Source organism: Arachis hypogaea, chromosome 19 (assembly GCF_003086295.3).
Source record: "Arachis hypogaea cultivar Tifrunner chromosome 19, arahy.Tifrunner.gnm2.J5K5, whole genome shotgun sequence".
Classification (NCBI taxonomy): domain Eukaryota; kingdom Viridiplantae; phylum Streptophyta; class Magnoliopsida; order Fabales; family Fabaceae; genus Arachis; species Arachis hypogaea.
In genome coordinates, this window is record NC_092054.1 from 51770134 (window position 1) to 51842222 (window position 72089).

The 72089-nt window shown below is 37.4% G+C and overlaps 1 protein-coding gene, 1 long non-coding RNA gene and 1 other non-coding gene across 5 annotated transcripts; 2 read left to right on the top strand and 1 right to left on the bottom strand.

Moving 5' to 3' along the window:
• Window positions 1-8829: 8829 nt before the first annotated feature.
• LOC112778344 (uncharacterized) lies at window positions 8830-39238 on the top strand. 3 transcript variants are annotated; one of them, XM_072228051.1, is made up of 8 exons: window positions 8830-11932; window positions 12020-13662; window positions 13744-14264; window positions 14772-14864; window positions 15043-15144; window positions 15291-15683; window positions 15754-15807; window positions 39040-39238. In XM_072228051.1, exons 3-7 carry the CDS (start codon window positions 14136-14138, stop codon window positions 15799-15801), a joined length of 765 nt encoding a protein of 254 aa, XP_072084152.1. In that variant the 5' UTR covers window positions 8830-11932; window positions 12020-13662; window positions 13744-14135; the 3' UTR covers window positions 15802-15807; window positions 39040-39238. The 3 variants fall into 2 exon arrangements, 1 of the variants encoding a protein (XP_072084152.1); XR_011877877.1 differs by lacking the exons at window positions 14772-14864; window positions 15043-15144; window positions 15291-15683; window positions 15754-15807; window positions 39040-39238 and having other exon boundaries at window positions 13744-14102.
• LOC112781000 (small nucleolar RNA R71) lies at window positions 27998-28105 on the top strand. Its single transcript, XR_003191801.1, has one exon. It is a non-coding gene; the product is annotated as a small nucleolar RNA R71 (small nucleolar RNA).
• A 4766-nt stretch (window positions 39239-44004) lies between the features above and the next one.
• On the bottom strand, window positions 44005-48236 carry LOC112776345 (uncharacterized). The gene is made up of 2 exons (XR_003189917.3): window positions 47588-48236; window positions 44005-45528 (listed from the first exon to the last, which is right to left on the bottom strand). It is a non-coding gene; the product is annotated as an uncharacterized lncRNA (long non-coding RNA).
• Between the last annotated feature and the right edge of the window lie 23853 nt (window positions 48237-72089).

Consider the following 72089-nt stretch of genomic DNA (forward strand, 5'->3'; position numbering starts at 1 on the left):
TTGACGTCAACCCGAGAGAGAGAGGGAGACTGTGGGTTGAAGGAAGCTGTGCCGCTGCCGTTAGTTCTTCGTTGTGCCGCCGTCATGGTCCAGTTTCACCGATGTTAGATCTGTCGCCGCCACGCCCTTCCCCACCACGAAACCGGGTGATGGAGATTCCATTGCCAAAATGCTGCGCTGTTGCCACCGCCAATGGGTTAACCAGGAAGAGGAGCCCAAACGGGAGTGAGAAAATAGGGAGGCTGTCGACGCAGGTGTCGTTGCCAGAGGAGAAGGAAGCCTTGCCGCTGTTCTAACCGCTGGAAATAGCCCTGTGGCCACTGGAACCACCTCTGGGGCTGCCGCAACATGGCTCAGCTGGTTCTTCTTAGTTGCGGTAAGTGGTTTCGTTTTAAAAAGCTCCTTAGTCACTATTCCATTATCTTACGCTGAGGTTTTGCGGTGTTAATTGCTATAAGTTTGAGTTTCGGTTATTATATGTTGTGAATAGAGTTGCTGTGGTTGTTGCAGAAGTGGTTTGAAGCTGTGGTTGCGGCTGCCGCCGTTGCGAGCCAAGAAAAAATGAGTTTGTGGCGCATTTTAGAGTTTTCGAGTTTCGACAATCGAGGTAGGGGCTTTTATAAAACTAATTTATTTTAAAGTAAAATTGTTATAAATTGATATGACGAGCAAAATACTTTTCTGGTGATTATGTAAGTCTTATGCATTGTCTGATTTGTCTTGGATGATTATGGTTGTTTGCTTGACTGAGATAATGTTTAATTTTGTTAAAATTGATATTTCTGATTGGTTTGGCCTGAAATGATTTTTGATACTTAAAAGTCTGGATTTGGTTTTATTGAAAACTGATTTGGTCTTGAACCTGTTGGAACGAGTTGAGGATTAGTTTGGTTGGGACCCGAAAAGGGTGGCAAGGTCCAAGTTTTAGGGGAGATGCTGCTGATTTTTTTTTATGAAATTAAGATTTTGTTTTAAAATATGATTTAGAAAAAGAATGAATTTGAGAGGTTCCATTACTCAGTTCTAGATTTATTAAGAAAAAGATATTTTGAATTTAATCTGTTTACAGGAAATTTATATTTAAGATTGATTTATATATGAAATAACCTTTGTTTTGTAGTTTGACAAAAGAAGTACTTTTGGGAGAATTTTTAGTGGATTTTAAATGAAATTGAACCTTGATTAATTAAGTTCATTTTGCTTTTAAAGTACTCTTTAAATTTTGATTTAGCAAGATTAAACAATTTCGGGTTTTGGGAAGGTTACCGATTTAAGAATAAAATGGAATTGATTTGGAACTTAGTATTTTAAACATGTTTTGGTTTTTATTTTAAGTCTCTATCTCAATTGACTTCAAATTAAGTAACGATGATCGGGGATTTCTAAAGAATATAAGAAATGATGTAGCTATTCTTCCCTAGAGTCTTAAGTCTTTGCCAAGGTTATTAATTGACAACTCTGATTTAAAATAGTTTAATGGATGATTTAAAAAGTGAAAGATTTGTGTCTTTTTAAAGAGGATTCTGAATTTTGAAACAAAGATGAGTTTGTTTTCTGGTTTTAAAGAGAAAACTGACGTGTGGCTTGAATGACAATTGATTTGATATGAATTGTAATGAAGAGCAGAAATGATGATGAGTAAATGAATATGTGGCCTTTGCACTTCTTTTATCTGAGATACGAGTTTCCCTGGGTAAAGTACCGTGGCTTGCCACCACGTGTTCCAGGTTGAGACTCGATACTCTATTGACCCTATGACGTAAGGGTGACCAGGCACTTATAAATTCCCGGGAATGGTACCCCCATTGAGCGATTTGATATATATTTATGAGAAAAAGCTATGCATAGACTCATGGGGATGCACGTCGGGGGACAGTCCAAGGGTTTAGCAAACCGGACTTATCGGGTTGGCTTGATAACCGACAGATGATACTCATTAGCCATAGGGCAGGCATTTATCATATGCATCTATGTGACATTATTTGGGAGTGCATATTGTAATTGGTTAGCCTATGTTATAATTATGTCTAATTGCTAATTGTTCTACTTGATGTAACTGCTTGATTGTGCTTGAACATTCCTACTTGTGTTTGTGACTGAAAATTGGTTGGATTGGCTGTTGTTTAAATTTTTTGGGCCTAGAGCCGTGTTTGGTTATGAAATGTGTCAAAGGCCGTGCTTGGAGTGTGTTTTTTGTTTAGAAAAGTAGGAAAAACTAAACTGGTTCAGCATAGACTTAATGAACTATGCTTGAAACAGTCTGGTCATTCCTGCTGTCTAAGAAAAAACTTTTAAGAAGGCTTTTGGATTTCTCAGAAATTAACAGCTTTCCCTTTTAGAAAGGATTTCGGATTTTGAATATTAAATCTTTAGCTTTTGAAAAGAAGCATAAGGCGGTTATTAGTCACTGTACTTTAAAAATAGTTTTATTTTCGTATCTTATTATAGCAATTCTGTAACCCTATAGTGAGAACCCTACAGGTCTTTTCTTTTTAGGTTATGGATGACGAAGTTTGGAAGAGCTTAGTTTATTCATTTCTGTTTAAATGCTATGTTGTGTTGTATTAGTTACTTTTTCCCCTTGCCTTTATGCTTACAAGTTTTTAAGAGGGATTGGAATTTGGATTATGTAATGTTTGTAAAATTAATTTTATGTATATGTGTATATGTATCCTTTGTAAGTGTTAATATTCGTATGAATGTATGTTACTTATTAAAAAAGTCCGGTCATACAGTTTAAGTTTTAAACAGGCTCATATCTTAGTATTAAATATTGTAAAAGTCGTCATAATTCCCGAGCTATCAGAGTCGCACAGTCAGAAGCGTGACATTCTGATAGTGAGGGTGTTACATTATGGTATTAGAGTAGTTCATCCTTATTAGAGCCTTGGGAATGGACTGACTATGCTTCATTGCATACTCTGAGTGTCTGTCATGTTATAGGTCTTGTCCGAATGACGAGAATTAGAGCTTTATGCACATGACTGTCTTTTGATTAACGTTGTTAGCTTACTGTTGCATATCTGTTGATATTAAGTCTGGCCAGCTTAATGTTGATGGTTTATATGTATGAGAAAGTTAATGGGTTATCATGGACAAAGTAGAATTAATAAGTGATGCAGTTCACGGGTTTTTGGAGCGTGGAGTTGAGGGAGAAGAGAAGCGCGCCGCCACCTCCAGACGTCGTTGCCACCGCCGTTCACGAAGAGGGAAGAGAGAGCTTGCAAGGGAGCTGCCGCCATCAAAGTTGGGTTCGTCGTCGTCGTTGGATCCCGCATCACCGTCGAACCTGCCGCTATCGCGGAGAGGAAGCCCGTCACCGCCAGCTTCATCGGGTCTCCACCGCCGAATCCGTTCTTGTTGCTGCCACTGGAAGCACAAACAGAAAAGAGTCGTTGCCTTCAAGCCAGTTGCCACCACCGCTGTCCATTGAACCCAACGCCGCCGCTGTGCTCCTTGCCACCACGTCCCTTCAGCGCCATCATTCATATTCGCTACAGTCACCATCAGAAGCCACTGTTGGGATCGTGAATGTAGGGAGAAGAAGCTGTCTCCATTACAGCCACTGTTAGAGGAAAAAACCAGCCGCACCTCCGTTGCTTGGAAACACCGCTGCCGCCGCTAAGATCCACCGTCGGTAAGGATTTTGTGGTTGGGTTTTCATTCTCTTAAATTCCTGGGTTTTTATCATTACGGTGTGGTTGTTGCAATCGCGGTCACCGGAGCTTTTGGCCATTGCCGTCGCTTGAAATAGTTGTCGGATCTGCTGCCGAGTCGATTCAGAGTTTCAGTTGCTTTGTTTTGTCATCATAGTAAGTATTTCTGACTCGAAACCCTCGCGTTAGTATTCAGTTATGTATTATTATTAAGGTTTTTGTGGCATTAATGTTTTAGGATTAAGTTATCGGGGACGCATATTGCGTCTAAGGACTATTTCTACTGCTGCGGAAGAGAGCGGAGTGGAGGTTGTAGTTGCCGTTGATTTCGGGTTGAGAGAAAAGGAGTCAGTTAACGCGTTTGGGTTATGATTTCGACTTATCGAGGTAGGGGTGCTTTTCTTAAACTCATCTTAATGTCTAAGAATTGTTATAAATCGATATTAATGCGAAATGTATATTTTTTTTGTGATTTCATAAGTTTTATGGAAAGGTTTGAATTGGTTTGGTTGATTGTAATTATTTGTGTGGTTGATTGATTGATTGTTTGAGAAGATTGAATAATTTGGTTATATGCAAATTCATAAGGCATATAAATAATTTAATTATAATTCATCAGTATTCACATCATTCTCAATCGCATCTCATTCATCATCATACATCAATCATACTCAATCATTATCCTTCTTTATCACACCTTCCATTCCATTCATCAATAGTTCTAATTCAAAACATAATTCATTCTTTTCTAAATGAATCAAACTTAAAAACATACTCATTTTCTTAATAACTCAAAATCAAACCATATTACCTTTGAATCCAAATCTTTTTAAATAATAATCTAAACAAAATCTCTAATTTTTATAAAATTTCGGCAACATTTCCTCTAAAACTCGGACTCTGCCACCCTTTTCGGGTTCCATCCAGACATCCTTCAAACTCCTTTATATCATCTCTAATACCAAACAATTTCAATATCTCAAACCATGTTCAATTTTCCAAAAATCATTTTTCATAAATTAACAACCCAAATCCAATGTATCAAATCCTTTTCAATAACTCAAACTCATTTCCATTATCAAAACATTTACAATTCTCAAGAAAATCAATTCGGCAACCACCAATTTATCAAAAATCAATTCATAACCCAAATTATTCAATCTTCTCAAACAATCAATCAATCAACCACACAAATAATTACAATCGACCAAACCAATTCAAACATTTCCATAAGACTTATGAAATCACAAAAAAAATAAACATTTCGCATTAATATCGATTTATAACAATTCTCAGACATTAAAATGAGTTTAAAAAAAGCGCCCCTACCTCGATAAGTCTAAATCATAACCCAAACACATTAACTGACTCTTTTTCTCTCAACCTGAAATCAACAGCAACTGTAACCTCCGCTCTGCTGTCTTCCACAACAGTAGAAACAGCCCTTACACGCAACATGCGTCCCCGATAACTTAATCCTAAAACATTAATGCCACGAAAACCTTAATGATAATACATAACAAAGAAGCACACTAGTATTTTACTAAAATAAATACAAACCTTGGAAAATAAAAACAAGCAACCAAGATGGTTTTTCGCAAGAACTTGGAGAAACTTTTGAAATTACAAGTAAACAAAGATGTACAAGAATAACAAGATGCATCGGAGGGGAAAATCAAGTTGTAATCCTATGAAGGAATGAACACATTTTCCCAAAAGAATTACTAGAGGTTTTAATAAGGTATTGGGTCAAAACAACCCAACTTAAAATAAATTATATGGAGTTTGTCAAATAAAGATTAACTGGAATAGAAGCAAAAATCTCTCATCAAGAATCTTAAAGTACATAATCAAGTAAAGTCATATATAAAAATTTAAGTAATATTAGAGAAGAATCAAATTATGTTCAAAGAAGGAAATCTATTATAAAGTGTTCCTGTATAGTTAATAAAAGAATAGATAGTACTTTTTAGAAACAAGTATATTTTTTAGCTACTTAAAGGATTTATTCATTTCTTATAGGAAAGTACATGTAAGATTAGTGGTGGTCATATCCAGAATTAAAAGAATGGTTGCAGACAAGATCAGATAAATAATAAAAAAAAGATCAAATCAAAACTTTTTTCAATGAATATTCTGAAATGAGAGCTTCAGAAGAATACTGTTAGAATTGTTATTTCGTACCAAGGCAAACTCAAAATTTTATCAAGGGGATTACTTTATTCATTTAAAAGAACACAAGATCAAAGATTGTAATCTGGGTATACTACAAGAAAAATATGTTTTAGCGACAAACTTTTAGTGGCAATAGCATAATAGCCACTAATTTTTTAATTTAAGTTATCTTTTTGCGGTAATTATATATTTGCCATTATTACTATATATTATAATGGCAATTATTTTTATTGCCGCTAAAAAATACATAAAAAAATTTAAAAACAAATTTTAGTGGCAATTATTATTATTGCCACTAAATTAGTATTTATTTTTACTTTTACTTTTAATTTTTTAAATTAATACCAGCCATTATTTAATTATCACTAAAAATATAATATTTTATTTAATTTATTGAATTACAAACCTGCGCAAGGAAGAGAAAATCTTGTCTCAGATATTCCACTGAACCTTGCTTCACATAACCAGAGAGAACCTTGTCTCAAATATCCCATTGAACCTTGCCTCACATAACCACTCCTTGAAAACCCACTCCATCTCAGCTTTTTCCATTGACAACCGCCCACCACCGCCGTCACAGGCCTTGCCATTGCCGCCTATCGCTCTGTTTTTTCACGCACATCTGTCTTCTTGTTTCCACGTTCTGCCTCAGATCTAGGTCAAATCCGCGCCAGATCTACTTAGATCCGGGTTTGTTTTATGATTTGATTTATGTCTCTTCATTAGTTCAGTATAATTTCATAATTTCTCTTCATTTGTTAATTTCTCTTCATTTATTAATTAGGTCTCAAATTGCTTTCTGTTTTTGCTTCGTTTGAAGGTTTTGGAAAAATCATTCAGGTGGTTTTTTTATTTTATGGCAAAAGATTTTGTGCTTTCTTGTCCATTTTTGGAATTTGAAGATTCAAAGGTTACATCGTGTGTCGTTGTTAAGCTTAATTTTGATTAGTCAAGGTTTTGTGACTTTGAAGTTTGAAAGAATGAACTCGATTTATCCTCTCAGAATTTTATACCTATTTTGGTCATAGATAGAATTGCTTAGCTTTGGTGATTTCTAAATTCTCAAGGCAATTATTTTTTCCCATAATTTTTGGTCATGCAGCTCCTGCTATGGTGATCCATCCGCAGAGCAATGATTTCTTGTTGTACCTGTTCCCTTACTTTAATATAAAGAAGAGATGGCATACTTGATTAATTTGTTCATTTTTGTTTATACTCTCCACAAAACTAAATGAAGCAATAAGAAAACATGTACTTTAATATATTTTCCTCATGATACTTCTTGGCTAAATGCATGCATTTGGTAATTTCATTGTTTCATACTCTATTCTTTTTCATCTCATATTTTAAATTATAAATATAAGTTTAATTGTGATGCACTATCTTAGTTTCAGTTTTAGAAGGTGGTGGTAATAGTGCACCACCCCTTTTGGTTCTGGCAAGAAGCCCGGTCACAGGGGATACCATCAAATCTGTCTTTTGATAGTAAGTTCATTTATGAGGTAGTTATATATTATGAATTTTGGACAATTTTGTGGACAATTTTGATAGTAATTTTGTGGACAATTTTATGATTTTAGGATAAAAAGGTACGCCTATTGTAAGAGAAAAATATTTATGCCTCCAACTATATATCCCTGTACTTGATTTGCTCCAACACAATCCTAAATCCTAATAACGTTAATGATGTCTTCAGATGCTTAATTAATTGGCATATTTTTATCAAAGGTATTCATGTAAAAAAATGAATTCTTAAGTTACTCATTGTTTCATTGCATGATGCATATTATACTCTAACACCATGGTTTTGTAAGATTAATTTTATTGGCACTGTACTTTTGAATTTTGGTCGTTCTAGTAGTTATATATTATGAATATCACTGGAGCTATATATATTGTACTTGTACTTTCACTCTGTGATGATTGATATAGAGCAGCAATGCCACAAGAGTTTTATTTAGTGCTGAATTCAGCACATCTCTTCCTTTATCACTTATTTATTGTAGAACACAATTTCTGTGGACATACTTACATTTTTAATTTATTTATTTTCAAATTTATGTAGACCACAGTGCACTATATCACAAAAATTTATTGTAGAATTTGTACATTAATTCATTTCTCCTCTTGGTATCATTGGTTTTGCTGTTTGGGTCTAGAGCCACTTCTGCGCCTGAACAAGACTCTATTTCTGCAAGTTAGCATCTAATCTTCATCTAAAATAAACTCTAATCTGCAAGTTACCATGATAATTTATAGAAGTTAGATGAGAACAAGGAAGAGAGACAGAGAGGATGAGTTGTCATATTTGGTGGCTGTTGGGAAATTCTTGTTTCTATTGTGTGTGGGAGTGTGACTTTGAGAATTGAGATGATAGAGCACCAGGTACTTGGGTTATACCGTTATACTATTGGTCTGTTTTCATTGCAACTTGGTGGGTCTCGAAAATACTATATAATATTATATTAGATTAAATTATTCAAGGTGGAGAAGAATATATATTATGCTCGTGGTGTCCAATTCATACACGCATGTCTTTGTTACATTTTTTCCCTTGTATCTTTTTAGTAATGAATCTGATTGCCTTTTTTCCCACGTATTATTATTATTATTACATTCTTTAGAACCTTATGTCTGCAAATCATTCATGTCTCCGCATGACTTGTTTTTTCTATACTTAAATTGCCGTTTTCAATTTTATCTGAAAAATCAATTGATTGCTAGGTTGGATTAATTTTTTTAGTAGAAAAGTATTTTTTAAATAAATTATTTTTATTGAATTTAAAATTTATTTAGATATATATTTTTAAAAAATATTTTTATTAAATAAAAATAAATTATTTATTTTTTTAAAATTAACAATACTTTATTTTAAGACATTTTGGTTCAATAGTTCAGTAGTTAATTATATGCATTTTGGCACCAGGTTCTGTATCTTCAAATTTTTAACAATAGGAAAAATCTTACAATACTATTGTATTGCATTGTTTCAGAAGGTATAAAAGAGGAAAAAATTCCTAGCTTAAATAAAAAGAAAAATCAGCTATTGTACCTACAGTTTATGCCAAAGTTAAGCAATCTCAATTCAGATTTTTGCCAATTTTAAGGTTAGTGATAATTACCTAACTTTTCTATTTACCTTTGTTAGAGATTAGTTACCTTATTTCCTAGTCTTTGATGTTTGATGCTTATATATTTTTAATTTATTCATTTTAATTAGGATATAAAATATCTATAAAAGGATCATGGACAATTCTAGAAATAGGAGATGGATGCAATGTGATACAATTAGTGAAGAGTATCTAGAGGGATTAGAAAAGTTTTTAGATCATGCCTTTCATCATAGTAATGGAGAATCAATTGCTTGTCCTTGTAAGAAATGTGTGTTACACTATTTAGTGGATCGGACAATGGCCTATGATCACCTTGTGGTTAATGGTATTATGCCATCATATGACACTTGGTTTTATCATGGAGAATTATTAAACTCACCTACTCCTATTGGAGAAACTAATTGTATAGAAAAAACTTTTAGGGGTGATGAGATGGTAGGAATGATAGAGGATGTTTATAATGGCTTTACCCAGAGCATAGATAATGACCCTTTAGAAAGTGGTGACGAGGAGCCAAACTTGGAGGAGCCAAATTTTGGAGCCAAACATGCGTCAAAAAATGAATCTCATCCAGAAGTGGAAATATTTGACAAGTTACTAAAAGATGCAGATGAAGAATTATATCCTGGATGCAAGAAATTCAGCAAGCTTTCTTTTCTATTGCAACTTTACCATCTAAAGCAATTATTCAAATGGAGCAATGAGTCTTTTGATGCGTTGCTAGGATTATTAAAAGAAGTATTACCCGATGGTGAGAAGCTACCTAGTTCTTATTATAATACTAAAAAGATGGTCAAGGGATTGCGCTTGAAGTATGAAATGATCCATGCTTGTCCCAACGATTGTATGCTTTTTAGGAATGAATTGGCTAATAAGAACATCAACAAATGCTCAGTTTGTGGAGCTTCTAGGTGGAAAAACAATAAGAAAAAAATTTCTGCTAAGGTTCTAAGGTATTTTCCCCTTAAGTCAAGGTTGCAGAGACTGTTTATGTCTTCAAAAACTTCTAAATTGATGAGATGGCATCATGACGAACGCAATAAAGATGGGACTTTGCGACATCCTGCAGATTCTGAAGCGTGGAAAAGTTTTGACAATTCTCATGAAGAATTTTCTAAAGATCCTCGCAATGTTCGTTTAGGATTAGCTGCTGATGGATTTAATCCATATAGTAAAATGCAAAGTAAACATAGCACATGGCCAGTGATTTTAATGCCATATAACCTTCCACCATGGTTGTGCATGAAGCAAGAGTTTTTTATTTTGTCGTTACTCATTCCTGGACCAACAGCGCCTGGAAATAATATTGATGTTTTCTTGCAACCTTTGATAGAAGAGTTAAAGGAATTATGGGATGTTGGGGTGAAAACCTATGATGTCTTTGATAAGAAGACATTCAATATGAAAGTAGCGCTCATGTGGACAATAAATGATTTTCCAGCATATGGTAACTTATCTGGTTGGTGCACTTATGGTGAATTTGCTTGCCCTTCTTGCAATATAGACACTCATTCTATAAGGCTCACAAAAGTCAAAAGTATTGCTACATGGGTCATCGACGCTTCTTGAAGTCTAATCATAAATATCGAAATGATGCAAGGTCTTTCGATGGGACTAAAGAATCAAGAGTTGCGCTTGGTCCAATATCAGGTTCATTAGTTTTGAATCAAACTAGAGGCATAAATTTTTCTCTTGGTAAGCTTGGTGAAGATGTTAGTGGGGTGATAAAAAATACATGGAGAAAGAGGAGCATTTTTTTCAATCTCCCTTATTGGGAAACAAATTTGGTGCGACATAACCTTGACGTGATGCACATAGAAAAAAATGTGTGTGATAACTTGATATATACATTGTTAGGTCTGGGTAAAAAGTCGAAAGATAACTTGAAGGCTCGGTTGGACTTGAAAGAGATGAATATAAGACCTAGCTTATGGCCTCAACAACGAGCTAATGGAAAGACATTTCTCCCTCCTTCTTATTTCTCAATGTCTTCTGCTGAAAAGAAGTTGTTTTATGAAGTACTAGAAAATGTTAAGCTTCCACATGGCTATGCATCTAATGTCTCTCGTTGCATTCGGAAACAGAAAATATCAGGGCTAAAATCTCATGATTGCCATGTTATAATGCAAGAACTTCTTCCACTTGCCTTACGAGGAACAGTAGATAAAAAGATGAGCTCTGTTTTGATCGAATTGTGCACATTCTTTCGAGGGATATGCAGTAAAAATCTTGAAGTGGAAAAATTAACACTACTTGAGGAGAAGATTGTCTTAATATTGTGTGACATGGAGAAGCTCTTCCTCCCATCATTTTTCACAATTATGGTGCATTTGGTTATTCATTTAGCAACTGAAGCTAAAATTGCAGGTCCAGTCCAATATCGCTAGATGTATCCAATAGAAAGGTGCGGATAATTATATATATTAGATTTAAATTGCAGGTTCAGTCTATTTTCATATATAGTAGAATAATATTAACTTATGTTATAGGTATTTATGCACTTTAAAATCATATGTTCGAAATCAAGCATGTCCAGAAGGTTCTATAACAGAGGGATATATTTCAAATGAGTGTTTGGCATTTTGCTCACTATATATGGAAGGTGGGGATTCAAGATTTTATTGGTCAACAAAAAATAAAATGGAGATTGAGCATGAGGCTGATCAAGAAGAATGCCTTTTTCCTTCTATTGGGAAACCATTTGGCAAAGAAGAAGCATTTTTAATGGATGATAAAACATGGTTGCAAACCCATCGATATGTGCTCTTCAATTGTGCTTCTAAAGTGGTTGAAGATTATAGAAAGTGAGTGATCATCTAGCTCTCTTTTTTGTTTACCATATATAACGTTATTAGTGACATATATATGGGTCACATGTACAGTGAACATATTAGTGAGATCAAGAGAACACATCGCAAGCGTCGCCTTTCTCCACATCAACTTGATCGCTTGCATTTTAATTCATTTCATGAATGGTTCAAGGATGAAGTAAGTAAAAGATTTAATTATTATTTTTTGGTTAATATCATGTTACTTTATCAAAAGTTTATAGCTTCTATATTATTTTCTGGTTAGATTAACAAGTTGGATATCACATTTGGTACCCAAGGTGATATAAGAACCCTTTCACGAGGTCCAAGTTACATTGCAAGACGATTCAAAGGTTTTGATTTGAACAATGGGTATCGATTTCGAACAAAGAAGCATGAAGAGTCCAAGGCAACACAAGATTTAGGTGTCATGGTTGTGTCAAAGGTGATTAGCTATGCAAGTGCAAGTGACAATGCTCCCAAGTCGGGAAACATCAATTATTATGAAAGATTGACTGATATTATAGAGTTAAATTACTTTGAAGAATTTAAGGTTGTCTTATTTAAATGTGATTGGGTTGACATAACCAAAGGTAGAGGAGTTAAGAAAGATGACTTGGGTTTCACACTAATGAACTTTTCACACTTAATACATACCAGTGATCAAGAGAGTGATGAACCTTTCGTATTTGCAAACCAAGCTCAACAAGTGATATTTGTGAAAGATCCTCATGATCATGAATGGTTTATCCTTAGGCTAATTAGTCCTCGAGACATATATAATATGGAAGAAAAGAAAATCATGCAGTTTGAGCAATTAATACAAAATGATAATGGTGACTTAACTTTGTTAGAGGAAATTTGTCACTTTGAGGATGGGAATAATGATTGGGTTAGAAGTGGGGTTAATGGTATAGTAATTGATCATGGACATTCACCAAATCAAACTGATGACAATTCTGAGTAAGTTAGGTAATATTTTGAGAACTTTTACATTTTGCATTCTCATTTTCTGTATTTTTCTTATTTTTATTTATTAAGTTTATATTTTTTTTATTTAGAGAGGTGTACTAAGTGACTTGCATTTTTCTGCACATGCTCATTTGGAGAGGTGTTGGTACACGCATGAAGAAGCAGATGCAGCCCTTACTTTGATATATAGCTCTTACTTTGATGTTTTGAATTTTGATCTTTGAGTTTGAAGGATCTTTTATGTCTTAAGATTGGTTACTTATTCTGTTTATTAATGTTGACCTAGGGAGTTAATATGTTATTTTACCTTTTTTTTTGATAAAGTTGGTATAATATAACTTGATTCACTTTACTCTTGTCCTGTTATTACATGGAAGCTTTGAAAACTCAGGTTAGAATCCTTGGGTTCTGTTTTTTGATACTTTTTTTCCTTTTTCATAATCTATTTTTTGTTTTGTTTTGTTAAATGTAAATGTTTTATACTTTAAATTCTACTGACTTTGTAGGATATGGATGCATCAAAGAAGAACTATAAAAAGTCAAATATTGAAGGAAGAAATTTGGAAAATAATTTAGAGTCAAATAAAAAGGGGAAACATAAAAAGAGAAAGAAAATGCATGAAATTGATGGGGAAGCTACAAAGAACTGGGAAGAAGAGGGCTTCACTAGTAGAAAAAAGAAGAGAAAGAGATTGGAAGAAATGAGTGCTTCAATGGCAAGCAAAAGACACAAACTTATTGAAGATAATGATCTTGAGAGTGCTGTCTCAAGTACAGATTTAAGAGTGCTTAAAAAGAGTCGTGTGAGATTTGTTGAAGAGGAAAATTATGCTGATGAAGTGCTGCCTTTTATGGAGCAACTATTGAATGATGAGAATGTGTCTCAAACTCCTAGTATTTCTAATAGTATAAATTCTTAGCAAGATGAAGAATTAGGTGATATTATTATTGCTTTAAATATGATATTATTATATTTTCATATTTCTTTTCACTGAATAATTGCATTTTTTTTGTTAGGTCATCCAAAAGCAAAGAGGGTTAGAGGACCTACATTGTTGAAAAAATTTGGAACATGCCTCATGGAAAGACAATTGATGTGCAATTTAATAACCGCAACCAAGCTATAAGAAAAGAAGGCAGAAAACTTGCTAGTTTTCTTGGTATTCTAGCTAGAACTCCTTCAATAATGCCTTTAAACATAGATGACTGGAGATGTTATGATAAAGAGGAGAAAAATAAGTTGCTAAAAATTGTGAGGGTAAGAATTTATTATTCTTAACGGATTCCAATTTAATTTTATTTGATTCATTAAGAAATTGCTTGAACGTTTTGTAGAAGAAGTTTTCTATCCCAATATGTGGTGAGGAATTTGTAAAAAGATCAATTGAAAAGAAATGGAAAGATTATAAATGTTACTTAAAGGGTATGTATTTGGGCAATACAAAACCAAAGATATTTTATTGAAGAATAGACCAGAACGAATCCCAAGAGATCAATGGATTGGTCTTGTCTCATATTGGTTCTCTGATAAAGCAAAGGTACTTTGAATCTGATAAGGATTGTCTTCATTTGTTTTATTAGCATTTTCTTATTTTTTTTAATTCTAATTCTGCCATAATTGCAGCAAATTACTTAGGGCAAAGTAGATTTTACTGAAACTGTATAGAATTTACTATTTTACTGAATTTAATAAGGATTGTCTTCATTTGTTTTATTAATATTTTCTTATTTTTTAATTCTAATTCTGCTATAACTGCAGCAAATTACTTAGGCCAAAGTAGATTTTACTGAAACTGTATAGAACTTACTATTTTACTGATTTGATAAGGATTGCCTTCATTTGTTTTATTAGCATTTTCTTATTTTTTTAATTCTAATTCTGCCATAACTGCAACAAATTACTTAGGCCAAAGTAGATTTTACTGAAACTGTATAGAACTTACTATTTTACTGAAATTGTATAGATATAGAAAATAGGAAAATAGAGAAATAATGGCAGGTGTGTGTAGTAGTGTATTTTACTAATCCATAATGTGTTTTGATAGAAACGTACTCAAGCAAATAGGATTAATAAAGCAAAGCAAAAAATGCCTCACACGGGAGGATCCAAAAACATTGCAACATTGATGGATAAACAGGTACTTATGCGTAATTTTTATTTCAGATATTTTATAAAATAATGCACTATTTTTTTCTGGGACCATTAGCAACGCAGCACAGTATATATAATATAAGAACACTAAAAATTTGTCCTTTTTTGAACCATTAGCAAAGCAGCACAGTATATATAATCTTTTGACTTTGTCATTTTGTTAGGCCAAGGATGGAATCGAACCTTTACGAGCAGAGATTTTTCTCAAAATTCATAAAAGGCGTAAGGATGGTAGACCATTGGATGAGGAGTCTGCAAAAGCAGTGGTAAAATTTATGAATTTGTATCTTCTTCTTGTTATGATTGAAAAGTATAAAGGAACTAAATCATGCATTTAGTTTTAAAATAGGAACATACATGTATCCTCCTTTTTAGCTTCACTCAATTGTGACATTTAGTTCTTTCTATATAGGAACTAATTGAAGAGAATTGGAATAATGGCGAGCTATCTAATGAAGAATCTAATAATGGTGTTGCTTGGGAAGGAGATGTTTATTCTCAAGTATTGGGAAGTGATAGAAGTGGTTACGTACGTGGTTTAGGACTTGGTCCAACACCTTTATTGTGGGGTAATAAATCATCTTATGGTAAATTTGCTTCAGATGCTTTTGCTAATGAGGTTGCTCAAAAATTACAACAAGAAATAAAGGTGCTAAAGGAGAAACATGAAGAAGAAATGAAGTTGATGAAAGAAAATCAAAATAAAATGTTGGCTGAATTGTCTTTTATGAGACAAGTTTTGTGTAAGCTTGTTTCATCAGGTTCATCTATGACTCAAGATTTCAATGAAAATTCTTTTATGCAGGTAATTTTTAAAATTTGAAATTTTTTCTTGTGAACTGTTTTTTTTTATTTGACACTACTACATTTATTAGGTTCCTGATGCTAATAGTGGTCATGAGTTAGCACCATCCAACACTTGAAATCAGGTTTGATGCTAATAGTTAATTATTTTCTTGAAAGATTATATCTTTATCTATTATTGTTTGAATCCAACACTAATTAACTAACTAATAATTATTATTATTGTATAAATTCCGAACATGCCTATGCAGGAAGTGGAGTTTGATTTGAATTTGAAATAGCATGTATTGAGGGTATAAATTAATTATTAATAGCACGCTCTAGCTAGCGCATTGTGCATATAGACAAAGAAGTCCAAAATTATCGGAAATTTTGCCTGGCTCTTTGGTGCACGAATTGTGAATCACACTTTTCACAACTCGTACCACTAACCAGCAAGTGCACTGGGTCGTCCAAGTAATACCTTACGTGAGTAAGGGTCGAATCCCATGGAGATTGTTGGTTTGAAGCAATCTATGGTTATCTTGTAAATCTTAGTCAGGAGGTCAATTATAATTATCAGTTTGAATTGCGAAAAATAAAAGAGCAATAATTAAATACTTGTTTTGCAGTAATGGAGAATATGTTAGAGTTTTGGAGATGCTTTGTCTTCTGAATCTCTGCTTTCTCCCTGCCTTCTTCTTCACACACGCAAGGTTCCTCATATGGCAAGCTGTATGTTGGTGGATCACCGTTGTCAATGGCTACCATCCGTCCTCTCAGTGAAAAGGGTCCAGGTGCGCTGTCACCGCACGGCTAATCATCTGTCGGTTCCCACTCATGTTGGAATAGGATCCATTGATCCTTTTGCGTCTGTCACTACGCCCAGCCCTTGTGAGTTTGAAGCTCGTCACAGTCATTCAATCCCTAAATCCTACTCGGAATACCACAGACAAGGTTTAGACTTTCCAGATTCTCAAGAATGCTGCCAAGGGATTCTAGCTTATACCACGAAGATTCTAATTAAGGAATCCAAGAGATATTTATTCAATCGAAGGTAGAACGGAGGTGGTTGTCAGGCACGCGTTCATAGGTTGAGGATGATGATGAGTGTCACGGATCATCGCATCCATCATATTGAAGTGCGAATAAACATCTTAGATAGAAACAAGCGTGTTTGAATATAAAACAGAAATAGTTGCATTAATTCATCGAAACACAGCAGAGCTCCTCACCCCCAACAATGGAGTTCAGAGACTCATGCCATCGAATAGTACAAAGTTCAGATCTAAAAATGTCATGAGATCCAAAATAAATCTCTAAAAGTTGTTTAAATACTAAACTAGTAACCTAGGTTTACAGAAAATGAGTAAACTATGATAGATAGTGCAGAAATCCACTTCTGGGGCCTACTTGGTGTGTGCTGGGGCTGAGACTTAAGATTCTCACGTGCCTAGGCTATTTTGGGTGTTCAACACCAGGTTGTAACCTGTTTCTGGCGTTGAACTCCAACTTGTAACCTGTTTCTGGCGCTAGACGCCAGACTGCAACATGGAACTGGCGTTGAATGCCAGTTTACATCGTCTATCCTTGAGCAAAGTATGGACTATTATATATTGATGGAAAGCCCTGGATGTCGACTTTCCAACTCAATTGAAAGCACGTCAATTGGACTTCTGTAGCTCTAGAAAATCCATTACGAGTGCAGGGAAGTCAGAATCCAACAACATCAGCAGTCCTTTTTCAGCTTGAATCAGATTTTTGCTCAGCTTCCTCAATTTCAGCCAGAAATTACCTGAAATCACAGAAAAACACACAAACTCATAGTAAAGTCCAGAAATGTGATTTTTATTTAAAAATTAATAAAAATATAATAAAAAGTGACTAAAACACATTAAAAACTACCTAAAAACAATGCCAAAAAGCATATAAATTATCCGCTCATCACAACACCAAACTTAAATTGTTGCTTGTCCCCAAGCAACTAAAAATAAAGTAGGATAAAAAGAAGAAAATATACAATGAATTCCAAAAACATCTATGAAGATCAGTCTTAATTAGATGAGCGGGGCTATTAGCTTTTTGCTTCTGAACAGTTTTGGCATCTCACTTTATCCTTTGAAGTTCAGAATGATTGGTATCTATAGGAACTCAGAATTCAGATAGTGTTATTGATTCTCCTAGTTCAGTATGTTGATTCTTGAACACATCTACTTTATGAGTCTTGGCCATGGCCCTAAGCACTCTGTTTTCCAGTATTACCACCGGATACATTCATGCCACAGACACATAACTGGGTGAACCTTTTCAGATTGTGACTCAGCTTTGCTAAAGTCCCCAATTAGAGGTGTCCAGGGTTCTTAAGCACACTCTATTTTTTACTTTGGACCTCGACTTTAACCGCTCAGTCTCAAGTTTTCACGTGACACCTTCACGCCACAAGCACATGGTTAGGGACAGCTTGGTTTAGCCGCTAAGGCTAGGATTTTATTCCTTTAGGCCTTCCTATCCACTGATGCTCAAAGCCTTGGATCCTTTTTATTACCCTTGCCTTTTGGTTTTAAGGGCTATTGGCTTTTTGCTCTTGCCTTTTGGTTTAAAGAGCTTTTGGCTTTTTCTGCTTGCTTTTTCTTTTTCTTGCTCTCTTTTTTTTCGCATTTTTTTTTCTCTGCAAGCTTTGTTCTTCACTGCTTTTTCTTGCTTCAAGAATCATTTTTCTGATTTTTTAGATTATCAAATAACATTTCTCCTTTTTCATCATTATTTCAAGAGCCAACAATTTTAACATTCATAAACAACAAATTCAAAAGACATATGCACTGTTCAAGAATTCATTCAGAAAACAAAAAGTATTGCCACCACATCAAAATAATTAAACTATTTTAAAATTCGAAATTCATGTATTTCTTTTTCTTTTTCAGAAAACAATTTTCATTTAAGAAAGGTGATGGATTCATAGGACATTCATATCTTTAAGACATAGACACTTAGATACTAGTGATCATATAGTAAAGACACAAACATAATTAAACATGAAGCATAGTAAACGAAAAACAGGAAAATAAGAACAAGGAGATTAAGGAATGGGTCCACCTTAATGAGGGTGGCGTCTTCCTCTTCTTGAAGAACCAATGGTGCTCTTGAGCTCCTCTATGTCTCTTCCTTTCCTTTGTTGCTCTTTCCTCATAGCTCTTTGATCTGCAGTCAATTGTTCTACCACTGAATTATGGAAAAACAAAAGCAATGCTTTTACCACACCAAACTTAAAAGGTTTGCTCGTCCTCGAGCAAAAGAAGAAAGAAGTGGAGAAGATGGAAGAGATGGAAGTGTGTGAATGGGTGGGTTTGGGAGGGAAATGGTTTGAATTTGAATGGTGAGGTAGGTGGGATCCAGTGGGGTCAAGGATTTAGCATCCCTGCTCCAATTAGGCGTACAAAATGCCCTTACTGTGCAATCCTGGCGTTTAACGCCAGACTGCTGCCTGTTTTTGGCGTTAAACGCCCAAATATAGCCTATTTCTGGCGTTTAACGCCAGACTGATGCTTGTTTCTGGCGTTAAACGCCAGCTTGGTGCTTGTTTCTGGCGTTAAATGCCAGACAGATGCTTGTTTCTGGCGTTTAAACGCCAGAATGATCTTCCTCCAGGGTGTGCTATTTTTTATGCTGTTTTTCATTCTGTTTTTGATTTTCCATTTGTTTTTGTGACTTCACATGATCATCAACCTAAAGAAAACATAAAATAGCAATGGAAAATAAATAGATATAATTAAATAACATTGGGTTGCCTCCCAACAAGCGCTTCTTTAATGTCAATAGCTTGACAGTGAGCTCTCATGGAGCCTCACAGATAATCAGAGCAAGGTTGGGGCCTCCCAACATCAAACTTAGAGTTTGAATGTGGGGGTTCAACACCAAACTTAGAGTTTGGTTGTGGCCTCCCAACACCAAACTTAGAGTTTGACTGTGGGGGCTTTGGTTGACTCTGCAGTGAGAGAAGCTTTTCATGCTTCCTCTCCATGGTTACAGAAGGAGAACCTTGTGTCTTATAGTTTGCGATGTCTGCAAACCACAGAGCTTCCTGAATAGCAAACAATTGCTCATCCGGAAAGGTTTCAGAGATCTCAGTAGGAGGGAGGGATGCTCCTGCTACTGGTTCTATCCGGGACAGGTGATCAGCTACTTGATTTTCTGTCCCTTTTTAGTCTCTTATTTCTATATCAAACTCTTGCAGAAGCAACACCCATCTTATTTCTATATCAGTGTACACAATCACTTTTGATCCTACTAAGTAGGATCTAAACTTGTCAATGGCATAAACCACTGCAAGTAATTCTTTTTCTGTGGTTGTGTAATTTTTCTGGGCATCATTTAAAACATTGCTAGCATAATAAATGACATGCAGAAGCTTGTTATGCCTCTGTCCCAATACTGCACCAATGGTATGGTCACTGGCATCACACATTAGTTCGAATGGTAATGTCCAGTCTGGTGCAGAAATAATTGGTGCTGTGACCAGCTTAGCTTTCAGGGTCTCAAACGCCTGCAGACACTTTGTGTCAAACACAAATGGTGTGTCAGCAGCTAGCAGATTGCTCAGAGGTTTTGTAATTTTTGAAAAATCCTTTATAAACCTCCTATAGAATCCTGCATGCCCCAGAAAGCTTCTGATTGCCTTAACATTGGCAGGTGGTGGTAAATTTTCAATTACTTCAACTTTAGCTTTATCCACCTCTATTCCCTTGTTTGAAATTTTATGCCCAAGGACAATCCCTTCAGTCACCATAAAGTGACATTTTTCCCAGTTTAAAACTAGGTTGGTCTCTTGGCATTGGTGCACGAAATTGTGATCTCTGGTAATGCCTCCAAAAAATTGGTGCTCTAATCTCAATTCATAATTTGTCACAACTTCGATACAACTAACTAGCAAGTGCACTGGGTCGTCCAAGTAATAAACCTTACGTGAGTAAGGGTCGATCCCACGGAGATTGTTGGTATGAAGCAAGCTATGGTCACCTTGTAAATCTCAGTCAGGCGGATAATAATTGGTTATGGAGTTTTCGAATTTAAATAATAAAAGAAGGATAGAAATACTTATGTAAATCATTGGTGAGAATTTCAGATAAGCGCATAGAGATGCTTTCGTTCCTCTGAATCTCTACTTTCCTGCTGCCTTCATCCAATCAATCTTACTCCTTTCCATGGCTGGCTTTATGCAAGGGCATCACCGTTGTCAATGGTTACTTCCCCTCCTCTTGTGAAAATGGTCCAAATGCTCTGTCATAGCAAGGCTAATCATCTGAGGTTCCCGATCATGCTGGAATAGGATTCACCCTCCTTTTGCGTCTGTCACTACGCCCAGCAATCGCGAGTTTGAAGCTCGTCACAGTCATTCAATCCCTGAATCCTACTCGGAATACCACAGACAAGGTTTAGACTTTCCGGATTCTCATGAATGCCACCATCAATCTAGCTTATACCACGAAGATTCTGATTAAGAGATCCAAGAGATAGTCATTCAATCGAAGGTAGAACGGAAGTGGTTGTCAGGCACGCGTTCATGGGGAATGATGATGATTGTCACGTTCATCACATTCATGTTGAAGTGCGAATGAATATCTTAGAAGTGGAATAAGTTGAATTGAATAGAAAAACAGTAGTACTTTGCATTAATCTTTGAGGAACAGCAGAGCTCCACACCTTAATCTATGGATTGTAGAAACTCTACCGTTGAAAATACATAAGTGATAGGTCTAGGTGGTATGCGAAATTGTTACTCAGGTTGTGAATTATTGTTCGAAATTGATTCCCTGGCGATGGCACCAAAAACGGATGCACAGAACCATGGTCTAAACATATCTTCACAACTTCGCATAACTAACCAACAAGTGCACTGGGTCGTCCAAGTAATAAACCTTACGTGAGTAAGGGTCGATCCCACGGAGATTGTCGGCTTGAAGCAAGCTATGGTCACCTTGTAAATCTCAGTCAGGCGGATATAAAATAGTTATGGAGTTTTCGAAAATAAATAATAAACTAAGGATAGAAATACTTATGTAAATCATTGGTGAGAATTTCAGATAAGCGCACAGAGATGCTTTCGTTCCTCTGAACCTCTGCTTTTCTGCTGCCTTCATCCAATCAGTCTTACTCCTTTCCATGGCTAGCTTTATGCAAGGGCATCACCGTTGTCAATGGTTACATCCCCTCCTCTTGTGAAAATGGTCCAAATGCTCTGTCACAGCACGGCTAATCATCTGAGGTTCCCGATCATGCTGGAATAGGATTCACCCTCCTTTTGCGTCTGTCACTACGCCCAGCAATCACAAGTTTGAAGCTCGTCACAGTCATTCAATCCCAGAATCCTACTCGGAATACCACAGACAAGGTTTAGACTTTCCGGATTCTCATGAATGCCGCCATCAATCTAGCTTACACCACGAAGATTCTGATTAAGAGATCTAAGAGATACTCATTCAATCTAAGGTAGAACGGAAGTGGTTGTTAGGCACGCGTTCATAAGGAATGATGATGATTGTCACGTTCATCACATTCAGGTTGAAGTGCGAATGAATATCTTAGAAGCGGAACAAGTTGAATTGAATAGAAAAACAGTAGTACTTTGCATTAATCTTTGAGGAACAGCAGAGCTCCACACCTTAATCTATGGAGTGTAGAAACTCTACCGTTGAAAATACATAAGTGATAATGGAGTTCATTGGTCTCGGCCCCAGAGGGGAACCGGAGTAACCAAGATTGCGAATACAATGATAAAAAGTTCTATTTATACTAAACTAGTCACTAGGGTTTACAGAAGTAAGTAATTGATGCATAAATCCACTTTCGGGGCCCACTTGGTGTGTGCTTGGGCTGAGCTTGAATGTTACACGTGTAGAGGTCAATCTTGGAGTTGAACGCCAGCTTTTGTGCCATTTTGGGCGTTGAACTCCACTTTGCAACTTGTTTCTGGCGCTGGACGCCAGAATTGGGCAGAGAGCTGGCGTTGAACGCCAGTTTGCATCGTCTAAACTTGAGCAAAGTATGGACTATTATATATTTCTGGAAAGTCCTGGATGTCTACTTTCCAACGCAATTGGAAGCGCACCATTTTGAGTTCTGTAGCTCCAGAAAATCCACTTTGAGTGCATGGAGGTCAGAATCCAACAACATCAGTAGTCCTTCTTCAACCTCTGAATCTGATTTTTGCTCAAGTCTGTCAATTTCAGCCAGAAAATACCTGAAATCATAGAAAAACACACAAACTCATAGTAAAGTCCAGAAATGTGAATTTAACATAAAAACTAATAAAAACATCCCTAAAAGTAACTAGATTCTACTAAAAACATACTAAAAACAATGCCAAAAATCGTATAAATTATCCGCTCATCACAACACCAAACTTAAATTGTTGCTTGTCCCCAAGCAACCGAAAATCAAATAGGATAAAAAGAAGAGAATATACTCTAAGTTCCAAACTATCAATGAAACATAGCTTCAATCAGATGAGCGGGACTTGTAGCTTTTTGCCTCTTGAATAGTTTTGGCATCTCACTTTATCCATTGAGGTTCAGAATGATTGGCATCTATAGGAACTCAGAGTTCAGATAGTGTTATTGATTCTCCTAGTTCAGTATGATGATTCTTGAACACAGCTTCTTTATGAGTCTTGGCCGTGGCCCTAAGCACTTTGTTTTCTAGTATTACCACCGGATACATAAATGCCACAGACACATAATTGGGTGAACCTTTTCAGATTGTGACTCAGCTTTGCTAAAGTCCCCAATTAGAGGTGTCCAAGGTTCTTAAGCACACTCTTTTTTTTTTGCTTTGGACCTTGACTTTAACCGCTCAGTCTCAAGTTTTCACTTGACACCTTCACGCCACAAGCACAAGGTTAGGGACAGCTTGGTTTAGCCGCTTAGACCAAGGTTTTATTCCTTTAGGCCCTCCTATCCACTGATGCTCAAAGCCTTGGGATCCTTTTTATTTGCCCTTGCCTTTTGCTTTTAAGGGTTATTGGCTTTTTGCTCTTGCCTCTTGGTTTTAAGAGCTTTTGGCTTTTTCTGCTTGCTTTTTCTTTTTTTTTTTCTTTTTTTTTTCGCCTATTTTTTTTTCTGCAAGCTTTGTTCTTTGCTGCTTTTTCTTGCTTCAAGAATCATTTTTATGATTTTTCAGATTATCAAATAACATGTCTCCTTGTCATCATTCTTTCAAGAGCCAACATATTTAACATTCTTAAACAACAACTTCAAAAGACATATGCACTGTTCAGGCATTCATTCAGAAAACAAGAAGCATTGTCACCACATCAATATAATTCAACTAAGTTCAAGGATAAATTCGAAACTCATGTACTTCTTGTTCTTTTGAATTAAAACATTTTTCCTTTAAGAGAGGTGATGGATTCATAGGACATTCATATCTTTAAGACAAAGTTACTAACTACTAATGATCATGTAATGAAGACACAAACATAGATAAGCACTTAACATAGAGAAAACGAAAAACAGAGAAAGTAAGAACAAGGAATGAGTCCACCTTAGTGATGGTGGCGTTTCCTTCTTGAGGAACCAATGATGTCCTTGAGCTCTTCCATGTCTCTTCCTTGTCTTTGTTGCTCCTCCCTCATTGCTTTTTGATCTTCTCTTATTTCATGAAGGATGATGGAGTGCTCTTGATGTTCCACCCTTAGTTGTCCCATGTTGGAACTTAATTCTCCTAGGGAGGTGTTGATTTGCTCCCAATAGTTTTGTGGAGGAAAATGCATATGAGGCATCTCCGGGATCTCATGGTGATGAGCTTCCTGCGCCTCTTGAGCTCCATGAATGGGCTCTCTTGCTTGCTCCATATTTTTCTTAGTGATGGGCTTCTCTTCCTCAATGTGAATGTCTCCTTCTATGGAAGCTCCAGCTGAGTAACATAGATGGCAGATAAGATGAGGAAAAGCTAGCCTTGCCCCAGGAGAGGGCTTTTCGGCTATTTTGTAGAGTTCAAGGGAGATGACTTCATGAACCTCTACTTCTTCTCCAATCATGATGCTATGGATCATGATGGCCCGATCCACAGTAACTTCAGATCGGTTGCTAGTGGGGATGATGGAGCGTTGGATGAACTCCAACTATCCTCTAGCCACAGGCTTGAGGTCCAATCTTCTTAGTTGAACTGGCTTGCCTTTGGAGTCAATCTTCCATTGAGCTCCTTCCACACATATGTCCATGAGGACTTGGTCCAACCTTTGATTAAAGTTGACCCTTCTAGTGTAGGGGCGTTCATCTCCTTGCATCATAGGCAAGTTAAACGCCAACCTCACATTTTCCGGACTAAAATCCAAGTATTTCCCCCGAACCATTGTAACATAGTTCTTTGGATCCGGGTTCTTACTTTGATCATGGTTCTTGGTGATCCATGCATTGGCATAGAACTCTTGAACCATTAGGATGCCGACTTGTTGGATGGGGTTTGTTAGAACTTCCCAACCTCTTCTTTGAATTTCATGTCGGATCTCCGGATACTCATTTCTTTTGAGTTTGAAAGGGACCTCGGGGATCACCTTCTTCTTGGCCACAACATCATAGAAGTGGTCTTGATGAGCTTCGGAGATGAATCTTTCCATCTCCCATGACTCGGAGGTGGAAGTTTTTGTCTTCCCTTTCCCTTTTCTAGAGGATTCTCCGGTCTTAGGTGCCATCAATGGTAATAGAAAAACAAAAAGCTTATGCATTTACCACACCAAACTTAGAATATTGCTCGCCATCGAGCAAGAAAATAAAGAATTAGATGAAGAAGAAGAAGAAAAGATGGAAAAGAGGGGGGAGGTGTGTTTCGGCCAAGAAGAGAAGAGAGGGTTGTGTTGTGTGAAAATGAGGGAGAATGGGAGGCTTTATATAGGGAAGGGAGAGGGTTAAGGTTCGGCCATATGGGTGGGTTTGGGTGGGAAATTGATTTGAATTTTGAAGGTAGGTGGAGTTTATTGGGTAGGTTTATGGGGAAGAGTGGGTGGATGTGAGTGGTGAAGGGTTAATAGGGAAGAGTGTTTATTGGGAATAGAGGATGATTGAGAAGAGAGAAGAGAGTGAGTGGAGGTATGTGGGGATCCTGTGGGGTCCACAGATCCTGAGATGATCCTGTGGGGTCCACAGATCCTGAGGTGTTCAAGGATTTACAATCTTGCACCAAATTAGGCATGTAAAATGCCCTTGCACACAACTCTGGGCGTTCAGCGCCAGGTTGGTGCCCATTTTGGGCGTTCAATGCCCATTTGTTGCCCATTTCTGGCGTTGAACGCCAGAACCGTGCTTGTTCTGGGCGTTCAGCGCCAGCTCCTTTCCAGGGTGCAATTCTGGCGTTCAGCGCCCAGATGATGCTCATTTTGGGCGTTCAGCGCCCAGATACTGCCCATTTTGGGCGTTCAGCGCCAGAACCATGCTCTGTTCTGGCGTTGAACGCCAGGCAGGTACTTCCTCCAGGGTGTGATTTTTCTTCCGCTGTTTTTGATTCTATTTCTAAATTTTTCGTTTATTTTGTGACTCCACATGATCATGAACCTAAGAAAACATGAAAAACAAAAATAAAATTAGATAAATAAATATTGGGTTGCCTCCCAACAAGCGCTTCTTTAATGTCAATAGCTTGACAGTGGGCTCTCATGGAGCCTCACAGATGTGCAGAGCTTTGTTGAGACCTCCCAACACCAAACTTAGAGTTTGGATATGGGGGTTTGACACCAAACTTAGAGTTTGGTTGTGGCCTCCCAACACCAAACTTAGAGTTTGACTGTGGGGGCTTTGGTTGACTCTGCTTTGAGAGAAGCTTTTTCTGCTTCCTCTCCATGGATGCAGAGAGAGATCCTTGAGTTGTAAACACAAGGTTGTCCTTATTTAATTGAAGGATCAATTCTCCTCTGTCCACATCAATCACAGCTCTTGCTGTGGTTAGGAAAGGTCTTCCTAGGATGATGGATTCATCCTCTTCCTTTCCAGTATCCAGGACTATGAAATCAGCAGGGATGTAAAGGCCTTCAACCTTTACTAACACGTCCTCTACTTGTCCATAAGCCTGTTTTCTTGAATTGTCTGCCATCTCTAATGAGATTTTAGCAGCTTGCACCCCATAGATTCCCAGTTTCTCTATTACAGAGAGGGGCATGAGGTTTATTCCTGAACCAAGGTCACACAGAGCCTTAAAGATCATGGTGCCTATGGTACAAGGTATTATGAACTTTCCAGGATCCTGTCTCTTTTGAGGCAATGTCAGTTGATCCAGATCACTTAGTTCATTGGTGAACAGGGGAGGTTCATCTTCCCAAGTTTCAATACCAAATAATTTGGCATTTAGCTTCATGATTGCACCAAGGAACTTGTCAGCTTGCTCTTCAGTAACATCCTCATTCTCTTCAGAAGAGGAATACTCATCAGAGCTCATGAATTGCATAAGGAGGTTCAATGGAATCTCTATGGTCTCTAGATGAGTCCCAGATTCCTTAGGTTCCTCAGAGGGAAGCTCCTTATTGATCACTGGACGTCCCAGGAGGTATTCCTCCTTGGGATTCACGTCCTTCTCCTCTCTTGTGGGTTCGGCCATGGTAATTAATTCAATGGCCTTGCACTCTCCTTTTGGATTCTCTTCTGTATTGCTTGGGAGAGTACTAGGAGGGATTTTAGTGATCCTTTTACTCAGCTGGCCCACTTGTGCTTCCAAATTTCTAATGGAAGACCTTGTTTCATTCATGAAACTCACAGTGGCCTTAGATAGATCAGAGACTAAATTTGCTAAGCTAGATGGATTCTACTCAGAATTCTCTGTCTGTTGCTGAGTGGATGATGGAAAAGGCTTGCTATTGCTAAACCTGTTTCTTCCACCATTATTAAAGCCTTGTTGAGGCTTTTGATCCTTCCATGAGAGATTTGGGTGATTTCTCTATGATAGATTGTAGGTGTTTCTATATGGTTCACCCATGTATTTTAACTCTGCTATTGCAGGGTTCTCAAGATCATAAGCTTCTTCCTCAGAAGATGCCTCTTGAGTACTGTTGGATGCAGCTTGCATTCCATTCAGACTCTGAGAAATCATATTGACTTGCTGAGTCAATATTTTATTCTGAGCCAATATGGCATTCAGAGTATCAATTTCAAGAACTCCCTTCTTCATAGGCGTCCCATCACTCACAGGATTCCTCTCAGAAGTGTACATAAACTGGTTATTAGCAACCATGTCAATGAGTTCTTGAGCTTCTGCAGGCGTTTTCTTTAGGTGAATGGATCCACCTGCAGAAGTATCCAATGACATCTTTGATAGCTCAGATAAACCAACATAGAATATATCCAGGATGGTCCATTCTGAAAGCATGTCAGAAGGACACTTTTTGGTCAGCTGCTTGTATCTTTCCCAAGCTTCATAGAGGGATTCACCTTCTTTCTGTCTGAAGGTTTGAACATCAGCTCTAAGCTTGCTCAGCTTTTGAGGAGGAAAGAACTTGGCTAAGAAAGCCGTGACCAGCTTATCCCAAGAGTTCAGGCTGTCTTTGGGTTGAGAGTCCAACCATATTCTAGCTCTGTCTCTTACGCAAAAGGGAAAAACATGAGCCTGTAGACTTCAGTATCTACTCCATTAGTCTTAACAGTATCACAGATCTGCGAGAATTCAGTTAAGAACTGAAAAGGATCTTCAGATGGAAGTCCATGAAACTTGCAGTTCTGCTGCATCAGAGAAACTAGCTGAGGTTTCAGCTCAAAATTTTTTGCTCCAATGGTAGGAATGGAGATGCTTCTTCCATGTAAATTGGAATTAGGTGCAGTAAAGTCACCAAGCATTCTCCTTGCATTATTGTTGTTAGGTTCGGCTGCCATCTCCTTTACTTGTTCGAAATTTTCAATAAGGTTGTCTCTGGATTGTTGTAATTTAGCTTCTCTTAGTTTTCTCTTCAGAGTCCTTTCAGGTTCTGGATCAGCTTCAACAAGAATGCCTTTTTCTTTGTCCCTGCTCATAAGAAAGAGAAGAGAAAAAGAAAAGAAGAGGAATCCTCTATATCCCAGTAAAGAGGTTCCTTATTGTTAGTAGAAGAAGAAAAGGAATAGGGGTGAAGAAGAATGAAGAATCCAAACACCAAGGTGATGATAGTATCAAAGATGTGAGATGAAGAGAAGTGTTAGTAGATGAATAAATAAATAGAATGAGATGAGAGAGGGAAAATTTCGAAAATAATTTTTGAAAAAGAGTTAGTGATTTTCGAAAATAGTTTTTGAAAAAGGTTAGTAATTTTTGAAAATCAAAAATCAAAATTTAAAATAATTAGTTAATTAAAAAGAATTTTTGAAAAAGAGAGAAGATATTTTCGAAAATTAGAGAGAGAGAGAGAGTTAGTTAGGTAGTTTTGAAAAAGATAAGAAACAAACAAAAAGTTAGTTAGTTAGTTGAAACAAATTTGAAAATCAATTTTGAAAAGATAAGAAGATAAGAAGTTAGAAAAGATATTTTAAAATCAAATTTTGAAAAAGATAAGATAAGAAGATATTTTTGAAAATATATGATTGAAATTAGTTTTGAAAAGGATTTGATTTTAAAAATCACAATTAATGACTTGATTCACAAGAAATCACAAGATATGATTCTAGAACTTCAAAGTTTGAATCTTTCTTAACAAGCAAGTAACAAACTTGAAATTTTTGAATCAAAACATTAATTGATGATGTTATTTTCGAAAATTAGGAGTTAAAGATAAGAAAAGATTTTTGAAAAATATTTTTGTAATTTTCGAAAATAACTAAGAAAAATGAAAAAGATTTGATTTTTGAAAAAGATTTTGAAAAAGATAGGATTTTTAAATTGAAAATTTGATTTGACTCATAAAAACAACTAGATTTTTAAAAATTTTTGAAAAAGTCAAATCTAATTTTCGAAATTTTGAGAGAGAAAAAGGGAAAGATATTTTTTTTTATTTTTGAATTTTTAATGATGAGAGAGAAAAACATGAAAATGATGCAATGCATGAAAATTTTAGATCAAAACAATGAATGCATGCAAGAATGCTATGAATGTCAACATGAACACCAAGAACACTTTGAATGTCATGATGAACATCAAGACTTATTTTTGAAAATTTTTATATGCAAAGAAAACATGCAAGACACCAAACTTAGAAATCTTTAATGCTTAGACATAAAGAATTCAGGAATACATATGAAAAACAAGAAAAGACACAAAACATGCAAACGCAAAGATCAAACAAGAAGACTTACCAAGAACAACTTGAAGATCATGAAGAACACTATGAATGCATGAATTTTTTTGAAAAATGCAAGATGAACATGCAATTGACACCAAACTTATAACATGACTCAAGACTCAACAAGAAACACAAAAAATATTTTTGATTTTTATGATTTTCTAATTTTTTTGTATTTTCTTTTAATAATTTTTTTTTCAAAAATCATTTTGAAAAAGAAATATAAGGATTCCAAAATTTTTAATATGAATTCCAGGAATCTTATGCTCTTTAGTCTAAAGCTCCAATCAAAGGGTCAGGCATGGCTTAATAGCCAGCCAAGCTTTAGTATGTAACTCAGACATGACAAGCCTAACATGCCCTACAGAGGAATTAGATATGGCTTTACAGCCAGCCAGGCTTCAACATGCTTCATGAAACACTAGAATTCATTCTTAAAAATTCTGAAGAAAAATATATTTTTGAAAACATTCTTATTTTAAAATTTTTTTTTTTTCGAAAACAAAGGAAAAATTTTTGAAAGATTTTTGAAAATTTTTGAAAATAAAATAAAAAGAAAATTACCTAATCTAAGCAACAAGATGAACCGTCAGTTGTCCAAACTCGAACAATCTCCGGCAACGGCGCCAAAAACTTGGTATGCGAAATTGTTACTCAGGTTGTGAATTATTGTTCGAAATTGATTCCCTGGCGATGGCACCAAAAACGGATGCACAGAACCATGGTCTAAACATATCTTCACAACTTCGCATAACTAACCAGCAAGTGCACTGGGTCGTCCAAGTAATAAACCTTACGTGAGTAAGGGTCGATCCCACGGAGATTGTCGGCTTGAAGCAAGCTATGGTCACCTTGTAAATCTCAGTCAGGCGGATATAAAATAGTTATGGAGTTTTCGAAAATAAATAATAAACTAAGGATAGAAATACTTATGTAAATCATTGGTGAGAATTTCAGATAAGCGCACAGAGATGCTTTCGTTCCTCTGAACCTCTGCTTTTCTGCTGCCTTCATCCAATCAGTCTTACTCCTTTCCATGGCTAGCTTTATGCAAGGGCATCACCGTTGTCAATGGTTACATCCCCTCCTCTTGTGAAAATGGTCCAAATGCTCTGTCACAGCACGGCTAATCATCTGAGGTTCCCGATCATGCTGGAATAGGATTCACCCTCCTTTTGTGTCTGTCACTACGCCCAGCAATCACGAGTTTGAAGCTCGTCACAGTCATTCAATCCCAGAATCCTACTCGGAATACCACAGACAAGGTTTAGACTTTCCGGATTCTCATGAATGCCGCCATCAATCTAGCTTACACCACGAAGATTCTGATTAAGAGATCTAAGAGATACTCATTCAATCTAAGGTAGAACGGAAGTGGTTGTTAGGCACGCATTCATAAGGAATGATGATGATTGTCACGTTCATCACATTCAGGTTGAAGTGCGAATGAATATCTTAGAAGCGTAACAAGTTGAATTGAATAGAAAAACAGTAGTACTTTGCATTAATCTTTGAGGAACAGCAGAGCTCCACACCTTAATCTATGGAGTGTAGAAACTCTACCGTTGAAAATACATAAGTGATAATGGAGTTTATTGGTCTCGGCCCCAGAGGGGAACCGGAGTAACCAAGACTGCGAATACAATGATAAAAAGTTCTATTTATACTAAACTAGTCACTAGGGTTTACAGAAGTAAGTAATTGATGCATAAATCCACTTCCGGTGCCCACTTGGTGTGTGCTTAGGCTGAGCTTGAATGTTACACGTGTAGAGGTCAATCTTGGAGTTGAACGCCAGCTTTTGTGCCATTTTGGCGTTGAACTCCACTTTGCAACTTGTTTCTGGCGCTGGACGCCAGAATTGGGCAGAGAGCTAGCGTTGAACGCCAGTTTGCGTCGTCTAAAGTTCGGCAAAGTATGGACTATTATATATTGCTGGAAAGCCCTGGATGTCTACTTTCTAACGCAATTGGAATCGTACCATTTTGAGTTTTGTAGCTCCAGAAAATCCACTTTGAGTGCAGGGAGGTCAGAATCCAACAGCATCAGCAGTCCTTCTTCAACCTCTGAATCTGATTTTTGCTCAAGTCCCTCAATTTCAGCCAGAAAATACCTGAAATCATAGAAAAACACACAAACTCATAGTAAAGTCCAGAAATGTGAATTTAACATAAAAACTAATAAAAACCTCCCTAAAAGTAACTAGATTCTACTAAAAATATACTAAAAACAATGCCAAAAAGCGTATAAATTATCCGCTCATCACTAGGCATGGCCGAATGGCCAGCCCCCATGATCTAAGAACAAAACATCCCAGGATCAAAAATACAATCCAGGATGTCTAATACAATAGTAAACAGTCCTATTTATACTAAACTAGTTACTAGGGTTTACAGAAGTAAGTAATTGATGCATAAATCCACTTCCGGGGCCCACTTGGTGTGTGCTTGGGCTGAGCTTGAATGTTACACGTGCAGAGGCTCTTTCTGGAGTTGAACGCCAGGTTGTAACGTATTTCTGGCGTTCAACTCTGGTTTATGACTTGTTTCTGGCGTTTAACTCCAGACAGCAGCGTAGAACTGGCGTTCAACACCCTTTTACGTCGTCTAAACTCGGCAAAAGTATAGACTATTATACATTGCTAGAAAGCCCTGGATGTCTACATTCCAACGCAATCGGAAGCTCGCCATTTTGAGTTCTGTAGCTCCAGAAATTCCACTTTGAGTGCAGGGAGGTCAGAATCCAACAGCATCAGCAGTCCTTCTTCAACCTCTGAATCTGATTTTTGCTCAAGTCCGTCAATTTCAGCCAGAAAATACCTGAAATCATAGAAAAACACACAAACTCATAGTAAAGTCCAGAAATGTGAATTTAACATAAAAACTAATTAAAACATCCCTAAAAGTAACTAGATTTTACTAAAAACATACTAAAAACAATGCGAAAAAGCGTATAAATTATCCACTCATCAGGCATCTTTTCAGAACCAGTGCTAAATGGTTAAGGCAGGAGCTGAATGAGTCTCCAAATACTGAAAAGTCATCCATGAAGACTTCCAGAAACTTCTCTACCATATCAGAGAAGATAGAGAGCATGCACCTCTGAAAGGTTGCAGGTGCATTACACAGACCAAAAGGCATCCTTCTGTAGGCAAACACTCCAGAAGGACATGTGAATGCTATTTTCTCTTGGTTCGGAGGATCTACTGCAATTTGGTTGTAATCTGAATAGCCATCCAAAAAGCAGTAATATTCATGACCTGCTAGTCTCTCTAGCATCTGGTCTATGAATGGTAAAGGAAAATGATCCTTCCTGGTGGCTGTATTGAGCCTTCTGTAGTCAATACACATACGCCACCCTGTAACTGTTCTTGTAGGAACCAGTTCATTTTTTTCATTATGAACCACTGTCATTCCTCCCTTCTTAGGGACAACATGGACAGGGCTCACCCAGGGGCTATCAGAAATAGGATAGATAATCCCAACCTCTAGTAACTTAGTGACCTCTTTCTGCACCACCTCCTTCATGGCGGGATTTAGCCGCCTCTGTCGTTGAACCACTGGCTTAGCATCATCCTCCAATAGGATCTTGTGCATGCATCTGGCTGGGCTAATGCCCTTAAGATCACTTATGGACCACCCAAGAGCTGTCTTGTGTGTCCTTAGCACCTGAATTAGTGCTTTCTCTTCCTGTGGCCCTAAAGCAGAGCTTATGATTACAGGAAAAGTGTCACCTTCTCCTAGAAATGCATATTTCAGGGATGGTGGTAGTGGTTTGAGCTCAGGTTTAAGAGGTTTCTCCTCTTCCTGAGGAGTTTTCAGAGGTTCTTTTATTTCCTCTGGTTCCTCCAGATCAGGCTGAACATCTTTAAAAATGTCCTCTAGCTCTGATTCGAGACTCTCAGTCATATTGACCTCTTCCACCAGGGAGTCAATAATATCAATGCCCAGGCAGTCGTCTGATGTGTCTGCATGTTGCATAGCTTTAACAACATTCAACTTAAACTCATCCTCATTGACTCTCAGGGTTATCTCCCCTTTTTGGTCGTCAATGAGGGTTCGTCCAGTTGCTAGGAATGGTCTTCCTAGAATGAGAGTTGCACTCTTGTGCTCCTCTATTTTCAGCACTACAAAGTCAGTAGGGAAGGCAAATGGCCCAACCTTGACAATCATGTCCTCAATTATGCCTGATGGGTATTTAATGGAGCCATCAGCAAGTTGAAGACAGATCTGGGTTGGTTTGACCTCTTCAGTCAAGCCAAGCTTTCTGATAGTGGATGCAGGGATTAGGTTGATGCTTGCCCCAAGATCACATAGAGCTGTCTTGGTGCAGTTACCCTCTAATATGCATGGTATCATAAAGCTCCCGGGATCTTTAAGCTTTTCTGGGAAGCTTTTCAGAATGGCTGCACTGCATTCTTCAATGAGGAGAACTCTTTCAGTTTCTCTCCAATCCTTTTTATGACTCAAGATATCTTTCATGAACTTGGCATAAGAGGGTATTTGCTCAAGTACCTCTGCAAACGGAATCTTTATTTCAAGAGTCCTAAGATAGTCTGCAAAGCGGGTAAATTGCTTATCCTGCTCCTCTTTGCGGAGTTTTTGAGGATAAGGCATCTTGGCTTTGTATTCCTCAACCTTAGTTGCTGCAGGTTTATTTCCTACAGAGGTAGGTTGAGAAGCCTTCTTGAGGGATTTATTATCAGCACTTGCAGGTGTCTGATCCCTCACTGGCATTTGAAAGCCAGGGTTGGAATCTGGAGTGGCGTTGGACGCCAACTTCTTACTTGTTCCTGGCGTTTGAACGCCAGAACTGAGCTTCCATTGGGCGTTTGACGCCAACTCCTTGCCTGTTTCTGGCGTTTGAACACTAGAGTTATTCCTCTCTGGGCTCTTACTGTCCTCAGAGGGATTTTGGATAGCTGATTGTTCATTTCTTGGCTTCCTGCTGCCTTGAAGTGAGGTATTTAATATTTTCCCACTTCTTAATTGAACTGCTTGGCACTCTTCTGTTATTTGTTTTGATAACTGCTGTTCTGTTTGCTTCAACTGTACTTCCATATTCAGATTAGCCATTCTTGTGTCTTGTAGTATCTCCTTGAATTCGGCCAGCTGTTTTGTTAGAAAGTCTAATTGCTGATTGAATTCTATAATTTGTTCTGCAGGACTGAGTTCAGCAGTTACTGTTTTAACCTCTTCTTTCATGAAAGATTCACTGCTTAGGTACAGATGCTGATTTCTGACAACTGTATCAATGAGCTCTTGAGCTTCTTCAATTGTTTTTCTCATATGTATAGATCCACCAGCTGAGTGGTCTAGAGAAATCTGAGCTTTCCCTGTAAGCCCATAATAGAAGATGTCTAACTGCACCCATTCTGAAAACATTTCAGAGGGGCATTTTCTTAGCATCTCTCTGTATCTCTCCCAGGCATCATAAAGAGATTCATTATCTCCTTGTTTAAAGCCTTGGATGTCCAGCCTTAGCTGTGTCATCCATTTTGGAGGAAAGTATTGATTCAGAAATTTTTCTGTCAGCTGTTTCCATGTCCTTATGCTAGCTTTAGGTTGGTTATTTAACCACCTCTTAGCTTGATCTTTTACAGAAAATGGAAACAGTAATAATCTGTAGACATCCTGATCTACTTCCTTATCATGTACTGTGTCAGCAATTTGTAAAAACTGTGCCAGAAACTCTGTAGGTTCTTCCTGTGGAAGATCGGAATACTGGCAACTTTGCTGCACCATGATAATGAGCTGAGGATTCAACTCAAAGCTACTGACTCCGATGGAGGGTATACAGATACTACTCCCATATGAAGCAGTAGTAGGGTTAGCATATGACCCCAGAGTCCTTCTGGACTGTTCATTTCCACTTATATCCATGATGGAGAAAGGGAGATGATGCGGATTGCAAATATTTTTTTTTTTGAAAGCCGAGATTAAAATTAAATAAAATAAAATAAATGAAAAATTGACTATATTTTCAAAAATTAGAAGAAAAAGAAATAGATAAAATAAAAAAATTGAAAACTAAATTAATTAATTAAAAAGATTTGAAAAAAATGTGTGTGAGGATTTTCGAAAAAATGAAGAGAGAGAAATTGGTTAGGAAGTTTTGAAAAAGATATGTCTTAAAATTAAAGATACTTGTAAGAAAATAAAATAAAATAAAAAAAGAAAAGATATGAAAAAGATTTGATTTTCAGATTTGAGATTAGAAAAGATAAGATAAGCTAGGTAAGAGAAGATCAGGAATTTAAATTAAAAAGTGTTGAAGTTTAAATTTTAAATTTGAAAATTAATTTTAAAATTTGAAATTTGAAATTTGAAAATTGAAATTTGAATTTTGAAATTTGAATTTTGAATTTTGGAAGTTGAAATTTGAAATTTGAAATAAGATAAGATAAGATTTTGAAAAAGATATGTTTTTTTTTTTAAAAGATTGGAATTTTGAAATTTTAAACTAAGATAAGATAAAATAAAAAAATTTTAAAATAAAATCTGAATTTTTAAAAGGAAAATTCGAAAAATCAATTAAAATAAAGGAAAAAGATATTTTTGAATTCAATGAGGAAAGAGAAAAACAATAAAAAGACACAAAACTTAAAATTTTTAGATCTAATGCTCCTTATTTTCGAAAATTTTGGAGGGAAACACCAAGGAACACCAAACTTAAAAATTTTAAGATCAAAACACAAGAAGACTCAAGAACACTTTGAAGACTCACAAGAACAACAAGAACATAAAGATAGAACACCAAACTTAAAATTTTTGGAAAACCAAAATAAAACTTTCGAAAACTAAAGAAAAATCAACAAGAAAACACCAAACTTAAAGTTTGGCACAAGATTTATTCAAAGAAAAATTATTTTTGAAAAAGTTTTTTAAAAAGAGGATAGCCAATTACCAAGAACATAAGCACCACGCTCTAGCCAATTGAGCTATAAATTTAAAGTGTTTTAACAAGGTATAAATAAATCTTTTTTTTAGATGCTAATAATTCAAAAATGCACAAGAAAAACAAGAAAAATCACAAAACAAGAAAAACTAAAGATCAAACAAGGAAAATAAACAAGAACAACTTGAAGATTAAGAAAGAACAAAGAACATGCAATTCGAAAATTTAAAGGGAAATAAAAACATGCAGTTGACACCAAACTTAAAACATGACACTAAACTCAAACAGAAAAACTCAATTATTAGTAAAAAATTTTGAAAAATTTAAAAAGAGAAAATAAGGATTTAAAAAAAAATAATTTCAACCAAAAACAATAATAGAAGACTCTAAACCAAAAAGAAAAATTTTTCCTAATCTAAGCAACAAAATAAACCGTCAGTTGTCCAAACTCGAACAATCTCCGGCAACGGCGCCAAAAACTTGGTGCACGAATTGTGAATCACACTTTTCACAACTCGTACCACTAACCAGCAAGTGCACTGGGTCGTCCAAGTAATACCTTACGTGAGTAAGGGTCGAATCCCACGGAGATTGTTGGTTTGAAGCAATCTATGGTTATCTTGTAAATCTTAGTCAGGAGGTCAATTATAATTATCAGTTTGAATTGCGAAAAATAAAAGAGCACTAATTAAATACTTGTTCTGCAGTAATGGAGAATATGTTGGAGCTTTGGAGATGCTTTGTCTTCTGAATCTCTGCTTTCTCCTTGCCTTCTTCTTCACGCACGCAAGGTTCCTCCTATGGCAAGCTGTGTGTTGGTGGATCACCGTTGTCAATGGCTACCATCCGTCCTCTCAGTGAAAAGGGTCCAGGTGCGTTGTCACCGCACGGCTAATCATCTGTCGGTTCCCACTCATGCTGGAATAGGATTCATTGATCCTTTTGCGTCTGTCACTACGCCCAGCCCTTGTGAGTTTGAAGCTTGTCACAGTCATTCAATCCCTGAATCCTACTCGGAATACCACAGACAAGGTTTAGACTTTCCGGATTCTCAAGAATGCTGCCAAGGGATTCTAGCTTATACCACGAAGATTCTGATTAAGGAATCCAAGAGATATTTATTCAATCGAAGGTAGAACAGAGGTGGTTGTCAGGCACGTGTTCATAGGTTGAGGATGATGATGAGTGTCACGGATCATAACATCCATCATATTGAGGTGCGAATAAACATCTTAGATAGAAACAAGCGTGTTTGAATAGAAAACAGAAATAGTTGCATTAATTCATCGAAACACAGCAGAGCTCCTCACCCCCAACAATGGAGTTCAGAGACTCATGCCGTCAAAGAGTACAAAGTTCAGATCTAAAAATGTCATGAGATCCAAAATAAATCTCTAAAAGTTGTTTAAATACTAAACTAGTAACCTAGGTTTACAGAAAATGAGTAAACTATGATAGATAGTGCATAAATCCACTTCTGGGGCCCACTTGGTGTGTGCTGGGGCTGAGACTTAAGCTTCTCATGTGCCTGGGCTATTTTGGGCGTTCAACGCCAGGTTGTAACCTGTTTCTGGCGTTGAACTCTAACTTGTAACCTGTTTCTGGCGCTGGACGCCAGACTGCAACATGGAACTGGCGTTGAACGCCAGTTTACGTCGTCTATCCTTGAGCAAAGTATGGACTATTATATATTTCTGGAAAGCCCTGGATGTCTACTTTCCAATGCAATTGAAAGCACATCAATTGGACTTCTGTAGCTCCAGAAAATACATTCCAAGTGCAGGGAGGTCAGAATCCAACAGCATCAGCAGTCCTTTTTCAGCCTGAATCAGATTTTTGCTCAGCTCCCTCAATTTCAGCTAGAAATTACCTGAAATCACAGAAAAATACACAAACTCATAGTAAAGTCCATAAATATGATTTTTATTTAAAAACTAATAAAAATATAATAAAAAGTGACTAAAACACATTAAAAACTATCTAAAAACAATGCCAAAAAGCGTATAAATTATCCGCTCATCACTCTTGTTAGAGAAATTTTCTATTTTATTTTTGTGATAATATTTCAACACGTGGTTTGTAGACATACCTTGTTTCCTGGGTTGTTGCTTTCTGTTTTCCCATTCAGATGATGTACTTGAATCTATGCACTTATATTAGGTAGATATAATGGAATATGTTCTCACATAATGCACCTGTTTCTTATTCAAGCTTTTCTCACCATGCATTGGAACATTAACTTAAATTTCAATTTGTTATACAGATGGTGTTATAGGAATTGGCATCACTGCAACTGCTGTGAGACTCATAGTTGGTGGCTTTGCTGCAGCATTGGTCTAGAAGAATTGAGCATATTTTGGCTTTTTTTTTTAATTTTCTGCAAAATGTATTCAAAGTCAATAAAATGACAAACAAACCTCTATTATGTATTGACAAATACCACTTTTAACATTCTAGTTTGTCAAAAGGAGCATTTTAATAGAAAGCTTATTTCAAATTTTCCTGGTCAAAATTCAAATGCAAATCATCATCATCATCATCATCATTATCATCATCATCATCATCATCATCGTCGTCATCATCATCATCATCATCATCATCATCATCATCATCATTATTATTATTATTATAGAAAAAATATAGGTTGTTAGTTCTAATTAATAAAGTGAGTATAATTAAAAAAAATTAAGATTTTAGCGAAAATAGTAACGGCAGCTAAAAGTGAATAATAGTATAATTTTAGAACTTTTTTAGTGGCCATATAAATTGCTGGTAAAATAGATTTTAGCGACAATAGTAACGGCAACTAAAAGTGAACAATATTTCCATCTTAGAATTACTTTTAGTGGCCATACAAATTGCCAAAAAAATTGCCCCTAAAAGTTATATACTTTTTGCGGCCATTAAAATGGTGTTTACCGGCAAATGTTATAATGGCCACTAAAACCTTTTAGCGGCGAAGCATAAGACGGCTAATGTCTAATTGCCGGTAAATGTATTAGCGGCTATTTTTATTGCCACTAAAAGTAAAATAAATGGCCACTAAAAGTGATTATTTTTGTAGTTGTAGAATAGGCATAAGTTGTAGGAGGCGAAGCAGAAGAACCAAATCGCACAATTAGCTTGCTACGAATTGTAACTTTCATGGTTTCAAATCACTTAAGTATTAAGAATTATGTGTTACGCTAGAACAGATTTAAGATCGAATAAGAGGGTACAGAATTTATGAAGAAATGTATAAATAATGACAATGATAGATAATCAAATTTGGTTCCAAAAAGAATTGAAACAAGGAGCGAAAAAGATGATAAATCGAAGAATAAGCAATACGTACATCATGTGGCATGATTAAAGCACCTATCTTCAGTGTAAGCTAATCAAAGAATAACTTCTAACATTTTTCAAAGAATTAAGGACCATTATTATGCGAAACAAGTTCAAAGCTAACTAAAAAAAAAACTCACGATTCGTAAAGAGAAATATGAGCAATATTAAGGATAAAGGTTCCAAGTGTTTTCAAGTGAATAATCAGAATTATAATCAAGCATAAATATATATATGAATAAGTATGGTTGGGAACAAAGTCAAATCATATTCTAAAAGGGAAAATCTAAAAAGCAAGGAATTCTAACATAACCAATAAAAGAGAAAACAATGTACTAAGCTACACGACACGAACAAGATTACATGTCAAAACGGGACTGACGATGAGAATTTTATGTCGGTTTGGAATCGATCAAAACAATAATTAATTCGTTGGTAGCATACTCCAAACCAACAATGAATTCTCATAATCAAATGTTAAATTCAATACAAAATAAACGAGAGTAATTAAACCTCGGGTCATTCTACCTAGAAATTGCAATTGAGTGTTATATTATTGGCTATGGGGATCAAGAGAGTTTGATGGCATGAGACAAGGAATGTGAATGGCAAGAAATATAAATTGTAAGAAATTAAAAGGAGGCAAGTAAAGGCAATGAAAACGAAAAATTAAGTACTAAAAAGGACTCTTGGCAAGAAGTGATCTAGGTTTCCTATCCTAGTTATGGACCACAAATATGACAATTGTGTGGAATCAATCCAAATCAGTCAATCCTCCTTGAGAATTAGTCAAAAGGCGTAATTGATCTCAATCCATAAATCCTAGGCAACTCACTAATTACTTAGTGAAAGACTAGCGTCAATGGAAACCAAACCAATTAACCATTCTCACACAATGCGGAATGGACATCCACAACTCAATTCCACCCAAACATCCAATTTCTCAACCAAGAGTGTGAAAATTAAACATGCAAGAAATTAAACATCAAAGCAATTAAATAAACATGCAAGGAATTAAAAGTCAAAGCAATAAAAGTCAAAGTAATTAAATGCAAGGAAAGGAAACTTCAAATGCAAGAAAACTTCTTGGCAAGTAATTGAGAGCTAAGATTACCTATCTTAGCCATTGACCACAAACACATGATGAAGAGTTAATCCTACTTAGTCAACCTTACATTGAAGATAAGTCAAATAGGCATAGTTAATTTCAATCCCTAAGTCCTATGTCAACACTAATGAGTCACATAGAGTCAAGGGAAACCAAATCAACTAACTACTCTAATATATCAAACAAGAATGGACATCAATGACTCAAGGATCACCAAAGTCATCAATTTCAAACCAAGAGTTAAGAAAAACTAAGTAAAGACTAAGCCAAGCATTTTATCAAACACTTGGTGTGCATAAAAATAAAATAACATTAAATTGGAATAAAATAAATTCCTAACTACCAAAAGCAAGAAAATCATAACAACAACTAAAGAAAGCAATAAATGAACATGAAACATAAATTGCATTAATTGAAAGTAAAATTAACATAGAGTGTTCATAACATAAAAATGACAAAAGAAAGAAAATTACAAGAGAAATAAAGAAGAGAAAGACAAGAAAAGCATGAAAACATAAAAGGAAACTACATTAAAACAATAATTAAAGGCAAAAATTAAAGAGAAATAAAACTAAGAAACCCTAATTCTAGAGAGAAAAAAGAGCTTCTCTCTCTAGAAAACTAAGCTAAAACATGTAAAAATCTAAACCTAAGTGCTCCCCCTTCATCCTTCTTCAATTTGGCTTGAAATAGCTTCAGAAATGAGTTGGATTGGCTTTGGAGGCCCAAAAATTTCCCCCAGCGATTTGCAATTAATGACCTCACGTGCATGCATGCGTGCGTACACACGACCTACTGTGCGTACGTACGGTTGCTCAAACTTTCCATCGTGCGTACGCACGACATTTGGTGCGTACGCATCCTTGCACGAAGTGACTGTGATGCGTGCGTACGCATCTTTGCAGCAGCTTCCAAATTTCATTTTCTTCATGATTTCTCCCCTTTTTGATGCTCTTTCTTCATTTCTTCAACCCAAACTTACCTTGAAAATCTGAAATCACTTGACAAATACATCAAGGCACCAAATGGGATCAAAGTGAATAAAATTTAGCAATAAAAAGCCTAAAGAGCATGTTTTCATTTTCAAGCACAAATTAGGAAGACATCATAAAACTATGCTATTTCAATGGATAAATGCAAGAAAAGTCAATGAAATCCACCTAATTAAAGCAAATAAATACCATGAAATATGGATTCATCACATCCCCACACTTAAACAATAGCATGTCCTCATACTATACCAAAGGAAGATAAGAAGCGGAATCAACAATTATTCAATGTAACTAACTATATGCAATCTACCTATATGTATGTAACTATACTATCTAACTATATATATATGTATTTAATTAGTCTAATTAAATCAATTTCCAAGAAAGCATCTATATACAACCAAGGGCTAAGGCAATCATAACCAAATTCTATTCACAATTGAATTGAGTCATATAAAAGAATTTAACCAAACTTGCAAGATAACAATGATCAAAGGTGGAAATATGGAATTGAGTGATTGAACCCTCACCGGATATGTGTATGCACTCTAGTCACTCAAGTATTTAGGGTCAATTCACTCAATTCTCCTCTAATCATGCTTTCTAAAGTTTGTTCTTCATCTAACCAATCAACAAAAATTTAATGTACATATGCAAAAATCATGAGGTCTTTTTAAGGTTGTAATGGGGCTAAGGTTAAAGGTAAGGATGTATATATGGCTAGGTGAGCTTGCATTTGAATCTTTGATTAGCCTAAATTATCACCTAACACACACACAACCTATAAACTTCTAATATCAAACTTAGCTACCCATAATCTCACTTTTACATCCATACACACACTCATGCATCAAATTCAACTCCATCACATATGCATTGATTATTATTGAATTTCATATTTGGGTAATTTTGTCCCCTTTTCATTATTTCTTTTTCTTTTCTTTTTTTTTTCTTTTTCTTTTCTTTTATTTATTTATTTATTTATTTTTAACATAATATATACACCAACTCATCAATGCATATGGTTTCTATAATATTACATGAGCATGTACCCAAATTCCCAATATTTCTCAATAAGTATAAAACACATTTTTATCAACCAATGTTCCCCAAATCTTCCCCACACTTAGTTGACACACACACTCACTATCCCAAGCTAACCAAAGATTCAAATAGGACAATTAATTTTTTTTCACTTAAAGGTTAGTGATGCGGCAATATAAAGAACAAAAGGGGATTATAAAGGCTCAAAGTGGCAAACAAAGGTGAATGAAATGGTAGGCTTTTTGGGTTAAGTGAGCTATAATGAAGTAATGACCCCAATCACATAAATGCATAAGAATACATTAAACAATGGATATATAGAATTAAACAAACTAAAGATTGCAATCATAGAGAAGAGCAACACACAAGAATAAAATTAGTGGTCAAATGGTGTAACCACACAATAAGGCTAAAAAACTCACAAGTCATATGTTCTTCAACTCAAAAACCATATTCCACAATGTATAAATCATGCAAGTTTCAAAAGATTTAAACTCAATTCAATTTGAATTTCAATGCCCTATATAAAGAGTAAGTTTCTTGGAAATTTCATTAAATTGACTAACGTTTATTCTATATACGTATATAATGTGATAGGATGGAAAAATGTCAAAAATCCTAAGTTTAATTCCTAATTTCAAACAAACCAAAATAGCAAGTGTATAGGAAATCAAACTAGGTGCAATCATCACATCATCCTAAATCACAATCAAGACTAAAAACCAAAAAGCATATGTAAAAGCTAAAATTAAGAGCAAAATGTCAAAATATGCATAACTACTATATAATACTAATTTATGTACAAGCAAAATTAAAAAGTGCAATAAGTAAAAAGTAATAAACTAAATAAAGAAGGTTTTCAAAAAGGATAAAATATATACAAAGCAACTAAAAAGCATAATAAGAAAAAACTACACCAAAAGTGTTCGGAAATGAAATTTTTCACCCAAAATGTGCTGCTGAAGGACAACCTCCCCACACTTAAAATGTAGCACCGTCCTCGGTGCTCAGATCAAGCGGAGTGGAAAGACTCGTCACTATCATCGGCTCCTCTATCTGCTGGTGGGTCTCGGGCCTCCTCAGAACGCTCAGGTGGAGTGTCAGGCTCAGGTGGAATGTCAACACCGCCGGAGAGAATAAGCCTCCTCAAATGCTCATAGCGTCGCTGGCTGCGATGCTCTATCTGTTCAAAACGTCACTGGTTGCGACGCTCTGAACTGGCTATGTTGTCAGACAACTGGTGGATCAGGCTAAAGAGTGGCTGTAGGAATGCTGGGGGTGCTGCATCGGTAGGTGCTGAAGCTGAAGGGACTGATGTGGAAGGTCCCACCTCTGTAGAAGGTGCTGGTGTCCGTTTGCTGCGTCGTCCAAGTGCTAGCTCAAGTCCCGGCTAGTCGCCATGTGGAGTGATCTTCTTATGGCCGGCGACTGTCGGTCTCTGATCAGTAGTCATCCAAAGAACCCCAGCCTCTGTAGCTAGCTGAGTAATCAAGCACGGGAAGGCTAGGTTGCCCACATAGTGAGGCCGCCCCATGGACCGTCTAATGTGCCGTGGAAGGTGTAACTCACGGCCCTCCAAGACACACCAGACCATAACAGCCATATCTGCAATAACCCTCGTCTCAAGGGTGCTTGGCATCACATAGTTAGACAGCAGCTGCTGCCAAATACGGGCCTTATATGTCAAAGAACGGACACGAATACCCAAGGGAGTCGTCTTATCAGCACCATATATTCACCGACTCCCAGGCTCAGCAATCACAGCTAAGACTTGGTCCCAATCAAAAGTCTTCATGTGCCTATCACCTTCAGCCTCTTCATATGCATCTTTACCACTCGGTCCAAGCTCAAGGTGGAGGGCATGCTCAATTGTCTCCTCAATGACCAGAATCTGCTGACCTCTCAGGTAAACTGCATCAAGGGCCCCAGTGTAGTAGTTCGCATAAAATTCTTTGACCCATGATTCATTCACCGTTGGAAGCTCCCGACCTATGAAACTCCAACCCCACTAAGCAATCCGATCATCCGTATACTGGCTCAACTCATCCGGGAGATGGAGTTCCCGCTCAACATGTAAGTTCCTTTTTAGGAACCTTTCAAACTTCCGCTTCGAATATGCATTGCTGAACTTATGTTTATCAGTGGGAGCTGTATTCTGAGCTTCTCTATCACTCCCACTGATACGCCTTGCATTGAATGCAGCATCAGAGGTATCAGCGGACTGAGAAGTTCGCTTCCTTTTGCCGGAGCTTGTGGCCTTACCCTTTCCTTTTCTGTCAGCCATCTGCAAAACAAGAAAGGAAATGGGGTTATAAACATAATTTAGAGGCACACAATCAAGAAAGTATGATAAATAGATAACAAGCAGAAACTGCATCACCTAGCAACATATAACGGAAGTGAACAGAAAATAGAAATTGAATGGAAGGATACATGAGAATCAAATTAAATCAAACACAAACAACTTCCAATCAAATTCAGGACATGAGAAAAGCTAACTTGCTTGTTTATCAAAGAATAAAAGAAGGAAGGAGCATTGTTACTATGCATAAAGAGAAAGAAAACAGTTAAAAGTTAAAAGTTAATGTTAGTTGAAAAATAAAAAGGAAAGTTAAAAGTTAAAAGTTATGTTAGTAAAAAGGAAAATGGTTAATTGAAAGAGAAAAGAAAATTTAAAATTAGGTGAAGGAAAAGAAAAAGTTAGTTGAAAAAGAAAACAAAAGTTAAATGTTATGTAAAAAGAAAGGAAAAGTTAGTAAAAGAAATGGAAGAAAAATCAAAAGTTAGGTGCATAGTCACAAGTCCCTTAATTCCAAAATGTTTCAAAAATGTCAAAACAAGCAAGTTTCTATTCACTTTTCAGAAGTTCAAGATGCCAAAACAAGTGATTCACATATACATGTAGAGCACATAATCAAGTAAATTGGCATAAGTTTAAGCAATTTGGTGTTAGCAAGTTAAAAACATCGAGAGATTCAAACACCAAATTCATATGAGGTATGAAAATCACATGGTTGAAATGAAAAATTGACAAGCTTATTTACTATGTGACTCAAGGCAACTTAGGCATGGAGAAAATTGAATCAAATTCAGCCACATAGGTAAAAAGAAATCCAACCTTGTGAGAGCATGCAAAAGAGCCTTGAATTTAAATGAAAACCAAGTTTATGGTCAAATTGTAGCTCAATTAAGGATTGTTCAATGCTTAAATATAACATACAAGTTAAAACAAGCAAAGAGATTAAAGAATTGACCAAAACTTGTAAGAAGACTCTTGAGGAAATTTCCAAAATCCTTTTAGACAACAAGATTCTTTTTGACACAGAATTCCATCAATTAGAATATTGTTGCACCAAGTAAAACAATATCATTTAATGAAACAAGGTTGGGAAAAATCCTACAGCATTTCAGCAGTAAATTGGACTATTTCCGAAACTCAAACAATCAGTTCAGATGCCATATGAATTCATTAACTAGTAAAAACACAAAAATCATGTGTGAATTTATATGGACCAAATAAATAAGCCAATTATCCAGTAATAAAGCATGAACAAACAATTAAAACCAAACCAACAGCATCAAGCAACATTCTTTGAACCATGAACAAAAGTAATGGTTCAAAATTCAGCACCACAACAGATCAACAAAGAACAATTCAGCAGCACTCTTTTTGTTCGATTCAACAACCAATCACAAGCATTCAACATGAATTCAAACAAATAAGCATGTTGGGTCAAGTGATTAAGTGTAAACTGAATCATAAACACAGCAGCAATAACAGTTTTAATGCAGACATTGAGCACAAATCACCATTGCGCAAACACATCCAGAAATTGATCAACTGTTACAAGAATGCAGCAAAATAGTGAATACAGAGAAAATGCAGTCTTCAGCAACCAAATCAGTGGAGTTAACAACAGTTGAAAACCCACAGTTAAGCAACATTGATTGCACAATATCAGCAGCGAACAAAAATTGCAGCAGCAAGATCAAATCAATTTCAGAAATTTATCAAAAATCACCCTCACTGCATAAGCAACCATTAACAATATCTAGCAACTGATTCACTCCAAATAGCCATGAACAAAAGCACAGCAGCAAGAACAGGGGTGCAAAAGAATCAGACAACCCAAATTAGCACAGGGGCAAATCAATGAAACAGCAAAATTTCCAAACAGCAGCATGAATAAAAACAAACCTAAATCCACTATTCAGCTCAGATTCTCTAACCAGCTAATCAACTAAACATGCATAAACTAACTAAATTAAGCTAAACAAAATTAACTAGCAGTAATATGATAAACGAAACAGAACAAAATAAAGGAAAAAGAAAGTGGGTAAACCTGAGAAGCAGAATTAGAGCAGAGGAAGGGAAGGGGAGAAGAAGGTGGAAGCGGCCGGCCAAAGTGGCGGCACCAGCGATGATACTCAGAGACTAAAGCGGCGAAGAAGAAGGGTAGCGCCGTGTTGCAGGGCTAAGAAACAGGGGAGATGCCCTGTTCCTGCTGCTCGAAGGCAATCGACAGAACAGGGGGAGGGGAATGGCGGTCGCGGCGAAGCGGAGGTGGTGATAGTTGAGACGGCACCGGTGACGAGGCTGGCGCCGCGGCGGTTTGGTGGTGGCGGAGAAGAGAATCCGGAATGGGGAACAGAGAAGGGATGAGAGAGGAGATAGGGCTTCGCGGTGGCCGCGCGGCGGCGCGGTGGGTGGTGGCGGCGGTGGATTCAGAAGTGGTGGCTGGTGGAGGTGTGTGCTGGGAATTTGAAACGGAGTGGGAGGGGGTCAGAGCGAGAGACGTTGGAGGGGGTGGTGTTTCTTGTGAAGAGAAATGAGAATAGGCTTCGCACAGAAGGGGGGTTCTGTGCTTTTGTAATTGCACGCACAAAAGGATACGCGTACGCACGGATGAATGAAATGTGGATTGTGCGTGTGTACCAACGATGCGAGGGCCACGGGCAGGGGCATATTTTGAGTGTGCGTATGCACGAACTGATTTTTTTTTACATCACCCACCATCCTAATATTCACAGAAATAAAAATTAACAAAAATTTGCAACTATTTACATTCAACTTTAAAATTACCAAGGTTTTATTCTCCAAAACAAAATTTGTTAACTACTCAAAATACTTGAAATATGCACAAATAAGAACTACCAAAACTACTTCAACTATCCACAACTAATTAAAAACTTCAAAATTGCAATTCATGACAAAAAGACAAATTCAAACAAAATTATCAATTATTCAAAAAAGCAATTGAAAAACTAAAAATCTAAAAAGACAAGCTACCAATCAAGATACATATTTACAAGAATGCAATAAAAGAGGAAAGTTGGAAAGTTTTACCATAGTGGGGTGTCTCCCACCTAGCATTTCTATTTAGAGTCCTTAAGTTGGACTTTATTGAGAAGCTCTCATCAAAGAGGCTTGTGTTTCAATTCTTCCTTGAATTTTCACCCATGTTTGTAATCTGCATGGCTTTTGAGATTCCAAAGCTTGTACACCCAATCTTCTTGTGAATTCTCTTCATTCCATCTAGGTGACAAATACTTGAAATTCTCAATCCCTATAACACAATAGCAACCAAACTCATAATGCAATGGGTGAGAATCCATAGGAGAAAAAGGAAATAAAAACAAAAGATAATAAGAATAAGCAAAATGGACTCCTAAAACTAGCAAAAATAAGCAATCAATCAAAAGCAAACTATTCACATATTCACATATTAACAATAACCGATAAAGTAACACCATTGCACTTCTGGTGCACGAAATTGTGATCTCAATGGCGCCAAAAACTTGGTACACACAATTGTAATCTCAACTCTTTTTTCACAACTCCGCACAACTAACCAGCAAGTGCACTAGGTCGTCCAAGTAATAAACCTTATGTGAGTAAGGGTCGATCCCACGGAGATTGTCGGCTTGAAGCAAGCTATGGTCATCTTTGTAGATCTCAGTCAGGCGGATTCAAATGGTTATGAGCTTTTGATAATTAAAATATAATTAAAACTGAAAATAAGATAGAAATACTTATGTAATTCATTGGTGAGAATTTCAGATAAGCGTATGGAGATGCTTTGCTCCTTCTGAATCTCTACTTTTCTACTACCTTCATTCAATCATTCATACTCCTTTCCATGGCAAGCTGTATGTTGGGGGATCACCGTTGTCAATGGCTACCGTCCGTCCTCTCAGTGAAAATGGTCCAAATGCGCTGTCACTGCACGGCTAATCATCTGTCGGTTCTCGATCGTGTTGGAATAGGATCCATTGATCCTTTTGCGTCTGTCACTACGCCCAACACTCGCGAGTTTGAAGCTCGTCACAGTCATCCCTTCCCAGATCCTACTCGGAATACCACAGACAAGGTTTAGGCTTTCCGGATCTCAGGAATGGCCGCCAATAATTCTAGCCTATACCACGAAGACTCTGATCGTGAACCAGGAGAATAAGAGACATGCATTCAAGCTTGTTTTCATGTAGAACGGAAGTGTTTGTCAGGCACGCGTTCATAAGTGAGAATGGTGATGAGTGTCACTTGATCATCACATTCATCATGTTCTTGTGTGCGAATGAATATCTTAGAATAAGAATAAGCTTGAGTTGAATAGAAAAATAATAGTACTTTGCATTAATTCATGAGGAACAGTAGAGCTCCACACCTTAGTCTATGAGGTGTAAAAACTCCACCATTGAAAATACAAAAGTGATGAAGGTCAAGGCATGGCCGAATGGCCAGCCCCCTAAACGTGATCAAGAGATCAAAAGTGATACAAAGATAGTCTCAAAAATGATCAAAAGATGATATGAAATAAATCACTAAAAGTAGTTTTTATACTAAACTAGTAACTAGGGTTTACAGAAATGAGTAAATGATGCAGAAATCCACTTTCGGGGCCCACTTGGTGTGTGCTTGGGCTGAGCATTGAGCTTTACATGTGTAGAGACTTCTCTTGGAGTTAAACGCCAGGTTGCAGCCTATTTGTGGCGTTTAACTCTGGTTTGTAACCTGTTTCTGGCGTTTAACTCTAGAATAGGGCAGGAAGTTGGTGTTTGAACGCCAGTTTCCATCGTCAAAACTTGGGCAAAGTATAAACTATTATATATTTCTGGAAAGCCCTGGATGTCTACTTTCCAACGCAATTGAGAGCGCGCCAATTGGGTTTTTGTAGCTCCAGAAAATCCACTTTGAGTGCAGGGAGGTCAGAATCCAACAACATCTGCAGTCCTTTTTCAGCCTCTGAATCAGATTTTTGCTCAAGTCCCTCAATTTCAGCCAGAAAATACCTGAAATCACAGAAAAATACACAAACTCATAGTAAAGTCAGAAATGTGAATTTTGCATAAAAACTAATAAAAACATAGTAAAAACTAAATAAATTATACTAAAAACTACCTAAAAACAATGCCAAAAAGCGTATAAATTATCTGCTCATCACAACACCAAACTTAAATTGTTGCTTATCCCCAAGTAACTGAAAATCAAATAGGATAAAAAGAAGAGAATATACTATAAATTCCAAGATATCAATAAAACTTAGCTCCAATTAGATGAGTGGAACTAGTAGCTTTTTGCCTCTGAACAGTTTTGGCATCTCACTTTATCCTTTGAAGTTCAGAATGATTGGCATCTGATGAGCGGATAATTTATACGCTTTTTGGCATTGTTTTTAGTATGTTTTTAGTAGGATCTAGTTACTTTTAGGGATGTTTTCATTAGTTTTTATGTTAAATTCATATTTCTGGACTTTACTATGAGTTTGTGTGTTTTTCTGTGATTTCAGGTATTTTCTGGCTGAAATTGAGGGACTTGAGCAAAAAATCAGATTCAGAGGTTGAAGAAGGACTGCTGATGCTGTTGGATTCTGACTTCCCTGCACTCAAAATGGATTTTCTGGAGTTACAAAACTCAAAATGGCGTGCTTCCAATTGCGTTGGAAAGTAGACATCCAGGGCTTTCCAGAAATATATAATAGTCCATACTTTGAACGCGTATAGACGATGCAAATTGGCGTTCAACGCCAGCTCTCTGCCCAATTCTGGCGTCCAGCGCCAGAAACAAGCTGCAAAGTGGAGTTCAACGCCCAAACTGGCACAAAAGCTGGCGTTCAACTCCAGGAATGACCTCTACACGTGCAACACTCAAGCTCAGCCCAAGCACACACCAAGTGGGCCCCGGAAGTGGATTTATGCATCAATTACTTACTTCTGTAAACCCTAGTAGCTAGTTTATTATAAATAGGACATTTTACTATTGTATTTGACATCTTGGAATCTTGGGAATCATCTTTGGACGCCTGGTTCTTAGATCAGAGGGGCTGGCCATTCGGCCATGCCTGGGCCTTTCACTTATGTATTTTTAACGGTAGAGTTTCTACACTCCATAGATTAAGGTGTGGAGCTCTGCTGTTCCTCAAAGATTAATGCAAAGTACTACTGTTTTCTATTCAATTCACTTGTTCCACTTCTAAGATATTCATTCGCACTTCAACCTGAATGTGATGAACGTGACAATCATCACCATTCCCTATGAACGCGTGCCTGACAACCACTTCCGTTCTACATCAGATTGAATGAGTATCTCTTAGATCTCTTAATCAGAATCTTCGTGGTATAAGCTAGATTGATGGCGGCATTCATGAGGGTCCGGAAAGTCTAAACCTTGTCCGTGGTATTCTGAGTAGGACTCTGGGATTGAATGACTGTGACGAACTCCAAACTCGCGAGTGCTGGGCGTAGTGACAGACGCAAAAGGATAGTAAATCTTATTCCAGTATGATCGAGAACCTCCAAGATGATTAGCCATGCAGTGACAGCGCATCGGACCATTTTCACAGAGAGGAATAGGATGCAACCAACGACAAGGGTGATGCCTCCAGACGATTAGCCGTGCTGTGACAGAGCATTTGGACCATTTTCCCGAGAGAGATCGAAAGTAGCCATTGGCACCGGTGACATCCTTACATAAAGCCAGCCATAGAAAGGAGTAAGATTGATTGGATGAAGACAGCAGGAAAGCAGAGGTTCAGAGGAACGAATGCATCTCCATACGCTTATCTGAAATTCTCACCAATGAGTTACATAAGTATTTCTATCCTTATTTTATTAATTAATTTCGAAAACCCCATTACTATTTTATATCCGCCTGACTGAGATTTACAAGGTGACCATATCTTGCTTCATACCAACAATCTCCGTGGGATTCGACCCTTACTCACGTAAGGTATTACTTGGACGACCCAGTGCACTTGCTGGTTAGTTGTGCGAAGTTGTGAACCATGGTATTGGCATCGTGTTTTTGGTGCCATTGCCAGGGAAAGAAAGAGCAATGAATTTTACATAATCAAAGTGTAATCACAATTTCGTCCACCAAGTTTTTGGTGCCGTTGCCGGGGAATCAATTTCGAACAACAATTCACAATCTGAGTAACAATTTCGCATACCAAGTTTTTGGCGCCGTTGCCGGGGATTGTTCGAGTTTGGACAACTGACGGTTCATCTTGTTGCTCAGATTAGGTAATTTTCTTTTTGTTTTCTTTTCAAAAAATTTTTCAAAAAAATCTTTCAAAAAAATTTTCTCATCTGTTTTCGAAAAAAATAAAAAATGTTTTCAAAAATATATTTTTATTCAGAATTTTTAAGAATGAATTCTAGTGTTTCATGAAGCATGTTGAAGCCTGGCTGGCTGTAGGGCCATGTCTCAATTCTTTTGGACTCAAGAGAAGAGCTTATTTATCTTTCTTAGCAAATTGGCTACTGAATGTAAAGTTCTGCTAAAGCTTGACTGGCTATTAAGCCATGTCTAACCCTCAGATTGGAGCTTTAGACTAACATGGCAAGATTCCTGGAATTCATATTAAAAATTTTGGAATCCTTATTTTTGTTTTTCAAATAATTTTTTAAAAAAAAATACAAAAAAATTATAAAATCATAAAAATCAAAAATATTTTGTGTTTCTTGTTTGAGTCTTGAGTCATGTTATAAGTTTTGTGTCAATTGCATGTGCATCTTGCATTTTTCGAAAATTCATGCATTCATAGTGTTCTTCATGATCTTCAAGTTGTTCTTGGTAAGTCTTCTTGTTTGATCTTTGCATTTGCATGTTTTGTGTCTTTTCTTGTTTTTCATATGCATTCTTGAATTCTTAGTGCCTAAGCATTAAAGAATTCTAAGTTTGGTGTCTTGCATGTTTTCTTTGCATTAAATTTTTTTTTCAAAAATGTGTTCTTGATGTTCATCATGATCTTCATAGTGTTCTTGGTGTTCATCTTGACATTCATAGCATTCTTGCATGCATTCATTGTTTTGATCCATAACTTTCATGCATTGCATCATTTTTCTTGTTTCTCTCTCTCATCATAAAAATTCAAAAAAAAAATATCTTTCCCTTTTTCTCTCTCATCAAATTTGAAAATTTGAATTGACTTTTTCAAAAATTTTTAAAAATCTAGTTGTTTTTATGAGTCAAATCAAATTTTCAATTTAAAAATCTTATCTTTTTCAAAATCTTTTTCAAAAATCAAATCTTTTTCATTTTTCTTAGTTATTTTCGAAAATTTTAAAAATATTTTTCAAAAATCTTTTTCTTATTTTTATATCAAATTTTCGAAAATAACAATAACAATTAATGTTTTGATTCAAAAATTTTAAGTTTGCTACTTACTTGTTAAGAAAGATTCAAACTTTGAGTTCTAGAATCATATCTTGTGATTTCTTGTGAATCAAGTCATTAATTGTGATTTAAAAATCAAATCTTTTTCAAAACTAATTTCAATCATATCTTTTCAAAAATACCTTATTATCTTATCTTTTTCAAAAATTTGATTTCAAAATATCTTTTCTAACTTCTTATCTTCTTATCTTTTCAAAATTGATTTTCAAATTTGTTTCAACTAACTAACTAACTTTTTGTTTGTTTCTTATCTTTTTCAAAACTACCTAACTAACTCTCTCTCTCTAATTTTCGAAAATATCTTCCCTCTTTTTCAAAATTTCTTTTTAATTAACTAATTATTTAAATTTTTAAATCTTAATTTTCAAAAATTACTAACCTTTTTCAAAAACTATTTTCGAAAATCACTAACTCTTTTTCAAAAATTATTTTCGAAAATCCTTTCCCTCTCTCCTCTTATTCTATTTATTTATTCATCTACTAACATCTCTTCCTCACATCACTCACCAAATTCGAACCCCCTCTTCTATTTGTGTTCGAATTTTTCTTCTTCTTCTTTTTCTACTAACAATAAGGAACCTCTTTACTGTGACATAGAGGATTCCTCTTCTTTTCTTTTTCTCTTCTCTTTCTTATGAGCAGGGACAGAGAAAAAGGCATTCTTGTTGAAGCTGATCCAGAACCTGAAAGGACTCTGAAGAGGAAACTAAGAGAAGCTAAATTACAACAATCCAGAGACAACCTTATTAAAAATTTCGAACAAGTAAAGGAGATGGCAGCCGAACCTAACAACAATAATGCAAGGAGAATGCTTGGTGACTTTACTGCACCTAATTCCAATTTACATGGAAGAAGCATCTCCATTCCTGCCATTGGAGCAAACAACTTTGAGCTGAAACCTCAGCTAGTTTCTCTGATGCAGCAGAACTGCAAGTTTCATGGACTTCCATCTGAAGATCCTTTTCAGTTCTTAACTGAATTCTTGCAGATATGTGATACTGTTAAGACTAATGGAGTAGATCCTGAAGTCTACAGGCTCATGCTTTTCCCTTTTGCTATAAGAGACAGAGCTAGAGTGTGGTTGGACTCTCAACCCAAAGACAGCCTGAACTCTTGGGATAAGCTGGTCACGGCTTTCTTAGCCAAGTTCTTTCCTCCTCAAAAGCTGAGCAAGCTTAGAGTGGATGTTCAAACCTTCAGACAAAAAGAAGGTGAATCCCTCTATGAAGCTTGGAAAAGATACAAACAGTTGACCAAAAAGTGTCCTTCTGACATGCTTTCAGAATGGACCATCCTGGATATATTCTATGATGGTCTGTCTGAGTTATCAAAGATGTCATTGGATACTTCTGCAGGTGGATCCATTCACCTAAAGAAAATGCCTGCAGAAGCTCAAGAACTCATTGACATGGTTGCAAATAACCAGTTCATGTACACTTCTGAAAGGAATCCTGTGAATAATGGAACGCCTATGAAGAAGGGAGCTCTTGAAATTGATACTCTGAATGCCATATTGGCTCAGAACAAAATATTGACTCAGCAAGTCAATATGATTTTGCAGAGTCTGAATGGAGTGCAAGCTGCATCCAACAGTACTCAAGAGGCTTCTTATGAAGAAGAAGCTTATGATCCTAAAAATCCTGCAATAGTAGAGGTGAATTACTTAGGTGAACCTTATGGAAACACCTATAATCCATCATGGAGAAATCATCCGAATCTCTCATGGAAGGATCAAAGGCCTCAACAAGGCTTTAATAATGGTAGAAGAAACAGGTTTAGCAATAGCAAGCCTTTTCCATCATCCACTCAGCAACAGACAGAGAACTCTGAACAAAGTACCTCTAATTTAGCAAACTTAGTCTCTGATCTATCCAAGGCCACTGCAAGTTTCATGAATGAAACAAGGTCTTCCATTAGAAATTTGGAAGCACAAGTGGGCCAGCTGAGTAAAAGGATCACTGAAATCCCTCCTAGTACTCTCCCAAGCAATACAGAAGAGAATCCAAAAGGAGAGTGAAAGGCCATTGACATAAGCACCATGGCCGAACCTGTAAGGGAAGGAGAGGACGTGAATCCCAAGGAGGAAGACCTCCTGGGACGTCCAGTGATCAATAAGGAGCTTCCCTCTGAGGAACCAAAGGACTCTGAGGCTCATATAGAGACCATAGAGATTCCATTGAACCTTCTTATGCCATTCATGAGCTCTGATGAGTATTCCTCTTCTGAAGAGAATGAGGATGTTACTGAAGAGCAAGCTGCCAAGTTCCTTGGTACAATCATGAAGCTGAATGCCAAATTCTTTGGTATTGAGACTTGGGAAGATGAACCTCCCTTGTTCACCAATGAACTAAGTGATCTGGATCAACTGACATTGCCTCAGAAGAGACAGGATCCTGGAAAGTTCATAATACCTTGTACCATAGGCACCATGATCTTTAAGGCTCTGTGTGACCTTGGTTCAGGAATAAACCTCATGCCCCTCTCTGTAATAGAGAAACTGGGAATCTATGGGGTGCAAGCTGCTAAAATCTCATTAGAGATGGCAGACAATTCAAGAACACAGGCTTATGGACAAGTAGAGGACGTGTTAGTAAAGGTTGAAGGCCTTTACATCCCTGCTGATTTCATAGTCCTGGATACTGGAAAGGAAGAGGATGAATCCATCATCCTAGGAAGACCTTTCCTAGCCACAGCAAGAGCTGTGATTGATGTGGACAGAGGAGAATTGATCCTTCAATTAAATAAGGACAACCTTGTGTTTACAACTCAAGGATCTCTCTCTGCATCCATGAAGAGAAAGCAGAAAAAGCTTCTCTCAAAGCAGAGTCAACCAAAGCCCCCACAGTCAGACTCTAAGTTTGGTGTTGGGAGGCCACAACCAAACTCTAAGTTTGGTGTTGAATTCCCATATCCAAACTCTAAGTTTGGTGTTGGGGGAGTCTCAACAATGCTCTGAACATATGTGAGGCTCCATGAGAGCCCACTGTCAAGCTATTGACATTAAAGAAGCGCTTGTTGGGAGGCAACCTAATTTCTATTTATATAACTATATTTTTCTTAGTTATATGTCTTTATAGGTTCATGATCATGAGGAGTCACAAAATAAATATAAAAATTGAAAACGGAATCAAAAACAGCAGAAGAAAAATCACACCCTGGAAGAAGCATCTGCATGGCGTTCAACGCCAGAACAGAGCATGGTTCTGGCGCTGAACGCCCAAAATAGGCAGTATCTGGGCGCTGAACGCCCAAAATGGGCATCATCTGGGCGCTGAACGCCAGAATTGCACCCTGGAGAGGAGCTGGCGCTGAACGCCCAGAACAAGCATGGTTCTGGCGTTCAACGCCAGAAATAGGCAACAAATGGGCGTTGAACGCCCAAAATGGGCACCAACCTGGCGCTGAACGCCCAGAGTTGTGTGCAAGGGCATTTTACATGCCTAATTTGGTGCAAGGTTGTAAATCCTTGAACACTTCAGGATCTGTGGACCCCACAGGATCACCTCAGGATCTGTGGACCCCACAGGATCCCCACCTACCTCCACTCACTTTTTCTCACCCCTCTTTCACACAATCCCATAAACACTTTTTCCCAAAACCCTTCACCAATCACCTCAATCTCTCTTCCCCATCACCTCTTCACCACTCACATCCATCCACTCATCCCCATAAACCTACCTCATAAACTCCACCTACCTTCAAAATTCAAAATCAATTTCCCACCCAAACCCACCCTAAATAGCCGAACCTCCACCCCCTCCCATCCCTATATATATATCCCTCCATTCTTCCTCATTTTCACACAACACAACCCTCTCTTCTCTTCTTGGCCGAAACACAACCCCTTCTCCCTCTCCTCCATTTCTTCTTCTTCTTCATCTATTCTTTCTTCTCTTGCTCGAGGGTGAGCAAAATTCTAAGTTTGGTGTGGTAAAAGCATAAGCTTTTTGTTTTTCCATTACCATTGATGGCACCTAAGACCGGAGAGTCCTCTAGAAAAGGGAAAGGGAAGACAAAAGCTTCCACCTCCGAGTCATGGGAGATGGAAAGGTTCATCTCCAAAGCCCATCAAGACCACTTCTATGATGTTGTGGCCAAGAAGAAGGTGATCCCCGAGGTCCCTTCCAAACTCAAAAGAAATGAGTATCCAGAGATCCGACATGAAATTCAAAGAAAAGGTTGGGAAGTTCTAACAAACCCCATCCAACAAGTCGGCATCCTATTGGTTCAAGAGTTCTATGCTAATGCATGGATCACTAGGAACCATGATCAAAGTAAGAACCCGAACCCAAAGAATTATCTCACCATGGTTCGGGGGAAATACTTAGATTTTAGTCCGGAAAATGTGAGGTTGGCGTTCAACTTGCCAAACATGGAAGAGAACGCACGCCCCTACACAAGGAGAGTCAACTTTGATCAAAGGTTGGACCAAGTCCTCATGGACATATGTGTAGAAGGAGCTCAATGGAAGATTGACTCAAAAGGCAAACCGGTTCAACTAAGAAGACTGGACCTTAAGCATGTAGCTAGAGGATGGTTGGAGTTCATTCAATGCTCAATTATTCCCACTAGCAACCGGTCTGAAGTTACTATAGACCGGGCCATCATGATCCATAGCATCATGATTGGAGAAGAGGTGGAAGTTCATGAGATTATACCTCAAGAACTCTACAAGGTGGCTGACAAGTCCTCCACTATGGCAAGGTTAGCCTTTCCTCACCTCATTTGCCACCTATGCAATTCGGCTGGGATTGACATAGAGGGAGATATCCTCATTAAAGAGGACAAGCCCATCACTAAGAAAAAGATGGAGCAAGCAAGAGAGCCCATTCATGGAGCTCAAGAGGCGTATGAAGCTTATCACCATGAGATCCCGGAGATGCCTCAAATGCATTTTCCTCCACAAAACTATTGGGAGCAAATCAACACCTCCCTAGGAGAATTGAGTTCCAATATGGGACAACTAAGGGTGGAACATCAAGAGCACTCCATCATCCTTCATGAAATAAGAGAAGATCAAAAAGCAATGAGGGAGGAGCAACAAAGACAAGGAAGAGACATAGAAGAGCTCAAGGACATCATTGGTTCCTCAAGAAGGAAACGCTACCATCACTAAGGTGGATTCATTCCTTGTTCTTATTTCTTCTGTTTTTCGTTTTCTATGTTATGTGCTTATCTATGTTTGTGTCTTCATTACATGATCCTTAGTAGTTAGTAACTATGTCTTAAAAGTTATGAATGTCCTATGAATCCATCACCTCTCTTAAATGAAAAATGTTTTAATTCAAAACAACAAGAAGTACATGAGTTTCGAATTTATCCTTGAACTTAGCTTAATTATATTGATGTGGTGATAATGCTTCTTATTTTCTGAATGTATGCTTGAACAGTGCATATGTCTTTTGAAGTTGTTGTTTAAGAATGTTAAATATGTTGGCTCTTGAAAGAATGATGACTAGGAGACATGTTATTTGATAATCTGAAAAATCATAAAAATGATTCTTGAAGCAAGAAAAAGTAGCAAAGAACAAAGCTTGCAGAAAAAAAAAATAAAATAGGCGAAAAAAAATATAGAAAGAAAAAGAAAAAGCAAGCAGAAAAAGCCAAAAGCTCTTAAAACCAAGAGGCAAGAGCAAAAAGCCAATAACCCTTAAAACCAAAAGGCAAGGGCAAATAAAAAGGATCCCAAGGCTTTGAGCATCAGTGGATAGGAGGGCCTAAAGGAATAAAATCCGGGCCTAAGCGGCTAAACCAAGCTGTCCCTAACCATGTGCTTGTGGCGTGAAGGTGTCAAGTGAAAACTTGAGACTGAGCGGTTAAAGTCAAGGTCCAAAGCAAAAGAAGAGTGTGCTTAAGAACCCTGGACACCTCTAATTGGGGACTTTAGCAAAGCTGAGTCACAATCTGAAAAGGTTCACCCAGTTATGTGTCTGTGGCATTTATGTATCCGGTGGTAATACTGGAAAACAAAGTGCTTAGGGCCACGACCAAGACTCATAAAATAGCTGTGTTCAAGAATCATCATACTGAACTAGGAGAGTCAATAACACTATCCAAACTCTGAGTTCCTATAGAAGCCAATCATTCTGAACTTCAATGGATAAAGTGAGATGCCAAAACTATTCAAGAGGCAAAAAGTTACAAGTCCCGCTCATTTGATTGGAGCTATGTTTCATTGATAGTTTGGAATTTATAGTATATTCTCTTCTTTTTATCCTACTTGATTTTCAGTTGCTTGGGGACAAGCAACAATTTAAGTTTGGTGTTGTGATGAGCGGATAATTTATACGCTTTTTGGCATTGTTTTTAGTATGTTTTTAGTAGGATCTAGTTACTTTTAGGGATGTTTTCATTAGTTTTTATGTTAAATTCACATTTCTGGACTTTACTATGAGTTTGTGTATTTTTCTGTGATTTCAGGTATTTTCTGGCTGAAATTGAGGGACTTGAGCAAAAAATCAGATTCAGAGGTTGAAGAAGGACTGCTGATGCTGTTGGATTCTGACCTCCCTGCACTCAAAATAGATTTTCTGGAGCTACAAAACTCAAAATGGCGTGCTTCCAATTGCGTTGGAAAGTAGACATCCAGGGCTTTCCAGCAATATATAATAGTTCATACTTTGAATGAGTTTAGACGATGCAAACGGGCGTTGAACGCCAGCTCTCTGCCCAATTCTGGCGTCCAGCGCCAGAAACAAGCTGCAAAGTGGAGTTCAAGGCCCAAACTGGCACAAAAGCTGGCGTTCAACTCCAGGAATAACCTCTACACGTGCAACACTCAAGCTCAGCCCAAGCACACACCAAGTAGGCCCCGGAAGTGGATTTATGCATCAATTACTTACTTCTGTAAACCCTAGTAGCTAGTTTATTATAAATAGGACATTTTACTATTGTATTTGACATCTTGGAATCTTGGGAATCATCTTTGGATGCCTGGTTCTTAGATCAGAGGGGCTGGCCATTCGACCATGCTTGGGCCTTTCACTTATGTATTTTTAACGGTAGAGTTTCTACACTCCATAGATTAAGGTGTGGAGCTCTGCTGTTCCTTAAAGATTAATGCAAAGTACTACTGTTTTCTATTCAATTCACTTGTTCCGCTTCTAAGATATTCATTCGCACTTCAACCTGAATGTGATGAACGTGACAATCATCATCATTCCCTATGAACACGTGCCTGACAACCACTTCCGTTCTACATCAGATTGAATGAGTATCTCTTAGATCTCTTAATCAAAATCTTCGTGGTATAAGCTAGATTGATGGCGGCATTCATGAGGGTCCGGAAAGTCTAAACCTTGTCCGTGGTATTCTGAGTAGGACTCTGGGATTAAATGACTGTGACGAACTCCAAACTCGCGAGTGCTGGGCGTAGTGACAGACGCAAAAGGATAGTAAATCCTATTCCAGTATAATCGAGAACCTCCAAGATGATTAGCCATGCAGTGACAGCGCATCGGACCATTTTCACAGAGAGGAATAGGATGCAACCAACGACAAGGGTGATGCCTCCAGACGATTAGCCGTGCTGTGACAGAGCATTTGGACCATTTTCCTGAGAGAGATCGAAAGTAGCCATTGGCACCGGTGACATCCTTACATAAAGCCAGCCATAGAAAGGAGTAAGATTGATTGGATGAAGACAGCAGGAAAGCAGAGGTTCAGAGGAACGAATGCATCTCCATACGCTTATCTGAAATTCTCACCAATGAGTTACATAAGTATTTCTATCTTTATTTTATTAATTAATTTCGAAAACCCCATTACTATTTTATATCCGCCTGACTGAGATTTACAAGGTGACCATAGCTTGCTTCATACCAACAATCTTCGTGGGATTCGACCCTTACTCACGTAAGGTATTACTTGGACGACCCAGTGCACTTGCTGGTTAGTTGTGCGAAGTTGTGAACCATGGTATTGGCATCGTGTTTTTGGTGCCATTGCCAGGGAAAGAAAGAGCAATGAATTTTACATAATCAAAGTGTAATCACAATTTCGTCCACCAAGTTTTTGGTGCCGTTGCCGGGGAATCAATTTCGAACAACAATTCACAACCTGAGTAACAATTTTGCATACCAGCATCTATAAGAACTTAGAATTTAGATAGTGTTATTGATTCTCCTAGTTCAGTACGTTGATTCTTGAACACAGCTACTTTATGAGTCTTGGCCGTGGCCCTAAGCACTTTGTTTTTCCAGTATTACCACCGGATACATAAATACCACAGACACATAACTAGGTGAACCTTTTCAGATTGTGACTCAGCTTTGCTAGAGTCCCCAATTAGAGGTGTCCAGGGTTCTTAAGCACACTCTTTTTGCTTTGGATCATGACTTTAACCGCACAGTCTCAAGCTTTTCACTTGACACCTTCACGCCACAAGCACATGGTTAGGGACAGCTTGGTTTAGCCGCTTAGGCCAAGATTTTATTCCTGTGGGCCCTCCTATCCACTGATGCTCAAAGCCTTGGATCCTTTTTATTTTACCCTTGCCTTTTGGTTTAAAGGGCTATTGGCTTTTTCTGCTTACTTTTTTCTTTTTCTTTCTTTTTCTTTTTTTTTTCTTTTTTTTCGCCACTTTTTTTTTCTTTTTTTTTTGCAAGCTTTTCACTGCTTTTTCTTGCTTCAAGAATCAATTTTATGATTTTTCAGATTATCAATAACATTTCTCCTTTTTCATTAGTCTTTCAAGAGCCAACAATTTTAACATTCATAAACAACAAGTTTAAAAATATGTATTGTTCAAGCATTCATTCAAAAAACAAAAGGTATTGCCACCACATCAAAATAATTAAACTAATTTCAAGATAGAATTCAAAATCATGCATTTCTAGTTCTTTTGCAATTAAAAACATTTTTCATTTAAGAAAGGTGTGGATTCATAGGACAATCATAGCTTTAAGGCATAGACACTTAAACACTAATAATCATGTAATAAAGACACAAACATAAATAAACATAAAGCATAGAGAATGAAAATAGAAAAAATAAATAGACAAGGAGATTAAGGAACGGGTCCACCTTAGTGAGGGTGACGTCTTCCTCCTCTTGAAGAACCAATGGTGCTCTTGAGCTCCTTGAAAGAACTCGAAGATTGATGGTTTAGACATTATAGTAAATAATAGTTGCAAGTATAGTTACTAAACCAAGCAATCAACCTTTCTTGCAAACGTTTTGGTTGTCACAAGTAACAAACCCCTTAAATTTGATAACCGAGTATTTAAACCTCGGGTCGTCTTCTCAAGGAACTGCAGGGAAGTATGTTCTTATTATTGGTTATGGAGATTGTAAATTGGGGTTTCAAGAATGAGGAACAAGTAACTTAATGGCGGGTAAATTAAATGGCAATTAAAATAAATAAATAACTGTAAAGCAAACTTTTGGCAAGGTATGAGAAATTAGAAGTCTAAACTTAGTTATCCCTATCAATAACAATGAAAGTTGAATCTTAATTCCACTTATTTAACCTTTACTAAAGTAAAGGAAAGTCAAGGGACTAATTAGTTTGATCTTCGAATCCTAATTATTTCCTAAGAAAAGGTTGGGATTATTGAAGCTCAGTTCAATTAGCAAAGATAACAGTTATCAATTATGTTGAGATAAGATAACTCCTGAGTTACTGCTTTCTTAACCAAGGCCAAAAGAGCAAAAAGTAAATTTGCTGGAATAAAAATGCCTTCAGATGTAAAGCATCAATAACATAAATTAAAGAAAGCAATCATGAATTGAAATACCTCAAATAACATTAATAAGGGAAATTATTATCTAACATGAAAGGTTCATAAACTAAATTGGAAAAATAAATAAAAATAAAGAACCTGGGATTGAGAGTCACTCCTAAAACTAAGAGAAGTCCTAAATCCTAAGAGAGAGAGAGAGGAGAGAACCTCTCTCAAAACTAGATCTAAAACATGGGAAATAACTAAATTGATGAGCTCTCTGTGAATGGATGCGTTTCCACACTTTATACCCTCTGGTCTATGCCTTCTGGACTTGGATTGGGCCAAAAAGGGCTTCAGAAATCGCTGGAAGTGTTTTCTGCAATTTCTGGTGCGTGACCTCTGTCACGCGTCCGCGTGGGTCACGTGGTCGCGTCATTCGGAGCTTTTCTTGTCACGCGGTCACGTCAGTCATGCGGCCGCGTCGTTGCTTCTTTGCGCTTGGCATGCGTCTGCGTCGCCCATGCGATCGCGTGGATGCCAGTTTCTTCAGAAGCTCCGTTTTGTGCTTTCCTTCCATTTTTGTATGTTTCCTTTCCATCCTTTAAGTCATTCCTACCTTAGAAGATCTGAAAACTACTCAACACACTAATCACGGCATCGAATGAAATTAAAGGTGATTAAAATAATGAATTTAAAAGCATAGAAAACATGTTTTTCACATACATCACATAATAAGGAAGGGAAAGTAAAACCATGCAATTAACATGAATAAGTGGGTGAAGGATTGAATAAATCACTCAAATTAAGCACAAAATATATTATAAAATATGGGTTTATCAACCTCCCCACACTTAAACAATAGCATGTCCTCATGCTAAATCCAAGGTAATAAGTAAGGTTAAAGTGATGGAATGTTATGCAATGCAATCTAATCTAAATGCAACTACCTAAATGCATTATACAATTCTAATTTATTCACTCATATATAAAGCTTACAGGTAGTTAAATTAATTCACATTCTCAAGGAGTCATATATGTATATATAGCCAAGCCTTAGATAATCAATAAGCACTTTTACAATTGAGATGGGAGAAAAAGTATTTTATGAACTTGCAAGACAATTAGATAATTCAAACAGAGATAAATGTTAATGAGCTATTGAACCCTCATTGGATTTGTGTTTACTCTCTAGTCACTCAGTGTTTATTGGGTTAATCATTCTATTCCTCTTTTTTTTTATTCTTCCTTTCTATAACTTTGTTCTTCATCTAACCAATCAACAATTATAGAATACAGTCATACCAAAAATCATGAGGTCTTTAATTAAGGTTGTAATGGGGCCAAGGTAAAGGTAAGGATATATGTATAAGGCTAAGTGAGCTAATAAGTGAATCCTTAATTAGACTAAGATCTCACCTAACATACATACTTAGTAAAACAAAACTTCTTTACCTATTTTCCCATATTTTCCCACTTGATGTTACATGCTCATGTTTCAATTTTTATTTTTATCCCATGTGCATTGCTTTTATTTTGCATTTGGGGAATTCTTTTGTATCCCCTTTATTAAATACTGAAAAATAACCTTTTTTTAATGCACATGGTAATTTAATCACTTTGATTTCTCATGAGCATGCTTCCCAAAATTTCTTAATTGAGTTATTTTATTCCTTTCAACTTTTCTATCTTTTGTTTTTATCATCCATGTTTCCAATAGGTTTCCCACATTTTAAACTATTCATAATTTTCTATCTTAAGCTAACCAAGGATTCAACTTGGGATTTTATTTTGTTTTACTGCTTAAGGCTAGTAGTGTGGCTAATAGAATAAAAGGGGATTTAAAGGCTCAAGGGGGCTAACAAGGGTGATGTAAAAGGTAGGCTATTTTGGGATAAGTGAGCTAAAATCAAATAATGGCCTCAATCACTCTCTTGGTATATATCTACATTCTATAATCAGACATATAGATTAAAACAAAGTAAAGAATACCAGAATATAAAAGAAGGGCAGAACACACAGGAATAAAAATTTATGGTTTGAATGTAACCATACAATTAAGCTCAAAACTCACAGGCTATGTGTTCTCTAGCTCAAAAATCATTTATCACTTATGTATGTCATGCAGGTTTAGTTAAAAATTCTCATTATTCTCAATGTAAAACTTATATTGAATGGCTTTAAAGTTCTAGTGTTTCTCCTTGATGAAGTGTTGTTAACTAACATGTAATGCTATATATACAAGGTGTGGGTTGTTTTGATTCTGTTAAAGTCTCTAGTTTACATCCCTTTTTATATTTTCCAATTTAAACTAAGCTATCTTATGCTAAAAGGGTAAACTATACTAATTAATCCACAATTTCTATAACTAATAAGTTAGAATTGCAACTAAACTAAGTGGCTAAAATATGAACTAAAAATGCAAAATGTACAAATAGAGTAAAAATACATGAAAGTAGCAATGTATAAGTACTCATAAAATAAAAATAAAAATAAAGAGAAAAATACAGAAAAATATCCAAAATAAAAGAAAAAGAGTTTGTAGTGGTTCACCAAAATAATACGCCAGAGATGGTGACCTCCCCACACTTAAAATGTAGCATCGTCCCCGATGCTCACTCAAGCAGGGTGTGAAGGGGTGTCATCATTGGAAGGGATGGTAGCTGGGGTCTCTGTGGTGGCTGGCTGAATGTCCGGCTGCTGGAGAGGAGGGGCTGTCTGAATGGGGATCTCAGGATCTGCAGCCTGGATCTGCTGGGGTGCTGCCTGCTGGGTGTCTGCCTGCTCTGCCTCTCCCTGGAATGGGTCTCTAACTCGGGCGCATCTGCCTCCTCCTCAGATGCCTCGGATGGTGTGTCAGGCTCGGAGGGGATGTCGCCGGATCGTATCATCAGCTTCAGGTGCTCATAGCGTCGCTTGTTGCGACGCTCCATCTGGTCAAGTCATCGAAACAAGCGGTGCACCAGATGATAGACAGGCTTTGTGGCAGGTGGAGGTGCAGTGGTGGTGGCAGGGGTAGGTGGTGCAGCAGTGGAGGAAGAGGGACCGACAGATGGTGTAGCTATATCATCAGCAGTGGCAGTCAGGAATGGAGGTCTGTAGCCCAAGGCCAGGAAGTTCCTGCTGTGCGGGATAAGCTTCTTGCACTCTGCAGCAGGTGGCCTCTCATCAGCATCCTCCCATGGCACGTCAGCTCAACGGCCCAACTGTGTAACCAGATAGGGAAAGGGAAGAGTGCCTCAGACGTGGACCCTGGCCATATAGTGCCGGATAAAGCGTGGCAGGTACAGGTCCTTGCCCTCCATCACATACCATAGGAGGGTGATCATAGCGGCTGGTATCTCAGTCTCATGAGTACTCGGCATAATGTAGTTACTGGATATCTGATGCCATAGCCGAGCCTCATCATTCAGGTAAATCCGCTTGATCCCTTTCGGCATGGTGGTGTTCTGACCCATGATCCAAGGAACTAACGGGTCAAGGGCAATCCGGGGCTTGACTGCATCCCAGTCAAAACGCATAAAGCGCATATCCTCCTCAGCTTTCTGATAGCCATCTGTCTGATCAGTCTTAGGTAGAAGTTTCAGAACCTCTTCTATTGCCTCCTCAGTAACCAGAATCTGCTTCCCTCTGAGGTTCACTGCATCTAGGGAAGTTTTGAAGAAGTTACAGTAGAATTCCCTAACCCAAGATGCATTAACCTCAGTCAGAGGTCTCTTCAGAAAGAACCAGCCTCTTTGTTTGATTTGATCAGAGGTATATTGTTGGAGTTCTTTTGGGATCTTCAAAGTCTGCTCCAGGTATAGGTTCCTGGAGTTTGCAAACACCGGATACTTCAGCTCACAGTATCGGTTTGCAAACTTTACTGGGTCATTGGCGGGAAGTAGCTGGTCGGCCTTCTCCTGCGGGGTAAAGGCTTTCTCCCGCAAGGAGGCGTCATGCATGAGGTCGATGATAGACACGGAGGCTTCTCCTCTTTTCTTTTTGCCAGTAGTGGCCTTGCCTTTTCCCTTTCTCTGGGAATCTGACATCCTGAAAAACAGAAAACCAGGATATAATAAAAATAGGAAAGCAAATAGGCAAATAATCAAAGAAAACACAAAGTGGCAAAGGAGCAATAGGATAATGAATATGAGTTAAGTAAAATGTGCATTTAGGATTGTATAGGAGTGAAAAGTCTGAAAAGAAGAAATCACAATCCAAAATGTAATTGAATGCAAGTTAAATAGAACAAGTAACATCATGCCTTGGTTAGAATGTTAAAAGAAAGTGAAAGAAAAGCAAAAAAAAAAAGAAGTTTTGAAAAGGTTAGGTTGGTTAGAGTTAAAATTAGTGAGTTAGTGAAAAATGGTTAAAGTAAGAGGCATAATGAAAATAGTTCAAGTAACAAGTAATCACAGGTAGAAGCTATAGGTAACTCATATTCAAACAAGTAAAACAGTTTGATGATGATTCAAACAGAGATAAAGAAAGCAAAAATAGGAATCAAACATCAAAATTGCAATTTAGGAACTAGGAAATCAAAGAGGATAAGAATGCATGCCCTGGCATTCATGAATGGTTTGGTTAAAGCAGAGGAAAACAGAGTTCAAGATTCCAAAATCAAAACATGAATGAAAGTCAAAAAGATTTATAAAAATTTGGGCAGCATTCCGGCTAAAATTGGATTCTCCCGGAAAATAAACAGCAATCAAACAGTTCATATGAATTAAAAAAATCAAGCTGCAGTTACATATAATGAATATAAACATGAAAATTCAGTGTAAAGAGCAGCAATATACAAGAAATACAGCATATGAACAAGATCACAGCAGCAGCAGATTTGCAAATTTGATAAAACAGAAACAAGAACAGTGCAAGTAAACAGACCTAAATTCACTAACCACATCCTAGACTACCTAACAACCTAAAATCCACTACAACATGCATATCTAACTAGCCTAAACATGAACATAAACAGAAAAATAAGAATAACTACGAATGGATAAAAGGGATTGCGTGTTATGGAACCTGGAAGGCCGAATTATAAGAATAAGCAGAAAGGTGGCTGGGGATGGTGATGATGGTGACGTTCGGTGCTGGGCACGGCGGCTGGCGGTGGTGGGTACGGCGGCGCGGCTGTTCAGGGCAGGGGGGAAGAGAGGGTAATGGGGGTAGGGGAAGGGAGGGGGGAAAGGGGTGGTGTTGCTGGTGGAAGGGGGGTTGCGGTTGGGATGGTTGGCGGTGGTGGGTGGTGGTGCGGAGGAGAGCAGTGGCAGAAGAGGAGGGAGAAAGAAGAAAGAGGAAGAAAGAAGGGGGAAGGAGGGAGGGGGATGGGTGGCGGCGGCGTCTGGGTGGTGGCGCGGAGGTGGCTGGGTGGTGGTTGTGGTTTGGAGGAGGAGAGAAGGAGGGGGGTGTGGTTCAGGGGGGGCGCGAGAATAGGGTTTCGCGTGACCTGGGGGGTTATAATTTGAATCCACGCGGCCGCGTGGGATATGCGGTCGCGTGGCTGGAGCGAAAAAGGTGGTTGACGCGATTGCGTGGGTCGCGCGATCGCATGGAAGGGATAAAAAGGGTAGGACGTGATCGCCTGGGGCATGCAATCACGTCGCTAGAATTTGTGCTAAACGCACGAATCCAGCGTCGTTCCAGCCCAACTCTCTGTCTTCTTTTGGGATTTGTGCAATCCATGTGACGCGATCGCGTTGCTCACGCGGTCGCGTGGGATTGATTGTGTGCAAGTGACGCGATCGTGTGGGGCATGCGATCGCATGGGCCATTTTGTGCTAGACGCACAATGGCCGCACGATTCCAGCCTAACTTTCTGGACGTTGGATCTTTACGCCGATCTCCAGGTCACGCGGCCGCGTGGATGACGCGGTCGCGTGGGAAGTGTAGTTCGCCATTTGACGCGATGGCATGGGGCGTGTGGTCGCGTCGCGCACCCTTCTTTTTTTTTATATGCAGAATGCGGAATGCAATATGCAGAATGCAGTGCTTAATGTGAATGCTATGCATGATTCCAGGTTCAATAAAATAAAATAAAATTAAAAAACAAACAAAACTAAATAAAATTAAAATTGCAAAAGGAACGATCATACCATGGTGGGTTGTCTCCCACCTAGCACTTTTAGTTAAAGTCCTTAAGTTGGACATTGGAGGAGCTTCCTGTTATGGCGGCTTATGCTTAAATTCATCCAAAATTTTCCACCAATGCTTGGAATGCCAATAGCCTCCGGGGTCCCAAACTAGGCATGTAAAGCTTCTGAACAGCTTCAAACAGAGTCTCAGGCTCCCGAGGTGACAAATGTCAGAATAGAATCCATGATCCCAAGCCTTGTTTTTAAATCCGCCTTTGTCTTGATCTATATTTTTCCATCCGGGCGGTTTAGAAAGTAGATTCTCACCATAGTGACCAAACACTTTCCGAGATCTATTCAATTGAGCATGATACCAATCCGTGCACTTCGAGTTGAAGCGTGGAACCTTATTGAACCTTGTATGCCAGCTCTGAGCACGAGCCATTTCCCTCTTACTCTTAAAGCCGCAGAGAGCTCTAAGCTGGCCATCTGTTTCAAGCAAACCGTATTCAAGTGAAAAAGTAAAGTTAAAAGTTAAGGATTGTACCCACTTGAAGCTTGTATTAGGTGGTAATGGCCTTGGGGAAGGTGTTTCTGGTGGTTCTGTAAGTTCTACTCCCTTGTGCTCTTCTGTGAATTCCTCCACTTCCTTGTAAGGTTCTTCAAATGCATCTGAGTCCTGGTCAAAGTTTTCTATGTCTTCCTCATCACTTGAGTCATAGATTGGAGGTTGAGAGAAATCTACCTCCACGTCATCTTCGTATTCACTTGGGGAAGATTCTTCGATCTCAGAGAATTCACTTGCGGATGCAAGTTCATTACTAAGAGAGCTTGACTTGTGACTATCATCATCAAGGGAATTTGTGTCCTGGGTTATTCCGTCTAGTTCTTCATAAACGAATTGCCTCGGGGATTGTGCTCTATCCTCCTTAGCATCAACTGTAACGTCCTTGACGGATTTCTCCTCAACTCTGGATTCCCATGGAGGTTCAGTGTCTCCTAGATCTTCAACCAACTCTTCTTCTTGTACAATGACAGCTTCTTCTACTTGTTCTAGTATGAATTCATGCTCTATCTTGTCCACTGGAGTTTCTAGTGTCTCCTTCATGCTACGCTCTTCATTAGATTGTCCATATGGGGCTGTGGTTGGTCCTTGAATGTTCGCGCGTCTAGAAGCTAATTGAATTACTGCTTGCTCCAGTTGTCGAATGATTGTTTGAAGTTTATTTACTGTTGCCTTGAGGCGAACCTCTGATTCTCTGGGTGATGGATTTGGACATGAAACATAGGGAAGTGGTGGTGCTTGGGAGTGATTGGATTGGAACTGGGGTAGGAAAGGATCATACGGTGGCGAATGGTGAAGAGAAGCTTGTGAGTGTGGTGGTTCGAGGTTATGTTGAGAGGATGGTCTATAGGCACGGGGTGGGGCTTGTTGGTAGTTACAAGGTTGTCCACCATATCTATCAGCTGGGTATGCATTGTAGAATGGTCGTTGTCCATGATATCTTGGAGGGTGTTGTTGCCTAAAGGGTTGATTAGATCCTTTTGGCTCCATCCATCCTTGATTGGTCTGACCTTGATGCATATTCCTGCTGTAACTTCTATTTCCTTCAACAAAGTTAGAACCAAACTCAAAGCGAGAGGGGTGAGAGTTCATAGTAGCAAATGAAATTAAAAAGGAAAAACAGAAATAAATAAACAAGTAAAAGAAAAATATGTACAATAACCAATAAAAAGGCATACGTTAGCAGTTCCCCGGCAACGGCGCCATTTTTTGAAAGAACTCAAAGATTGATGGTTTAGAAGTTATAGTAAATACTCGTTGCAAGTATAGTTACTAAACCAAGCAATCAACCTTTCTTGCAAACGTTTTGGTTGTCACAAGTAACAAACCCCTTAAAATTGATAACCGAGTATTTAAACCTCGGGTCGTCTTCTCAAGGAACTGCAGGGAAGTATGTTCTTATTATTGGTTATGGAGATTGTAAATTGGGGTTTCAAGAATGAGGAACAAGTAACTTAATGGCGGGTAAATTAAATGGCAATTAAAATAAATAAATAACTGTAAAGCAAACTTTTGGCAAGGTATGAGAAATTGGAAGTCCAGACTTAGTTATCCCTATCAATAACAATGAAAGTTGAATCTTAATTCCACTTAGTTAACCTTTACGAAAGTAAAGGAAAGTCAAGGGACTAATTAGTTTGATCTTCGAATCCTAATTATTTCCTAAGAAAAGGTTGGGATTATTGAAGCTCAGTTCAATTAGCAAAGATAACAGTTATCAATTATGTTGAGATAAGATAACTCCTGAGTTACTGCTTTCTTAACCAAGGCCAAAAGAGGAAAAAGTAAATTTGCTGGAATAAAAATGCCTTCAGATGTAAAGCATCAATAACATAAATTAAAGAAAGCAATCATGAATTGAAATACCTCAAATAACATTAATAA

Excerpts from the sequence above, each read along its gene's own strand:
- LOC112778344 (XM_072228051.1), top strand. The coding sequence starts at position 14,136 with ATGTTACTTAAAGGGTATGTATTTGGGCAATACAAAACCAAAGATATT. Across the intron at positions 14,865-15,042 it reads CAACATTGATGGATAAACAG|GCCAAGGATGGAATCGAACC; the intron begins GTACTTATGCGT and ends TCATTTTGTTAG. Across the intron at positions 15,145-15,290 it reads AGGAGTCTGCAAAAGCAGTG|GAACTAATTGAAGAGAATTG; the intron begins GTAAAATTTATG and ends CTTTCTATATAG.